The sequence below is a fragment of the Pseudophryne corroboree genome, chromosome 8 (genome assembly GCF_028390025.1).
Source record: "Pseudophryne corroboree isolate aPseCor3 chromosome 8, aPseCor3.hap2, whole genome shotgun sequence".
In the NCBI taxonomy this organism is placed as follows: Eukaryota; Metazoa; Chordata; class Amphibia; order Anura; family Myobatrachidae; genus Pseudophryne; species Pseudophryne corroboree.
Window position 1 is genome coordinate 121,059,297 of NC_086451.1, and position 72,089 is coordinate 121,131,385.

Consider the following 72,089-nt stretch of genomic DNA (forward strand, 5'->3'; position numbering starts at 1 on the left):
CCTTACACTTGTCTGTATTGAATCTCATTCTCTATTTTGCTGCCCATGCGTTTAGTTTAACTAAGTCGTTCTGAAGAGACTCGGCATCCCCCTCCATATTTATAACCTTACACAATTTGGTATTGTCTGCAAAATTGACACCATGTTCTCTAGACCTACTGTTAGGTCGTTAATGAAAATGTTGAACAATAGTGGTCCAAGTACAGACCCCTATGGCACAAAACTTAGCACTTCAGTCCAATTTGAAAATGATCCATTAACCACAACAGGCTGCTCCCTATTATCTAATCAATTTCTGAATCAAGTGCATATTGTGCTTCCTATCCCTATTTTCATAAATGCCAAGTAAGTTGGTTTGACATGATCTATCCTTCACAAATCCATGTTGGTTCCTTTTAATTACCTTATTGGCTTCAAGAAACTTCTGAATACTATCCCTTAGAATACCTTCCAATACTGTCCCCACTTTAGATGTAAGACTAACTGGTCTATAATTACCTGATTCAGCTTTGCTTCCCTTTTTGAATATTGGCACTACCTCCGCTATACGCCAGTCCTTGGGAACCATACCTGATATAACTAAATCTTTGAAGATCAAAAATAGTGGTCATGCTAGTTCAGAGTGAAGCTCCATAAGAACCCTTGGGTGAATTCCATTGGGACCAGGTGACTTATTAATCTTTAACATTTTTAATCGGTCACAGACTACCTCCTCACTTAAATAAGCATTAAGCAGTGGGACATTATCTTTGTTGAGATTGTGTGTTAGACCCTGCATTTGGTTCTCTCTGGTAAATACCGTTGAAAAAAACTCATTTAGTTTGTTCGCTATGTCATTATCATTTTTGATTAAGACTCCCAACTTGTCTTTTAAAGGGCCTATACTCTCCTTTTTTAATCTCTTGCTGTGGATGTATTTAAAAAAAATTGGGATTTGCTTTGCTTTCATTTGCTACTAGCTTTTCAGTTTCTACTTTAGCCGCTCTTATTTATTTTTTGCATATTTTGTTACAATCCTTATAGTGCTGAAATGACTCTGCATTCCCTTCAGATTTGTATTTTTTGAATGCTCTACTTTTTTTGCCCATTAGTTCCTTTATCTTTTTGTTAAACCACATTGGTTTGGGATTTTTATTCCTTTTTTTGCTGCACGTGGGAATAAATTTGTGAGTATTTTTAACTAGCAGTCATTTTAATACATCCCATTTCTCTGTAGTATTTTTTCTTGAAACACATTCAATGTCCCTTAAAGCTTCCCTCATCATGTCTAAGTTAGCTTTGCAAAAGTTGTCCTAGTTGAGCCAGTATAGGACTGCTTATGAAAACTGATATTGAATGTGACCATATTGTGGTTGCTGTTTCCTATGGGCTCCCCTACTATAATATTTGATACCAGTTCCCCATTGTTTGTTAATACCAGGTCTAAGGTTGCATTGTACCTAGTTGGTTCCTTGATTAATTGAACTAAGTAGTTATCATTTAGTGTGTTTAAAAACATATTACCCCTAGCAGTATCACATGAATCTTTTTTCAAATATCTCTGGATAGTTAAAATCTCCCATCACTACTATATCTCCTACTCCTGCTGTTCTTTCAATTTGTTTCAGTAACAATTCCTCATCAGACACATTAATACCAGGCAGCCTGTAGCATAACATCAATAATAACTTTTTTATTCCTTTACCCCCACATGCAATTTCTAGCCATACTGTCTCAACAGAATTTACAGTCCCCTTTTGAATATAACCACAAGACCCATTCGGAGATCGATGGGACGAAATCATGTGAAGAAGCTTTCAGAAGCTTTAAACAGAGTCTGACCAATTCACCGGTGCTGGCTTATGCCAATCCTCAGCTTCCTTATGAGGTGCACATTGATGCAATTTATGCTGGAATTGGGGGAGTTCTCTCTAAAGTTCACGATAATCAGTTGAAACCCATTTCTTATATTAGTTTCGGATTAACTGCTGGTGAAAAGAATTATCCTATCCACAAGCTGGAGTTTTTAGCATTGAAATGGGCCATTGTGGACAAGTTCCATTACTATTTGTATGGGGTTCCCTTTATAGTACATACAGACAACAACCCGCTAACCTATATACAATCCACCACTAAACTGGATGCCACTGGACATAGGTGGCTAGCTGCTCTGTCCAACTATGAGTTTACTGTTATGTATCACCCGGGGGTCTCTAACATAGGTGTGGATACATTATTAGACGACCAGGTGTAGAGGTCTCTCTCTGTACTGACGAATGGATTAAAGTTCCAGCGGCTACTGTGAAAGGGTTTTGTCACCAAATCAAGCTGCTGCATCAAGCATCCAGTCCAGCTGTGGTTTCCATGGGAGTATCCAACCCAGTGATTCCTCCTCTATGCTGTCGATTGAGTAAAGCTGCCATGGATGGGTTAGAAGTGGTCAACGCAGAGCAAATGGTGAAGGACCAAAGGGATGATGTGAATTTGTTGCCTATTGTACAAAGGTTGAATTGCCTCTTCATGACGGGAGGCATGGGAGCTATGTCCCCCAGTTCAAGGGTCTTGGCCCAACAACTACCGAAGTTAAGGGTGAAACAAAGGACTTTATACAGGCGCACTTGTAGAGGAGATGGCACCTATCGGTTACAGCTAGTGTTGCCCGCTAAATATAGGCCTCTGGTGTTATATTCATTACATGATGCACATGGACATCTGGGTTATGAGACGACCCAAAATCTAAATGCTGATAGGTTCTACTGGCCTTTTATGAATCGTGATATTGATCAGACTCTTTGGGAAAATTTCTTTGTACACTACGGTCTTCCAGCCAGGAACCATTCGGATCAGGGACGGGATTTTGAGAGTCTCTTAATACAGGAATTATGTCACTGTTGTGGGATTCATAAATGTAAGACCTGAGGGAACTGTGTGTTCTGGAAAAAACTCCCTGAGAAGGCTGCTCCCCATGTGAATATTGTTAGTTCGGACCCTATGGATTTAGTTTGCATCGACTTTCTGACCCTGGAAGGACCTCGGGGACAAGTCAGCAATATTCTAGTGATCACAGACCACTTTACCAGGTATGCTCAGACATATGTGACATCTAATCAGAGAGCTCTCACTGTGGCTAAGACTCTTTGGGAAAGGTTCTTTGTACACTACGGTCTTCCAGCCCGGATCCATTCTGAGCAGGGACGGGTTTTCGAGAGTCTCTTAATACAGGAATTATGTCACTGTTGTGGGATTCATAAATCGCGAATGACTCCCTATCAGCCTCAGGGGGATCCCCAACCAGAACGGTTCAACAGGACGATATTGAATTTGTTAGGTACTTTTGGTTCTAGGAAGAAGCATCTTTGGAAACAATATTTAGAACAAGAAAAAGGGATAGAAAGGATTGTCTCTTGGTTGGCGCACAAAGAGAAGAAATATTAATTTAATTTTTGATTTTAAATATTTTGAATAAATATAAAATATAACTTTTATTATCAACAAATAAAAAAAGAGATGTGAAATATATGAGATAATATTTTCCAATGAAATATACCTTTATAAGGAAATGTATTAAATTCTATTCACTGTGTGTAGTTTGTCATTTTACTGAATATCCATAAGAACCAGGATCACCATACATCTGAAAAAAAAACTGTATATAGATTTTTGAAAAAGAGATACGTTGTGTCTAGTCAGGTTTGACAGTGTTGCGGTTTTTATTGGAAACTAACACCGCTGCATTGTAACTACTGAGGACAAATTTCATATGAGTATAAGTCTCCTACATATATACTCATAAACCAAATAATAAATGTGTTTAGGGACCGCTAATCGCGTTTCCTGATATTGGTAAGCTGTCCGTACACACACATCAAAATTGTCCTCGGATACTACAACTGAAACATAATAGTTTATTGTATCATTTGAAATTTAATGGTATACAACATACAGGACACACACAGATCTGAATGTCCTCGGACGTCTGTTCCTAAGAGCTGAACCGCTTATAATTTAGCATAGTTCAGTATGCATACATTAGAATGGCAGCATACAGGATGCAGACAGACTAAAGTATCCGCATGCTTCTGTTATTAACAGCTGAGCCGTTTGTAGCTAGCGTAATTCAATATGTGTGCTATCCGTATATCCACATTGAGATTATGTTTAGATGCTTTAATTAAAGCACATTGATGCATTTATGAACACTTTCTGAATGGCTTTCCGTGTCATCTGAGATCTAGTAGTGTATAACATGCGGGACACACACAGATCAGAGTGTCCGTGGACGTCTGTTACTGACAGCTGAACCACTTGTAATTTGGCGTGGTTCGGTATGTGGGCTGTCTGTATACATACATTGAAATTGTCCTCAGGTACTTATAACTAAAGCACATTGATTTATTATGCTGTCTAGGGTCTGATAGTAATCAGCATACAGGACACAGACAGACCGAAGTGTCCACGGGCGTCTATTTCTGACAGCTGAACCATTTGTAACTAACGTAATTCAATATGTGAGCTGTTCGTACATCTGCATTAAAGTTGTCCCCAAATACTTTAATTAGAGCATGTTGATACATTTATTAAACACTTTCTGAATAGCTTTCGGTGTCATCTGAAATTTAATGATATGTAACATACGAGACACATACGGATCAAAGTATCCGCGGTCGTTTGTTATTGACAGCTGAGCCACTTGTAATTCAGCGTGATTCAGTATATAGGTTGTCTGTATACATGCATTAAGATTATCCTCAAGTACTTTTTAACTAAAGCACATTAGTTTATCATGCCGTCTAGGATCTGATACTAATCAGCATACAGGGCACAGACAAACCAAAGTGTCCACGGACATCTGTTACTAACAGCTGAGCCGCTTGTAGTTAGCGTGGTTCAATGTATGAGCGGTCCGTGTACCCACATTATGATTGTCCTCAGATACTTTAACTGGAGCACATTAACACATTACTTAGACACTTTCTAAATAGCTTTCCATTCTAGTATATTGATACATACATTGAAATTGTCCTCAAGTACTTATAGCTAAAGCACATAGATTTATTATGCTATCTAGGGTCTGATAGCAATCGGCATGCAGGACACAGACAGACCGAAGTGTCCGCGGGCGTCTATTACTGACAGCTGAACCATTTGTAACTAACGTGAATCAATATGTGAGCTGTCCGTACATCCACATTAAAGTTGTCCTCAGATGCTTTAATTAGAGCATGTTGATACGTTTATTAAACACTTTCTGAATAGCTTTCTGTGTCATCTAAAATTTAATGGTATGTAGCATACGAGACACACACAGATCAGTAATTCAGCGTGGTTCAGTATATAGGTTGTCTGTGTACATAGAGAAAACACACGGGCAATGACTGCCCCGTTACATCGGGCGCTAATAGATTGATTAAAGAAAACACCTAATATATAATGGTTGTCTGTATGCATACATTGAAATTATCCTCAAGTACTTTTTGACTAAAGCACATTAGTTTATCATGCCATCTGGGATCTGATACTAATCAGCATACAGGACACAGACAGACCAAAGTGTTCACGGGCGTCTGTTGCTAACAGCTGAGCTGCTTGTAGTTAACGTGGTTATATGTATGAGCGGTCCGTGTATCCACATTAGATACTTTAACTAAAGCACATCAACACATTAATTAAACATTTTCTAAATAGCTTTCCATTCTAGTATATTGATCCTGGTCCTATAGTATATATTTCTATTTCTTAATTAATTTACAACATTTTTTTCACAGTGAGAGTTTTTACAGCAGGAACATCCGTGCTGCTTTGAAACGACACCCAACGTGCACGTTTCACATCAGCTTCATCAGGGCAAACACGATTGGCCTTCCAAAGGTGGCTATAAGAGAGAGGCTGACCAATCATATTGGGATTATATATCATGTGATCGTATAACACTCCACACTCGTCAGGGTTCCTATGACTTCCCTAATGTTGTCTAATTAACAAGGCTTAGTTTACCACAGAGCCCGGGTACCAGTATAGATATATACCATATAAAGCAGCGATGACATTTTATAACCGCATAAATGCAGAGTGATCCACAGTAAGCTGATATATTTATAAACAATAAGAACCATATATATTCTGAACTCCGCAACTGCACGCCACGGTAATAAAAATGTAAATGTAAGAATGTAATTATGGACATTAAATGAAACATAATGAAATGTAAAAGCTTTACTGTTTCATTATTCCCCTAAATGTATATGCTGATTTACATTCTTATTACCGTGGCGTGCAGTTGCGGAGTTCAGAATATATATGGTTCTTATTGTTTATAAATATATCAGCTTACTGTGGATCACTCTGCATTTATGCGGTTATAAAATGTCATCGCTGCTTTATATGGTATAAATCTATACTGGTACCCGGGCTCTGTGGTAAACTAAGCCTTGTTAATTAGACAACATTAGGGAAGTCATAGGAACCCTGACGAGTGTGGAGTGTTATACGATCACATGATATATAATCACAATATGATTGGTCAGCCTCTCTCTTATAGCCACCTTTGGAAGGCCAATCGTGTTTGCCCTGATGAAGCTGATGTGAAACGTGCACGTTGGGTGTCGTTTCAAAGCGGCACGGATGTGCCTGCTGTAAGAACTCTCACTGTGAAAAAAATGTTGTAAATTAATTAAGAAATAGAAATATATACTATAGGACTAGGATCAATATACTAGAATGGAAAGCTATTTAGAAAATGTTTAATTAATGTGTTGATGTGCTTTAGTTAAAGTATCTAATGTGGATACACGGACCGCTCATACATATAACCACGTTAACTACAATCGGCTCAGCTGTTAGCAACAGACGCCCGTGAACACTTTGGTCTGTCTGTGTCCTGTATGCTGATTAGTATCAGATCCCAGATGGCATGATAAACTAATGTGCTTTAGTCAAAAAGTACTTGAGGATAATTTCAATGTATGCATACAGACAACCATTATATATTAGGTGTTTTCTTTAATCAATCTATTAGCGCCCGATGTAACGGGGCAGTCATTGCCCGTGTGTTTTCTCTATGTACACAGACAACCTATATACTGAACCACGCTGAATTACTGATCTGTGTGTGTCTCGTATGCTACATACCATTAAATTTTAGATGACACGGAAAGCTATTCAGAAAGTGTTTAATAAATGTATCAACATGCTCTAATTAAAGCATCTGAGGACAACTTTAATGTGGATGTACGGACAGCTCACATATTGATTCACGTTAGTTACAAATGGTTCAGCTGTCAGTAATAGACGCCCGCGGACACTTCGGTCTGTCTGTGTCCTGCATGCTGATTGCTATCAGACCCTAGATAGCATAATAAATCTATGTGCTTTAGCTATAAGTACTTGAGGACAATTTTAATGTATGTATCAATATACTAGAATGGAAAGCTATTTAGAAAGTGTCTAAGTAATGTGTTAATGTGCTCCAGTTAAAGTATCTGAGGACAATCATAATGTGGGTACACGGACCGCTCATACATTGAACCACGCTAACTACAAGCGGCTCAGCTGTTAGTAACAGATGTCCGTGGACACTTTGGTTTGTCTGTGCCCTGTATGCTGATTAGTATCAGATCCTAGACGGCATGATAAACTAATGTGCTTTAGTTAAAAAGTACTTGAGGATAATCTTAATGCATGTATACAGACAACCTATATACTGAATCACGCTGAATTACAAGTGGCTCAGCTGTCAATAACAAACGGCTGCGGATACTTTGATCCGTATGTGTCTCGTATGTTACATATCATTAAATTTCAGATGACACCGAAAGCTATTCAGAAAGTGTTTAATAAATGTATCAACATGCTCTAATTAAAGTATTTGGGGACAACTTTAATGCAGATGTACGAACAGCTCACATATTGAATTACGTTAGTTACAAATGGTTCAGCTATCAGAAATAGACGCCCGTGGACACTTCGGTCTGTCTGTGTCCTGTATGCTGATTACTATCAGACCCTAGACAGCATAATAAATCAATGTGCTTTAGTTATAAGTACCTGAGGACAATTTCAATGTATGTATACAGACAGCCCACATACCGAACCACGCCAAATTACAAGTGGTTCAGCTGTCAGTAACAGACGTCCACGGACACTCTGATCTGTGTGTGTCCCGCATGTTATACACTACTAGATCTCAGATGACACGGAAAGCCATTCAGAAAGTGTTCATAAATGCATCAATGTGCTTTAATTAAAGCATCTAAACATAATCTCAATGTGGATATACGGATAGCACACATATTGAATTACGCTAGCTACAAACGGCTCAGCTGTTAATAACAGAAGCATGCGGATACTTTAGTCTGTCTGCGTCCTGTATGCTGCCATTCTAATGTATGCATACTGAACTATGCTAAATTATAAGCGGCTCAGCTCTTAGGAACAGACGTCCGAGGACATTCAGATCTGTGTGTGTCCTGTATGTTGTATACCATTAAATTTCAAATGATACAATAAACTATTATGTTTCAGTTGTAGTATCCGAGGACAATTTTGGTGTGTGTGTACGGACAGCTTACCAATATCAGGAAACGCGATTAGCGGTCCCTAAACACATTTATTATTTGGTTTATGAGTATATATGTAGGAGACTTATACTCATATGAAATTTGTCCTCAGTAGTTACAATGCAGCGGTGTTAGTTTCCAATAAAAACCGCAACACTGTCAAACCTGACTAGACACAACTTATCTCTTTTTCAAAAATCTATATACAGTTTTTTTTTCAGATGTATGGTGATCCTGGTTCTTATGGATATTCAGTAAAATGACAAACTACACACAGTGAATAGAATTTAATACATTTCCTTATAAAGGTATATTTCATTGGAAAATATTATCTCATATATTTCACATCTCTTTTTTTATTTGTTGATAATAAAAGTTATATTTTATAGTTATTCAAAATATTTAAAATCAAAAATTAAATTAATATTTCTTCTCTTTGTGCGCCAACCAAGAGACAATCCTTTCTATCCCTTTTTCTTGTTCTCAATCTTATTGTCTGTGGCAGCACCCCCAATACAGTATTAGGTATAGTAACCAGAGTATGTGTATTATTTGGGGCTTTCCTTATACTTAAAAGAACATATTGACCTTTATCTTGTGCAGAGGGTATTCCCCGTCCCCTTTTCCTTGCTGAGAAACAATATTTGGCCCATTTTGTTCATGCATACAATTGTACGAAGAATGAGGCCACTGGATATATACTCCATATTTGCTGATGTTCAGCCGAGAAGCGCGACTACCCATAGATGTCAGTTTGGGGACTAAAATACATAACTCCATGGTGTCCTCACATAGTCAGTATATTAAACAGCTAAAACAGCAATTGCAAGCAGCCCATCAGCTGGCGCAACATGAAGCTATGAAGCTGGGGAGGAAGAATAAACTATGCTATGATGCTCATGTGAAGGAGCATCGCTTGTCACCTGGGGATTGAGTACTCATCCGACTCCTAGGATCCCGCCAAAGGCAGAAGTTAAATAATCGGTGAAGATCCAAACCATATTGTGGTAAAACAATTTTCTCATACGTCCTAGAGGATGCTGGGGATGCTTCAAGAACCATGGGGTATAGACGGGATCCGCAGGAGACATGGGCACACTATAAGACTTTGAATGGGTGTGAACTGGCTCCTCCCTCTATGCCCCTCCTCCAGACTCCAGTTAGATTCTGTGCCCAGAGAGACTGGTCACACACTGAGGAGCTCTACTGAGTTTCTTGGAAAAGACTTTGTTAGGTTTATTATTTTCAGGGAGACCTACTGGCAACAGGCTCCCTGCATCGTGGGACTGAGGGAAGAGAAGCAGACCTACTTCTCTGAGTTCAAGGGCTCTGCTTCTTAGGCTACTGGACACCATTAGCTCCAGAGGGTTCGATCACTTGGTGCGCCTAGCTGCTTGTGCCCGGAGCCGCACCGTCACCCCCCTCACAGAGCCAGAAGACAGAAGCCGGGTGAGTATAGGAAGATCAGAAGACTTCAGTGACGGCAGAAGATGGCATTTGAGGTACCGCACAGCGGTCGCGCTGCGCGCCATGCTCCCACACATAACACGGCACTGCAGGGTGCAGGGTGCAGGGGGGGTGCCCTGGGCAGCATTGGACCCTCAAATGGCACTGGCAAAAGTAAAAACAGTGCCTAGGCACTAGTTAAGAGACCCCCGCAAGTATAAATATAAAATTTAAGCAGGACTGAAGCGCGCCATGTAGGGGGCGTGGCTTAGCCCTCACAGCTCTGACCAGCACCATTTTCTCTTCACAGAAGCTGCAGAGACGCTGGCCCTGACCTCCACACTGCTGTACAAGTAACAGGGTGCAAAATGGGGGGGGGCACAAGTGATTTGGTGCTAATAGTATATATATATAAAGCGCTAACAGGTCTGGGCAGTTTTTTTTACTCGCTTCAGTACCGGGATAGGCGCTGGGTTGCGAGCTGGCAGAACTCCCTCTGTATCTCTCTTACAGGCTTTTTTGTGGGTCTGTCTCCTATAGCCCCAGTGTGGTTGTGGGTGTCGGTACATGTGTGTCGACATGTCTGAGGCTTAGTGCTCTTCCCAGGAGGAGGCTGGAGTGGGGACAGAAAATACTGTGAGAGTGACTGTGTCGGCACCGCCGATGGATTATTGGGTAAATATGTTGAGTGTTTTAAATGCAAATGTGACTCAGTTGACTAAGAGATTTGATAGATCTGAGTCTAAGAACCAGACATGGAGGAAATCCATGGAGGATGCCTTGTCACAAGCTCAGACCCCTTCGGGGTCACAGAAACGTGCATTTACCCAGATAGCTGATACAGATACCGACACGGACTCTGATTCCAGTGTTGACTATAGTGATGCCAGATTAAATCCAAAACTGGCTAAGAGCATTCAGTACATGATTGTGGCAATAAAAGAAGTGTTGCATATAACAGAGGATCCTGCTGTCCCTAATACAAGGGTCTGTATGTATAAAGGAAATAAACCTGAGGTAACGTTTTCTCCCTCTCATGAACTGAACGCGGTTTTTGAAAAGGCTTGGGAAAATCCTGTCAAGAAGATACAGGTTCCCAAAAGAATTCCAGTGGCATATCCGTTTCCATTTGGGGACAGGGAAAAGTGGGAGTCAACCCCCATGGTAGACAAAGCTTTGTCGCGTCTATCTAAAAAGGTGGCGCTTCCGTCTCCTGACACGGCAGCCCTAAAAGATCCTGCGGATCGTAAGCAGGAAAATACACTAAAATCCATTTATGTCACTACAGGATCGCTACTCAGGCCTGCCGTTGCTTCGGCATGGGTGAGTAGCGCTATTTAAAAGTGGGCAGATAACTTGTCATCTGAGATAGATACCCTAGACAGGGATAGCGTGCTTTTGACTCTGGGTCATATCAAGGACGCTGCAGCATATTTAAAAGAAGCTGAAAGCCCATTCTACCAGAAAGGTGGGCTCATCCTGGGCGGCTGCCCGAGGGGTCTCGGCGTTACAACTTTGCCGAGCTGCTACTTGGTCGGGATCAAACACCTTTGCGAAGTTTTACAAGTTTGATACCCTGGCTGAGGAGGACCTCTTGTTTGTTCAATCGGTGCTGCAGAGTCATCCGCACTCTCCCGCCCATTCTAGAGCTTTGGTATAAACCCCATGGTTCTTGAAGCATCCCCAGCATCCTCTAGGACGTATGAGAAAATAGGATTTTACTACCTACTGGTAAATCCTTTTCTCTTAGTCCGTAGAGGATGCTGGGTACCCGTCCCAGTTCGGGCTGTATCTGCAGTTTGTTTATGGTTACTCTCATGTTGCGTTGAGTTCAGTCAATCTGTGACTGTTGTTGGTCATGCCGTTGCATGCATTGTTGTTGAATGCCATGTTGTACGGCGTGTTTGAGGTGTGAGCTGGTATGTATCTCACCTTAGTTTTAAAATAATTAAATAAATCATTTTCCTCTAAATGTCCGTCTCCCTGGGCACAGTTCCTATAACTGGAGTCTGGAGGAGGGGCATAGAGGGAGGAGCCAGTTCACACCCATTCAAAGTCTTATAGTGTGCCCATGTCTCCTGCGGATCCCGTCTATACCCCAATTTAAAAGTAATGTATCATGGGCATTGTGGTGTTTGGCATATTGTGCAATGGGCATTACGGTGTCTGGCATAATGTGTAAGGGGCATTGCGGTGTGTGTTATAATGTGTCATGGGTATTATGGTGTGTGGTATAATGTGTAATGGGCATTGCGGTGTGTGGCATAATCTGCAAGGGACATTACGGTGTAACATAGTAACAGTTTCTGAGGTTGAAAAAAGACAATTTGTCCATCGAGTTCAATCTGTTAGTGGTCTCCTACACTGAAATATTATTAAGACTAATTTTAACTGTGGTGAATGTTTAGCCGTAAACTAAAATACTCTGTTTTTTTATTACTATAGTACATGATTTACCTACCATTACCCTGTATATCCTTATCCATTAGGAATTTATCAAGCCCAATCTTAAAAGTAATGACCGAGTCCGCCATTACTACTCTCTCAGGTAGGGAATTCCAAATACATATTGGGGGTAATTCTGAGTTGATCGCAGCAGGAATTTTGTTATCAGTTGGGCAAAACCACGTGCACTGCAGGGGAGGCAGATATAACATGTGCAGAGAGAGTTAGATTTGGGTGAGTTATTTTGTTTCTGTGCAGGGTAAATACTGGCTGCTTTATTTTTACACTGCAATTTAGATTGCAGATTGAACACACCACACCCAAATCTAACTCTCTCTGCACATGTTATATCTGCCCCCCCCCCCCCTGCAGTGCACATGGTTTTGCCCAACTGCTAACAAAATTCCTACTGCGATCAACTCAGAATTACCCCCATTGTCCGTACTGTGAAGAAACGTTTCCGTCTCTGTGTGCGAAATCTCACACTCTCATCCCATGCATCAATTCCCCACTTAATGCATGCTATTACCTTGTTTGCTTATTTTGCTGCATTCCTACTTTGGGTGCTACTGTTAAGTTTGTTATTTATGTGAACACCTAAATCTTTTTCCAGTACAGAATCCCCTAGTTTATCCCGATTTAGTATGTAACGTAGATAGTGTTCTTGTTCTTGCTACCGAAGTGCATTACCTTACATTTGTCTTTATTGAACCTCATTCTCTATTTTGAAGCCCATGCTTCCAGTTTAAAAAAGTCATTCTGAAGAGACTCAGCATTCTCCACCGAATTCATAACTTTACACAATTTGGTATCGTCTGCAAAACTTGACACTATGCTCTCTAGACTTGCTTCTAGATCATTTATGAAAATTTTGAACAATAGTGATCTAAGTACAGACCCCTGTGGCACACCACTGAATCCATTTTGAAAAAGTTCCATTTACCATCATGCCTGATGTAAGTGAGTCCTTGAAAATCAAATATAGGGGTCTTTCTAATTCGGAGTGTAGCTCCACGAGAACCCTTGGGTGAATTTCATTGGGACCAGGTGATTTATTAATCTTAATTTTTTTTTAATCTGTCACAGACTTCTTCCTCACTTAAATAAGCACTTTGCAGTGGGACATTCTCATTGCTGAGGTTATATGTCAATCCCGCCATCTGGTCCTCTGAATACTGATGAGAAAAACTAATTTCATTCTTCCACTACATCAATGTCATCTTTGATTAGGATGCGCAACTTGCCTTTTAAGGGGCCTGTACTCTCTTTCTTTTATCTTTTGTTGTTGATGTATTTAAAAAACTTTTTGAGGTTTGATTTACTTTCCTTTGCTATTAGCTTTTCCGTTTCTATTTTAGACACTCTGATTTATTTTTTACATATTTTGTTACAATCCTTATAGTACTGGAATGACTTTGCCTCCCCGTCTGATTAATACTTTTTGAATGTTTGCCTCTTTTTTCCTTAATCTTTTTATTAAGCCACATTGGTTTGTGATTATTACTCCTTTGCTGCCCATGGGAATGAATTTACGAGTATAACTAGCGAGCAACGTTTTTAATACATCCCATTCTCTGTGGTATTTTTACCTTGAAAATTTTTTTCCCAGACAATGTCCCTTAAATCTTCCCTCATCATGGCAAAGTTGGCTTTGCTAAAGTTTAGAGTCTTAGTACTATATTGTGGTCACTGTTTCCCATGGGATCTCCTACTGTAATATTTGATATCAATTCCCCATTGTTTGTTAGTACCAGGTCTAAGATTGCATTGTACCGAGTTGGTTCCTTGATTAATTGAAGTAAGTAGTGATCATTTATTGTGTTTAAAAACCTATTACCCATAGCAGTATCACATGAGTTATTTGTCCAATTAATCTCTGAATAGTTAAAATCACCCAACACTATTACGTCTCCTAATCCTGCCATTTTTTCAATTTGCTTCAGTAACAATTCCTCATCAGACACATTAATATCAGGCGGCTTGTAGCATATCCCTATTAATAGATTTTTAGTTCCCTTACACCTGCATGCAATTTCTACCCATAAAGACTCCACAGTGTCAAAGTCAGAAAAATATCTCTATGCACACTGCCATATTTGCACCTCACACAGGTCTGCGCTGCGCATGCGTGCGCTCTCCCGTGCGTGCGCATACTCGCTGTTGCGGGCACCCGCGGGTGCGCGGTATGTGCATTTACGGTAGAGTTCATGTGTTCGTAGCGTGCGACTCAATTGTTACATATTTTCACTATATAATGTATTTTGTAGATCATGGTCCCTTTGATAGATTCTGAAAGTTTGGTTAATGTAGAATGTTCATGAACAGAGAAATCCCCCTTTGTTTGATACGAAGGGTCAGACAGGAGTAATACAGTGGTGTTTAGTATCCATCGGAAGAGTTTTTAATTAGCAATATTCCGGTGTTGGTTTGAAGCGGATTAATCGCTCGTGCGAATAGTTATGGACATAAGAAGTTTATGAACATTTACTGTATTTGCACTTACTTATCCATGCGGCGGGAAACCCAGTTTCCCTCCCACCTGAGCTGTTGGAAATAGTCACAGCCCACCTGTATGAATCAACCTATGACCTTTTGTTATAATGCGAGGAGGAATTCCTGTGTCCAATGAACAATGAGATTGTAGGGACCATTGTATTGTATTGTGTGTGGGGCATAAATAGACAAGCCGATCACATCCAGCTCTCACTCTTCAACGGTTATCATTGCTGAAAATCGGGAGCTGGATGTCCAGAGGCGCATGCGATCGTTTCCTTTGTGCGTAAGTTTTCTCCGCAATCATATTGTCTTTCCTTGTTGTTATGGGCCATATCTCTCTCTCTCTCTCTCTCTCTTCTCCTCTTTCTCTCGTAATCCCTTAAACGTAATAGTATTGTATTGTATTTCATGTGTAGTTATCTGGTTAGGTAGTCTATGTTATATTGTAGTGTATGACTTGTATTGTATTAATTCTTTTGCAAGTATAGCATTCATAATATATATACTAGGCGTTGGACCCTAAGCACGGTATCTGTGTATTTCTTATAGTGTTAAGTATTCTCAGAGCGTCGGTGACGCTCAAACAGCTTTTAAGTTAATAAGGTTACACAGTGTTGCATCTACACCCTATCCCTACACTAAGGTTTTACAGCATATTTCATTGTTTATGGTTTAGATATAAAGGTTTAACATTGTGAGCGTCTGCGCCGCTGGTGATCTCCTCGTGGTCCCGAGCGGCCGCTACGCTATAGCGAATCATTACGTAAGTCGGCAGCCAATAGCGTGCCTGCCTGTGATCTCTTGGCCGTGAGCGAACGTGACGCTTGAGCGTCTCGACCACGGCTAAGCGATCGTTACGCAACGAGCGTACCCTTACGGTACTCCGTACGTAAATAGCGTACAGTGTTCTTAGACCTCACAAAGGGTTTTATATAAGATAAATATTTAGCTTTATCAATTGGCGGCTCGTCCTGTCCTTCACATATCTCTGCTAGGTAATTTCAGCAGACATTATCCATCAGCAAAGGGCCGGAGATCATATTCTTCGCAGTGCTGACGGGATAAGCATCTGCTTCGCTTAGTAAAGGGTGCTGAAGGAATCCGGAACCGGAGGTAAGAACAACACGCTAGTGTCTTTTAAAACTGTTTATTTCTGTCTTGCGTACACACGCACATATCTGCATTTCTTTTTCATTCGTGTATTTTCATATATCACTCTCCTGTTTGCCATTTTATAATTGATAAAACGTGCTAAGAGAGATTTGTCGCTATTTCATAGTTAAAGTGTAAAACCCACACGCAACTCTACCTAAGGTAAAAGGAGAGATTGGTGTGTTGCGCGGTAGACGATCGAGGATCATCTACATTGATAAAAGTGTTAGTTGTGTTACGGTGGACATTGGTTTTGTGTACACGTGTCTCTAACAAAGGGTTGAGACTCGCGTACGCAAGGCCGACGCACGCAGCATAAATTACGCAACGGAGCGTCTGGGTACGCCCACGTAACTCAGGTCACACGACAGGGTTGATTTTTAAGTAGCGCAACAGGCGATAAATAGCGCAACAGGCGATAAGTAGCGCATCAGGCGATAAATAGCGCAAATCTATTTTAAATCAGAAATTTAGATTAACAGATCCTTCTCCAAATTCACAACACATCTAGTCTAAAGAAAATTTCTGCGCAGAAATAGAAATAGAAGCAAAAGTGTACGTGTGGTGAGTGAGTGTTTTGTATATATAAGTTTATACAATTTTACAGGTTGAACCACAAGAAGTCGAGTTCTCGCAGAGGTACATACGTGTAAGTGACATACATGGTGGCTAGGGAGGCATCTCTGGTTAAACATAAAATTTGAGCAGTAGAGTATAGTAGACCAGGAGGTCATACTACAGACCGGGAGGTCCAGGTACAGCAGACTAAGAAGTCTGCCATAAAAGAGAAAAGGGCACAACCCAGGGGGTTGGTGCAAAACCCATATAGGCCAATAAAGCTCTGGCTGAAGGAATTCGCAGCCGAAATTTTCGATTCCACTGGTCGCTCAGCACATAAGATTAGTTGCTTATGTGCTGAACGATTGTACCGCACGTAATTGTGTACGTTAGTTAATCTGACCAGTACCATTTGTGTACAAACCCGGTCGTAAAACTATTTGTACACTCTGATGTGATTTGTGTAATTTTTTATTTTCTGAAGGGAAGTTCGCTGGTCACTCAGGAATTGTCCAACAACCAATAGTTACTGGAAAGAGTAAGTGTTCTGCGGATATCCCTCGCATGTTCCAGTAAATAGAGGTTCATAGGGGCCCTGGGTCGAGTACGCCAGCACTAAGGCAGTGTGTGGGTCGTATTGGTCGGCGTGGGCGAGTGAGTGGGGTACTCGGTAAACCGCCACCGTCAGCCTATCGTGAACATTTTGGTTTTTGTAAGGGTTCGCTGAAGACCCTGAAATAAGGTCAGAGGTGGTGAAAGCAACGCCTGCAAGTTATGGGGGCCAATTGTTCAGGAAGGGGGCGATCAACCTCGGTTCGGGTTGATTCAGTAAACCGACCAGTCGGGTCGGCAAGGTACGTAATGTGTGAAAAATATGGTTCACATACAGAGATTTTATGTGATGAATGGGAGAGAATGACAGTGCATGACGGGGAGAAATTCCCAAGAGTAGGTAGCTTTAGCCCAGAAGTGTTGCAAAATTTAAGGAGGAGGATATGTCTCCTTAAATCATCAAAGAGACGAATCCAACATTATGATTATTTGCAGTTATGGCAACAGGAAGGTGAAATACAGAGAGGATTGGCTCTGGCGGCGGGATCTAATCCTATCAAGAAATTGATAGCGACAGCCCCGCCGCCACCATACATATCAGGAGAGAAATTGGTTGCGGAGAATGACGCATTAGGGTGTAACAAACAAACACTTAGCAACTGTGTAAATGTTAATAAGTTAACCAATGCAAGTATTAACCCGTGCAAGTTGTACCCTGTTTTGAACTTTCCCCAGGAGTGTGATCAAGAGGACGAATCGGCAACAATATCGGCGCTCTCTCTAGCAGCCACCATAGCAGAGACAACAGTAGGCATGGCTCCACCCACGAGATTAGTAACAAAAGCCCCTAGCGGAGGGATAGGTGAGGTCGTATCTACAGGTAAGTACGGCACCATACACTATGCTGAAACCATTTCACCACAGGCTGTAGAACCTACACAGACTGATGTTAGTAGACTTAATCCTGTTAGGGTAATAGCAGTGCCAAATGGGAAAACTGACACGACAGGAATCACTCCTGTTAGGAACATTGCCATGTACAGCCCATTTTCCCGAATGGAATTAAGAACCATAGTGTCTGAGTTCCCTGACCCTAGGAAAGACTTAGTTGCCAGCCAGAAATACATCAGAGACCTAGGAAACACTTTAGAGCCCAATAACAAAGACTGGCAGGTATTGCTGAGGGCATGTTTACCCTCAAATGTCGACGCAGCTCAATTTTTGGCTGACTGTGGATTAGATCAGGATGTACCTCTTACAGATGTGTACAACAAAGATAACGTAAAAAGAATAAGTTTACAGTTGAAGGAGTATTTCCCAGCGGTAGTTAAGTGGAACAAGATTTTCTCCATTAGACAGAAAGAGTCAGAAACTGCTGCAGAATATTTTCACAGGGCATTACTAGAAATGGCAAAGTACACAGGTATAGAGGACATTAAAACAAACATAAACCATCGAGAAGTAGCAGTATCTGTACTAATGGATGGTTTAAAAGAGACATTAAAGACAAGAGTGCAGACCACGCAACCATGTTGGCGAGGTCTGTCGGTGGCTACTTTGAGAGAGGCTGCTATTGATCACGACCGGAATATCACCCGACACAGGGAGTCACAAGGTGATAAGTTAATGGCCGTAAGTATACAGGCCCTGACCACAAGTCAGCCTTTGTATAAATCACCAAACCCTGTGGGTAAGTCAAATGTGGTAACTTGTTTTTCTTGTCATAGACAGGGACACATGGCACGAGACTGTAGAGTGAAAAATTCACAAAACTCATATCAACCCCCTAGACAACGACACGACACACGACATTGGGAGCAGGGTCCGCAGAGACGGAGTTATGAGCCACATACAGGGGAAACAAAAAGATACCCCCCGAACAGAGACTGGCAAGCCACTGGTAGTTCCCATTTAACCCCTTCACAAGCAGTTGCTGCCAGCGGGATTCAGGGAGGTCACCATACCCAATAGGGGTGTGGCCATACCTGTAATCTGCAGCCAGTAAAATTGATTGCAAGCCTTGGGAGTGAACCTGAAATTGCAATCAATGTAGCTGGTAAATCATTAAACTTTCTTGTAGACACAGGGGCGGCCAAATCAGTGATAAATTCGACAGTGGGCATGAGAACCACTGGTAAGACAATTCCAGCCATAGGAGTAACAGGAGTGGTCCAGCACTACCCTGTTAGCAAACCAGCCGAGATTACAGTAGGGCCGTTACATACCAAGCATTCCTTTTTGCTGGCTGCATCGGCACCGACTAATCTCCTGGGAAGAGATTTATTGTGCAAAATGGGGTGCATCATTTATTGCACTCCTGAAGGTGTATTCTTGGACATACCTGAGAATCACGCTCAGGAAGTGCGAGACATGTTAGACTCCCCGTCAAAATTAATGTCACATACCATTATGACAAATAGGACTCCATCCCAAGTAGAGGAAATGACATCCCAGATACCAGAGTCACTTTGGACTAAAGATGGACAGGACACTGGATTAATGGCAAACGTAGCTCCGGTAGTTGTACAAGTAAAAGATGGTAGGATAGCTCCAAAAATCCCACAGTACCCTCTGAAGCAAGAGGTGGAGTTAGGAGTGTATCCCGTAATAGAGCGCTTGCTACAACAGGGCATTCTGGTAAGAACGTCCAGCACTGCCAATAGTCCCATCTTCCCTGTTAAAAAGAGTGGGGGGAGGGGTTACCGGCTAGTGCAGGATCTAAGGGGGATTAACAAAATAGTTGAGAGTCAGTTCCCCGTAGTGCCAAATCCAGCTGTCATCCTTATGCAAATCCCTCCTACTGCGAAATTTTTCACTGTTATTGACCTCTGCTCCGCTTTCTTTTCGGTACCTCTGCACCCTGACAGTCAATATTTGTTTGCATTCACATACAGAGGAGTCCAATACACATGGACTCGATTACCACAAGGTTTCATAGACAGTCCAAGTATCTTTTCCCAGGCTTTGCATGATTGTTTACAGTCTTTCCAACCAGAGAGTGGATCAGTATTAATACAGTACGTGGATGATCTACTACTGTGTTCTGATTCATTGGAAGCATCCCTGAAGGATATGAAACAGCTCCTGTTTCATCTTTCAGACACAGGACACAAGGTTTCCAAAGACAAGTTGCAATTATGCCAAACTAGGGTAAAATATTTGGGACACTGTCTAACACAAGGACTGAGACACCTGACCGCTGATAGAATTCAAGCAATTAGAGACATGACTCTGCCACAAACCCAGCAACAGATCAGAACATTTTTAGGAATGTGTGGGTATTGCCGTAACTGGATCCCAGGATTTTCCATTCTAGCATTACCTTTGCAGGAGATGGTCTCCTCAAACAAACCTGATCGGATTTCGCATACAGACGAGTCCGAGATGGCATTTGAGAGACTTAAACAGTGCCTAACGCAGGCACCAGCATTAGGTATGCCAGACTATGGGAAACCCTTTGAGCTGTACGGAACAGAAAGTGCTGGTTGCGCGGCAGGTGTCTTAACCCAAAAGCACGGTGATGCCAGCAGGCCAGTAGCATACTACAGCGCCCAGCTAGACACGGTAGCGCGATCCCTCCCCACATGCTTGCGAAGCGTTGCTGCGATAGCATTGCTAGTAACGAAAAGCGAAGACGTAGTGCTAGCTCACAACCTCACAATTCATACACCACATGCAGTGTCAGCCTTGCTAAATTCTGCCCAAACCAGGCACGTCTCATCAGCACGGTTTACAAGATGGGAATTGGCACTAATGGCCCCCGTAAACATCACCATAAGGAGATGCAGTGCATTAAATCCTGCAACATATCTCCCAGGTGTGCCTGGACAGGCACAAAGGGTGGAGGATGAGAGTGGTGGGGAAGGAGAATTTAACACAAAGGAAGACACACATGATTGTATGGAATATTTGACCCAAAATTTTACCGCAAGGCCTGACATCAGTGACAACCCACTGGAAGATGTAGATCTAACTTTCTACACGGACGGTAGTTGTCATAGACAGTCAGACTCGGGAGACTTGTGTACTGGATACGCAGTCGTAGATGACCAAGGCACCATAGAAGCGGAACCGCTAGGCCCACCTCACTCAGCCCAGGTTGCTGAACTGGTCGCCCTAACCAGAGCATGTGAATTGGCTAAGGGCAAATCAGCCAATATCTACACCGATTCTAGATACGCATTCGGGGTAGTCCATGATTTCGGAGCCCTATGGCGCCTCAGAAATTTCATGACGGCAGCTGGTACACCGGTAGCGCATGCAGCTCACATCAAAAGGCTTCTAACAGCGATACAGGAACCCGACAGAGTGGCTGTTATCAAGTGTAAAGCACACACATATAGCCAAGACCCAGTATCACTTGGTAACAGCCGAGCAGACGAAGCAGCTAAGATAGCAGCTGGTACCCCCAGACAGACTGACACCACACAACTGATGGTATTTAATACCATCAACACACATAAGTTGTGTGAGATGCAAAATTTGTGTTCCACACAGGAAAAGGCAGTCTGGAAGGCAAAGGGATATGGCCAGGAGTCCTCAGGACTCTGGACGGATGGACAAGGTAAACCGGTGGCCCCCAGAGCATATCTTCCATGTTTAGCTGAGGCAGCTCACGGGCTGACTCATCTGGGCAAGGAAGGAATGTGCAAATTGGTAAGAGCATATTGGTGCGCCCCAGGATTTTCATCTCATGCAGGTAAGAGAGCAATGTCATGCCTTACCTGTTTGAGAAAGAACATCGGAAAGGCAATACCAACAGAACCATCCCATATCCCACCTGCAGGCGGCCCTTTCCAGGTAATACAGATTGACTTCATTCAATTACCCCCTTGTCGAAATTTGAAATATGTACTTGTTTGTATAGATGTTTTTTCAAATTGGGTCGAAGCATTTCCTGCGGCCACAAATACCGCTATGTTTACTGCTAAGAAAATTGTGCAGGAATTTGTATGTAGATATGGTATCCCTAGAATAATTGAAAGTGATAGGGGTACCCATTTTACAGGTGATGTCTTTCAAGGAATGTGTAAGTTGATGGGAATTGATAGCAAGCTGCACACTCCATACCGTCCACAGGCGAGTGCGAAAGTGGAAAGAGTGAACAGCACCATTAAAAATAAACTGGGCAAAGTTATGGCAGAAACAGGATTGTCATGGCCAGAAGCTTTACCCATTGTACTGTACAGCATCAGAACCACTCCCAGGTCCCCTCTTAATCTGTCTCCCTTTGAAATCTTGTTTGGTCGACAACCGCATGTTATGATTAACCCTCAGGATGATTTGAAGTGTAACAATGAAGTGACTGTAAAGTACCTGGTTAATATGAGTAAACAGCTAAGGAATCAAAATGATAATTTGAAGTTAGTGATTCCTGATTTACCAGATAGTAATTGTCATGACATTGAACCTGGGGATTATGTAATGATACGGAATTTTCTATGCTCAGGTTGCCTTATTGACAGATGTGAAGGACCATACCAAGTCTTATTGACTAGCACTACAGCATTGAAGGTTGCCGAGAGAGAGACTTGGGTTCATTCGTCCCATTGTAAGAAGGTTGCTGATCCAGAGAGGTCCCGTGATAAGGAACAGACGGTAGAGGAAGTTGTATCACTGGAGTGTCTGTTCCAGGAGGACTGAGGCGGCACCTGAGCATTGAAAATCACAAGATCAAAAGCAGTTGTCGATTCCCTGTTCCCTTTTATTGTTTTTCTCCACTTCCCATCCCCTCTCCCTCAAATTATTTTTTTCCCCCTTCTCATTCTTCTTTGTTTCCTCCTATAAGATGGACTTGCCCCAAGAGACTGTGATCCGGATTTTCCTGTTGACCATGATGTTGACCAGAGCAGTCTGTTCCGGCGAGAGTACCATGGAGGTCGAGAGAGGTTCTGGAATGGGTTCTGATGACAGAGATGGAGGCGTAGTTTTCCGAGAACAACATAATCAACAAGCAAAGGCGAGTATCAGAAAACGATCCGATAGCATGGACCATAGAAGGAATTGTGAAGGATTGTTAGCTGAAGAAAACTGTATCTGTAGGCTCTGTGACAACGTAGTTGAGGATGGGTGCATCAAGAAATGCCAATCCAGTTTTAATATCCACATGGACCGGCATCCATTGAGTGACTATCACTCCTTAGTGGGTAGTGTGTTAAATCAAACAGATTGTTGGGTATGCTCTCAAGTACCTCAAGGTCATAGCAAATCAGGACTAGTACCATTTCCTTTAACGATAGGGGAGGTACTTGAGCTAAGTGGTGGGAGGCCGGTGGACAGGAGGTTTAATATCTCCAGTCCTCCTAGTTTGAAGCTCCACCAATATCATGTGGATAGATCCCTCATATGTTTTAACATTTCCAATCCCCGAAAGCCGGGAAATTGGGAAGTGTCATGGAGTAACCAAACCATGACCTTTTCATATAGAGCAGATAGAATGCCGACAGATACAGAACTTATACGCCACATAGCCAGTAGAGGAAAATCTTTCCGATATAGGTATACCCTTGGAAATAGGATTACGAGAGTTGGAGAGGTATCACCAGGATACTGTGCACATATCGTACAAGCTGATAAGTGTACTAGACAGATTGGAGAATTAGGGTTAGGAGATTTCACATGGAAGATGTGTAATATGGTTATGTCCTACTCCGTCCCATATGTTCTCCCCGATGATGCATATTTCATATGCGGGAGGAAGGCGTATAAGTGGCTTGCCCCAAACTCTGAAGGATTGTGTTATATTGGAAAAGTACTGCCTGAAGTAATGACTGTATCACATGCCAAAATGAAAGATATACACCGTGTTGCCCAAGCTCCTTATACTCACACCCATTACGAGCACATAGTTAAACGGCACCTGATAGAAAGAACAGAGCATCCGGCCTCTGACATGATCCATGAATCCACCGGGATTCAGGTTCTAATCGCGTTAGATTTCACTCGCACCGCCAGAGGAGTGTTGAATTATAAATACATATCTGCGCTCGCAAATTTGTTAGACAATATCACAGAAATGTATGATGACACGTTTAGGTACACTGGAAGAGAACTTCAAGCTTATAAAACAGAACTAGTTCAGCATAGAATGATTCTCAATTATCTCACAGCAGTAACAGGTGGATATTGTGTCACACTGGCAACGCAGTACGGTGTGAAATGCTGCACATATATAACGAATAGTACCGAGGACCCGGTCGAGGTCATAGACCAAAAGATGGACGATATTCTCCAATTGAAGTGGGAATTTCGCAGGAGACACAATCTCACCCTTGCTGCTGTGGATAATGAGCTGACTAGTTGGGTGTCATGGTTGAACCCGCGAAATTGGTTCTCCGGTTTAGGAGAATGGGCTCAAGGAGTCATAATGGATGTAGGGAAGTTTCTCCTATGTATCTTAGGTGTTATCATAACGATTGGCTTGATATTTAGATGCGGTCAGGCTTTAACGAAGTGCAAACGAAGTACCAGGGTGATGAGTTTAAGGAGTGAGGAAACTGTAATTCCCATGGATTTGATTTATGACCCGACGGTAGAAACAATGATGTAATGAAAATGCGATTATACGGTCCGTTTCTTTCACCTGTTTTTTTCCGTTTTCTCCAAGGTAAAAAGACCCACTTGGACGAGGAATTTGATGAGCCGATATACAGACAACGGATGGATTAAAGAAGAAGTTTTGACAACCTGATACACAGATTTTTGATGAACTTTGCCATAGATCCCCAGTTTCCCTAGAAATTTTAAAATCACGCTAGCCCAACACTTTTGTAAATCTATGGACATTGACAAAGCTTTTGCTCGCACCTTATGGGCAAAAGCACAAAGAAGACTGCAACCAACAGACATCGAACAAGACTTCAACCGACAAATGTTCATTTACCTGACATAGAATACCACCGCATTTACCGTAATTATGTCTTTTCTTCATCTCTACAACCTTCAGGTAAAGCACACACATAGTATAGGGAATACAGGCACAAATATCAGCAATCACATATTCCCCCATTCATGTATCATCAACTAAAATGTGCTCCCCATTTTGTTGCAACCAAAATCCGAAAAGAGCTCAGTAAAGTTTGACAGCCCATCCACAGACCCGTACCACGGGATAAGAAGGAATTCAAATGTATACTTCGCAATACCTCGAAGCTTGATTTAAAACACGTACGGCACGATGATACATGACCCCCAAGCACGGATTCATACACACATGCTTCTGCTATCTCACTAGGTCATACCCTTTTCCTACCTTCTCCTCTCCTCCCCTACCCAACCATGTAAATGTATTAACCCCTGACATATATTTTTCTCTTTTTGAAATGTTTTAGGAAGTGGCAGTTATTGTTGACTGCCAAAGGGTGGACTGTCAAAGTCAGAAAAATATCTCTATGCACACTGCCATATTTGCACCTCACACAGGTCTGCGCTGCGCATGCGTGCGCTCTCCCGTGCGTGCGCCTACTCGCTGTTGCGGGCACCCGCGGGCGCGCGGTATGTGCATTTACGGTAGAGTTCATGTGTTCGTAGCGTGCGACTCAATCGTTACATATTTTCACTATATAATGTATTTTGTAGATCATGGTCCCTTTGATAGATTCTGAAAGTTTGGTTAATGTAGAATGTTCATGAACAGAGAAATCCCCCTTTGTTTGATACGAAGGGTCAGACAGGAGTAATACAGTGGTGTTTAGTATCCATCGGAAGAGTTTTTAATTAGCAATATTCCGGTGTTGGTTTGAAGCGGATTAATCGCTCGTGCGAATAGTTATGGACATAAGAAGTTTATGAACATTTACTGTATTTGCACTTACTTATCCATGCGGCGGGAAACCCAGTTTCCCTCCCACCTGAGCTGTTGGAAATAGTCACAGCCCACCTGTATGAATCAACCTATGACCTTTTGTTATAATGCGAGGAGGAATTCCTGTGTCCAATGAACAATGAGATTGTAGGGACCATTGTATTGTATTGTGTGTGGGGCATAAATAGACAAGCCGATCACATCCAGCTCTCACTCTTCAACGGTTATCATTGCTGAAAATCGGGAGCTGGATGTCCAGAGGCGCATGCGATCGTTTCCTTTGTGCGTAAGTTTTCTCCGCAATCATATTGTCTTTCCTTGTTGTTATGGGCCATATCTCTCTCTCTCTCTCTCTCTCTTCTCCTCTTTCTCTCGTAATCCCTTAAACGTAATAGTATTGTATTGTATTTCATGTGTAGTTATCTGGTTAGGTAGTCTATGTTATATTGTAGTGTATGACTTGTATTGTATTAATTCTTTTGCAAGTATAGCATTCATAATATATATACTAGGCGTTGGACCCTAAGCACGGTATCTGTGTATTTCTTATAGTGTTAAGTATTCTCAGAGCGTCGGTGACGCTCAAACAGCTTTTAAGTTAATAAGGTTACACAGTGTTGCATCTACACCCTATCCCTACACTAAGGTTTTACAGCATATTTCATTGTTTATGGTTTAGATATAAAGGTTTTACATTGTGAGCGTCTGCGCCGCTGGTGATCTCCTCGTGGTCCCGAGCGGCCGCTACGCTATAGCGAATCATTACGTAAGTCGGCAGCCAATAGCGTGCCTGCCTGTGATCTCTTGGCCGTGAGCGAACGTGACGCTTGAGCGTCTCGACCACGGCTAAGCGATCGTTACGCAACGAGCGTACCCTTACGGTACTCCGTACGTAAATAGCGTACAGTGTTCTTAGACCTCACAAAGGGTTTTATATAAGATAAATATTTAGCTTTATCAACAGTATTAACAGTCCCATCGTGAATGTCATCCTTTATATCAGGTTTTAAAAAAAGTCTTTACATAAAGACATACCCCTCCACCCCGTTTGTTTATTCTGTCTCTCTTGAACATCATATAATCCTCCAGATTAACTATTCAATCATGAGTTTCGTCCCACAAAGTTTCAGTAATACAGGTAGAGTCTCCCTTATCCAAAATGCTTGGGACCAGAGGTATTTTGGATATCGGATTTTTCCGTATTTTGGAATAATTGCATACCATAATGAGATATTATGGTGATGGGACCTAAATCTAAGCACAGAATGCATTTATGTTTCATATACACCTTATACACACAGCCTGAAGGTCATTTTAGCCAATATTTTTTATAACTTTGTACATTAAACAAAGTGTGTCTACATTCACACAATTCATTTATGTTTCATATACACCTTATAAACACAGCCTGAAGGTCATTTAATACAATATTTTTAATAACTTTGTGTATTAAACAAAGTTTGTGTACATTGAGTCATCAAAAAACAAAGGTTTCACTATCTCACTCTCATTCAAAAAAGTCCGTATTTCGGAATATTCCGTATTTCGGAATATTTGGATATGGGATACTCAACCTGTACCTATAATATCATACTGTTTGTTTGCTGCAAGGACTTCTTGTTCACCCTTTTACCCTGTAAGGATTCTAATGTCTAAATACATACAATTAAGATAGATATTCCCTCTTGTGCTAGGAACATAATTTTCTTTATGTGTTATTGGTAATCCGTAATCATCGTGTTTTGGTAATACCCTTGGTAATGCCCTTTGCGGCTGCTCTTTCCCTCCCCCCTTCTCCACGCCCATTCAGCTCACTACCTCCATCCTTACTATTCTCACTGCTTTACCTGTAGTTTCTAGCTAAACCCTCTCACCAGTGTCGAAGTTGAAAAATATTGCAGTACACACATCACGTACAAACTACACACAGATGGCCTCCGTGCACGTACTTGTTCTGCCGTGCATGCACATATTTGCAATTTGCGTATGGTCGCTCCCTCAGTCCTGCGTATTAGCGCGTGGTATGAGTAATTACGGTAGAGTTTGTGATCGCATGGAAAAGCCATAAAAACACATTCCATATTTAATCCAAATAGTGCACACTATACACATAGTCTCCCTGCGACACACCAGCAAGTTACACTAGTTTAAATGGTATCAGAACAAAGGGATTCACCTTTACAGGATAGGAGGGGACAGAACTAGGTTATAAGGTGGTGTTTGGTATCCAGCTGTAGGGTATATTAAGGGCAATATTCCGGTGTTGGTTTGCAGAAGATCGCACGCTCCTGTGAATAGTTATGCGCAGGAGCAGAATATAAATATTAACTGTATTTTCTGTACACTTGGTATGCGGCGGGAACCCAGAGGAGAACATCTGCAAGTGCACCTGGAACAGACATCGCCCACCTATTCAAACCAACCTCTGACCTCTCCTGTACTGTAAATGACCATCCCTGTGTCCAATGGACAAAGAGAGTACAGTTTCCATTGTGTTAGGTTTTGGACTATTGTATAAAGAGCCAGCTACATGCCCGACCACACACAGACTCTGAAGGTCATCTACCCTGATGACTGAGGACCGGGCCGGGAAGCGCAGGCAAAACCAAAACGTATGTACCATTGACTGTAGCCATTTTTCTATTGTATTATATTGTATTGTTATTGTAACCCCCTTTCAGTAATTATATGTTGGAGTGTCGGAACCCGGCATTTTAAATACAATCTGGAGTCGTGTCTCCTTTCCCTGCTAAGGTTATAAGTGTATTACATTCACACGTGTAGCTGCTAAGTGCTCATGTAGTATCTTTGGGTGTGTACGCACTGCGTGTACTTTGAACGGCCAGCGCGGCGTTTGTACGCAAAGTACGTACACGATATTGGGCTTTGTACGCTTATGGTGTAAAAAGTACGTAGGCTAAGGATTGATTACAGTGGCCGCAGCGGCTCCATTTAAAGTGTATTAAATATCTTTTTAAAGTGTTGCTTTTAGTCCTGTATGTAAATTGACATTTACAATTGAGGGCTCGTTCCGGTTTTCACATGCTCACAGCCTAGCAGGTCATAGCAGACTTAATCTATCAGCAAAGGGTGAAAAGTTATCTTACGTAACCTTTTCCTGGTTGGTGGAAGTTCTAAAAACCCTATTTGTGTGCTGTTAGATTGCGTCTGCTCTATCCTGTCTGCAGAGGTGCTGATAGAACCCGTAATACAGGAAAAAAGATATTTAAAAATCTGTGAATTTTTTTTGGCGCCAAAAGCGTACACAAAGGGCACCGATACTTTGCATACCCTCTCACATTGTTGCCGCAAGATTTAGATTGCTAGATTTGTTTAGATCTGTGTGAAATCAGATACATTTGTTGCTATATAGTTAAATTTGAAATAAAAGTATTTCTCTGACGTCCTAGTGGATGCTGGGAACTCCGTAAGGACCATGGGGAATAGCGGCTCCGCAGGAGACTGGGCACAAAAAAGTAAAAGCTTTAGACTAGCTGGTGTGCACTGGCTCCTCCCCCTATGACCCTCCTCCAAGCCTCAGTTAGATTTTTGTGCCCGAACGAGAAGGGTGCAAGCTAGGTGGCTCTCCTGAGCTGCTTAGAAGTAAAAGTTTAAATAGGTTTTTTATTTTCAGTGAGTCCTGCTGGCAACAGGCTCACTGCATCGTGGGACTAAGGGGAGAAGAAGCGAACTCACCTGACTGCAGAGTGGATTGGGCTTCTTGGCTACTGGACATTAGCTCCAGAGGGACGATCACAGGTTCAGCCTGGATGGGTCCCGGAGCCGCGCCGCCGGCCCCCTTACAGAGCCAGAAGAGCGAAGAGGTCCGGAGAAAGCGGCGGCAGAAGACGTTCCTGTCTTCAAATAAGGTAGCGCACAGCACTGCAGCTGTGCGCCATTGCTCTCAGCACACTTCACACTCCGGTCACTGAGGGTGCAGGGCGCTGGGGGGGAGCGCCCTGAGACGCAATAAAAACAATATAAAAACCTTATATGGCTAAAAAAAATGCATCACATATAGCTCCTGGGCTATATGGATGCATTTATCCCCTGCCAGTTTCCTGAAAAAAGCGGGAGAAAAGGCCGCCGTGAAGGGGGCGGAGCCTTTCTCCTCAGCACACAAGCGCCATTTTCTTTCACAGCTCCGCTGGAAGGACGGCTCCCTGACTCTCCCCTGCAGTCCTGCACTACAGAAACAGGGTAAAACAGAGAGGGGGGCACTATTGGCAGCTAATATATAAATACAGCAGCTATAACAGGGAGTAACACTTATATAAGGTTATCCCTGTATATATATAGCGCTCTGGTGTGTGCTGGCAAACTCTCCCTCTGTCTCCCCAAAGGGCTAGTGGGGTCCTGTCCTCTATCAGAGCATTCCCTGTGTGTGTGCTGGGTGTCGGTACGATTGTGTCGACATGTATGAGGAGGAAAATGATGTGGATGCAGAGCAATTGCCTGTGTTAGTGATGTCACCCCCTAGGGAGTCGACACCTGACTGGATGGTAGTAATTAAAGAATTACGTGACAATGTCAGCACTTTGCAAAAAACTGTTGACGACATGAGACAGCCGACAAATCAATTAGTGCCTGTTCAGGCGTCTCAGACACCGTCAGGGGCGCTAAAACGCCCTTTACCTCAGATGGTCGACACAGACCCTGACACGGATACTGAATCCAGTGTCGACGGTGACGAGACAAACGTAATGTCCAGTAGGGCCACATGTTACATGATCACGGCAATGAAGGAGGCATTAAACATTTCTGACACTACAAGTACCACAAAAAAGGGTATTATGTGGGGTGTGAAAAAACTACCAGTGGTTTTTCCTGAGTCAGATGAATTAAATGAGGTGTGTGAAAAAGCGTGGGTTTCCCCCGATAAAAAACTGCTGATTTCTAATAAATTATTGGCACTATACCCTTTCCCGCCAGAGGTTAGGGCACGTTGGGAAACACCCCCTAGGGTAGATAAGGCACACACTTGCCAATGTAGATGGATATCACCGGTTTCTGGTAAGAGTCCAAAAAGATCACAGTCCCATTAGTAGTACGGCACAACGCGTTTCGGATGGCATATCCTTTTTCAAGTGCATCTGTGGTGTTATGCGCTGTTATCCTTTTAAACTCCTTTTCCGGAAAAGAGATAATTTAGATTTCCCGCCGTTTGCGGATCACCATCCTCCCGGAACTGGAAGTGTGCGTGTCATATTCCGCGATCGTCAGCGGAAGCGGAAGTGACCTATTGCTGTTTCACCTCCTGTTGGGTACAGAGATATGCGTTCCATCTCCCGCTGTCGTTGGTGGTGGTTAAGCGGATTTGTATTTCACCGCCGCCTCACTATTTACATCCGCAAATCGTCAGCGGAAATGAAGTGATTTGCGTTCCACCTTTGGTCCGGACCCGGAAGTATGCGTTCCATACACCATAAATAAGAATAAAAGATGATGTGACTTGTTGGGAACTCCAATTTGTATTTCATCTTAATCCAAAAGACCATAAAGTGTCTTTCTTGATACTATTGACGTTTAGCAATATAAGTTGCCTATAAAATCTGCATGGTACTTCGTATTCCCATGTAGTCCATCCCTACCGGCAACATTATATTTCATTTTGACATGTAAAAAAGAGAAATAAAGACATGTTAGAAAAGAGTGGATAAGAACTGTTTTATTACATCATAAACCATTTTAGTTCAAAGTCTGAGTTCAGACCATTGTGAACTAATGTATTTAGGGTATATATCCATTCCATTTCTTTTTTTGCTAGACGTACATCGATATCTCTATTTCTGCTGGTTTCTTTTATTTGCTCAATCCCCATAAATCGTTTAATCTCAAATTCACAATTCTTATGGGAATTTTTAAAATGCTGTGATAGAGGGTGATTTAATTGTCCCTTCCTTATATTATAGATATGCTCCGCCATCCGTGTTTTTAGATTGCGGGTGGTCTTGTTTATATATATCAGGCCACACATACATTCTATTAAATAAATTATGTTGCGTGAATGACAAGTGATAAAACTTCCTATGTTATAAGTTTTATTATTTACCTCAAAGGTAGTGATTTTCCTAGAGTTAAAAGAATTATTGGTGGAGCGACACATCAAACAGGAGCCACACCGATGAAACCCCTTTGTTCTTTCACTAGTTGTTTTGGGATCATATAAAGTGCTATTAACTAATTTATCCTTTAGTGACGGGGCTCGCCGGTAAATAAATTTTGGTTTTTTGGGTAGGTGTTCTTTCAAAATGGGATCTTCCTGTAGAACCCTCCAATTTTTTTGTATACTTTTTTCCATTATTTTAAAATGAGATCCGTATTGGCATATGAAGGCCCATTGTAATGATGGATCTTCTTTTTTATTGTTGTTGTTACACTTTAAGAGGTCTTCCCTATTGATTGTGTTAACTCTTGTTTTTGCTTTCAGGATATCTCTATCTAGATATCCCTTATTTTTGAAGCGTTCCCCAACTAATTCTAACTCTCTTTGACATACCTCTTCCTCAGTACAATTTCTTTTTATTCTTTTAAATTGGCCTAAAGGTATGCCCTCCAGCCATTTTTGATGATGTTGGCTTGTGATATCGATATATGAATTAGAATCAGTTTCCTTTCTAAAAATACATGTAGATAACACATTATCCTTTATATATATTTTTAGGTCAAGAAAGGAGACTGTTTGTGTATTTGTCTGAAAGGTAAACATGTTAAAAATATTTGTATTGAGATGGGTACAAAATGAAGATAGACTTTCACAGTCTCCTCTCAAAATAAAAAATACATCATCAATAAAACGGAACCAGCACACCAGGTTTGCCCCTTCTGCCAGCCATTGATTGACTGCAGTATGTTCCCAATATGCCATATATAAGTTGGCATAACTAGGGGCAAACCTGGTGCCCATGGCCGTTCCCTGTATTTGTAAATAAAAACAACCATTAAAATAAAAATAATTGTTATGTAAAATGAAAGAAATGGATTCAATTAAAAATGCCATTAAATCTTCAGTATAATCACTTTTCTCCAGATAGAATCGTATAGCTTCACATCCCTTTTCCCAATTAATAATCGTGTATAAGCTACTGACATCGCCCGTCCCCAATGCAAATTCCCTCTATTGCAAAATCCTTCACTGTCATTGACCTCTGTTCAGCTTTCTTTTCTGTCCCTCTTCACCCTGACAGCCAATACCTCTTTGCTTTTTCATACAGGGCAGTACAGTACACCTGGACTCGTCTTCCCCAAGGTTTCATTGACAGCCTGAGTATTTTCTCCCAGGCCTTGCATGACTGTTTACAATCCTTTCAACCTGAGAGTGGATCAGTGCTAATACAGTATGTCGATTACTTATTGTTGTGTTCTGACTCACTCGAATCATCCTTGAAAAAAGACTATTTCTTGCAAAGGTAAAGCCAGTATAGAGAAGAGCTTCTGTTTCATCTTTCCCATACAGGACACAAGGTTTCAAAGAATAAGTTGCAGTTGTGCCGGACCAGGGTCAAATATTTGGGACATTGCTTGACTCAAGGACTTAGACACGTTACTGCTGATAGAATACAGGTGATTTGCGACATGACTCTGCACAAACTCAGCAACAGATCCGCACCTTCCTTGGAATGTGTGGGTACTGTCGAAACTGGATTCCAGGGTTCTCTATACTGGCTTTACCTTTGCAAGAAATAGTCTCTTCGAACAAACCGGAATGGTTCTCTCATACAGATGAGTCCGAACTGGCGTTTGAGAGACTCAAACAGTGTCTATCACAGGCACCTGCATTAGGTATGCCAGATTATGAGAAGCCCTTTGAATTGTACGGTACTTAAAGTGCTGGGTGCGCGGCAGGTGTCTTAACACAGAGACATGGTGATGCCAGCAGACTGGTAGCTTACTACAGTGCACAGTTGGACACTGTAGCGCAGTCTCTCCCCACTTGCTTGCGAAGTGTTGCAGCGATAGCTTTGCTGGTAAGTAAAAGCGAGGACATTGTGTTAGGATACAACCTGACCATCCATACACCTCATGCAGTATCAGCCTTACTAAACTCCGCCCAAACCAGACATGTCTCATCTGCTCGTTTTACAAAATGGGAATTATCACTGATGGCCCCGGTAAACATCACCATTAAGAGATGCAGCTCACTAAATCCTGCAACCTACTTGCCAAGTGTGCCTGGACAGGCACAAAGGGTGGAGGATGAGAATGATGGTGAAGGAGGATTTAGTGCAGATACTAATACGCATGATTGTATGGAATACCTGAATCAAACTTTTACAGCGAGACCTGACATCAGTGACAACCCACTGGAAGGAGTAGACTTTACCTTCTACACTGACGGTAGTTGTCACAGACAGACAGAATCGGGAGACTTGTGTACTGGATATGCAGTTGTAGATGATGAAGGTATCATAGAAGCTGAACCCCTTGGCCCACCGCACTCAGCACAAGTTGCTGAGTTGGTCGCCCTAACCAGAGCGTGTGAATTGGCCAAGGGTAAGTCAGCTAAAATATACACAGACTCTAGGTACGCCTTTGGAGTGGTGCATGATTTTGGGGCCCTATGGCGCCTCAGAAATTTCATGACGGCAGCTGGCACACCTATAGCGCATGCGTTCCACATCAAAAGGCTTTTGACAGCAATACAAGAACCAGACAGAGTGGCTGTTATCATGTGCAAAGCACACACTTACAACCAAGACCCAATTTCACTTGGTAACAGCCGGGCAGACGAAGCCGCTAAATCAGCAGCAAGCACCCCCATACAGACGAACATCACATCACTGATGACATTCAACACGGTCAACACACAACAATTAATTGAAATGCAAAATTTGTGTTCCCTACAGGAAAAGGCAGTCTGGAAGTCGAAGGGGTATGGTCAGGAGTCCTCAGGACTTTGGACAGGTGGACACGGTAAGCCAGTATCCCCCAGAGCATATCTTCCAAGTCTAGCTGAAGCGGCACACGGTCTGACTCATCTGGGCAAAGAGGGTATGTGCAAGCTGGTAAGAGCCTACTGGTGTGCGCCAGGATTTTCTTCTCATGCAGGTAAGAGAGCAATGACATGTTTTACTTGCTTGAGGGAGAATATTGGTAAGACAATACCAACAGAGCCATCCCATATCCCTCCGACAGACGGACCTTTTCAGGTAATACAAATCGACTTCATACAGTTACCACCCTTTAGGAATTTGAAATATGTGTTAGTTTGTATTGACGTATTTTCCAACTGGGTAGAAGCATTCCCTGCTGCCACAAATACTGCTACGTTTACTGCAAAGAAAATTGTGCAGGAATTTGTGTGTAGATATGGTATCCCTAGAATGATTGAAAGTTATAGGGGTACCCATTTTACAGGTGAAGTCTTTCAGGTCATGTGCAACTGATGGGAATTAATAGCAAGCTGCATACTCCATACCGGCCACAGGCGAGTGCAAAGGTAGAGAGAGTGAACAGCACTATTAAGAACAAGCTGAGCAAAGTGATGGCTGAAACTGGATTGTTGTGGCCAGAAGCTTTGCCACTAGTGTTGTACAGCATCAGAACCACTCCCAGGTCTCCACTTAACTTATCACGCTTTGAAATAATTTTTGGTCGACAATATCATGTAATGATAGACCCCCTGGATGATTTGAAATGCAATAATGAAGTGACTGTGAAATATTTGGTTGGAATGAGCCAGCAGCTGAGAAATCAACAAAGAAATCTAAAGCTGGTGATTCCTGACTTACCGAACAGTAATTGTCATGACATTGAGCCTGGGGATTATGTGATGATTCTAAATTTCTTACGCTCAGGTTGCCTCATAGACAGGTGGGAAGGACCATACCAAGTCTTGTTAACCAGCACGACAGCATTGAAGGTCGCTGAAAGAGAGACTTGGGTCCACTCGTCCCGCTGCAAGAAGGTCGCTGACCCGGAGAGGACTCGTGACAAAGAGCAAGGTGGACAGAACCTCGTATATAGAGTGTTTGTTCCGGGAAAGCTGAGAGTCAGGACTGTTGAAAGGCACCTGAGCATGGAGAGCAACAAGATCTAGGACGTTTGTCGCACCATTTTCTTTTTTCACCCCCCCCGCATTTTCCTTTCTTTTTCTCCTCCTTATTTTCCTTCTTTCCCCTAATGAAATGGATTTATCACAAGAGACTGCGTTTCTGGTTCTGCTAGTAATTCTGTTTCTGATCAGGACAATTTGTTTTGGTGAGGGTCCCAGAGAGGTCGAGCAGGGATCTGGAATGGATACTGGTGGTGAGTACGAATTTGTAGGATCTCAGGAGCAGCACATCACTCGAGTAAAGGCTGGTATCAGTAAGCGCTCTGGTAGTCATGGAGCTCGGAGGCACTGTGAAGGGTTATTGTCTGATGAATATTGTATTTGTAGGAATTGTGAGAATATAGTCGAGGATGGGTGCATCCAGAGATGTCAGTCCAACCTTAATATCGACATGGACCGCCATCCGTTTAGTGATTACCACTCACTAGTGGGTAAGGTCTTAAACCAGACAGAATGCTGGGTGTGCTCACAGGTACCTCAAGGTCAGAGTAAGTCAGGATTAGTACCATACCCTTTAACAATAGATGAGGTACTCGAATTGCGGGGTGGGAGACCGGTGGACAAGAAATTCAATATCTCTAGGCCCCCTAGCTTGAAGCTCCACCAGTATCATGTAGACAGGTCCTTATGGTGTTTTAATATTTCCAATTACCGAAAACCAGGAAATTGGGAAGTGACGTGGAATAACCAGACAATGACTTTTTCACACAGAGCTGATAAGATACCCATAGACTCTGAACTTGTACACCAAATAGCCAACGTGGGAGATATTTTCGGTATAGGTATACCCGTGGAAGCAAGACCATATGGGTTGGAAAAGTATCGTCACGGTATTGTGCCCATATCATCCAGCCCGATACTTGTACTGAGCAAATGGGAGAACTAGGGCTTGGTTTCTTTACTTGGAAAGTTTGCAATATGGTGATGTTACATTTTGTCCCCTATGTTCTCCCAGATGATGCCTATTTGATATGTTGGAGGAAGGCGTACAAGTGGCTTGCCCCGAGCTCTGAGGGATTGTGTTATATTGGGAGAGTACTACCGGAGGTCATGACCATAACCCACGATAAAATGAAAGACGTTCACCGCAGTGCTCAGGCTCCGTATACTCATACTCACTATGAACACATCATCAAGAGACACCTCATAGATAGGGCAGAGCACGCAGCCTATGATTTGATCCACGAATCCACTGGGATTCAGTTCCTTCTCGCATTGGACATCACCCGTACTGCCAGAGGAATTATAAATTATAGGTATATCCATGCGCGAGCGAACTTGATAGATAATATCACTGAGATGTATGATGACACCTTCAGGTATACGGAAGGGAGTTACAAGCCTACAAGAAGGAACTGATCCAGCACAGGATGGTCCTTAATTATATTACAGCCGTGACAGGTGGGTACTGTGTTACTCTGGCAACTCAATATGGTGTGAAGTGCTGTGCGTATATTACGAACAGCACTGACGACCCCACGGAGATCATCGATCAGAAGATGGACGAGATCTTGCAGTTGAAGTGGGAGTTCAGGAGGAAGCACAACCTTACCTTAGCGACTGTGGGTAATGAACTGACCGGCTGGGTCTCATGGTTGAACCCACGCAAATGGTTCTCAGGTTTAGGAGAGTGGGCTCGAAATGTCATTATGAGTGTGGGGAAGTTTCTCCTTTGTATCCTGGGAGTCATCATAATTATTGGTTTGATATTTAGGTGTGTTCAAATTCTAACGCGGCGCAAGCACGGCACAAATTTGATGAGTTAAGCGCTGTTACAGCAGCAGATTTAATTTATGATCGATCCATAGAGACAGCGTTATGATAAGGATTGCAAATGAATATCATGGCCTGTTTCTTTCACCCATTTTTCTTTGTCTCCCCCTCTGCCCAGATACATCCAACTGGAAAAGACATCAGCACTACCCAAGGTGTTTATGTGAATGTATTTTTATATACGTGTCTTATCTTCATCTCTGCAACCTCCAGTTAATAGCACACATAGTCGACAGGTGATATCCACATATACTAGCACTTACATATGTTCCCCCTCCATGTATCATCAACTAAATGTGCACTTGTTGGAACAAGAAGCCGAAAAGAGCTCAGTAGTGTTTGTTGGCCCATTTACAGACCCTTAATACGGGATGAGAAGGATTTAATGTATACTTCGCAATACCTCGAAGCTTATTTAAATCATATACGGCACGATGATACATGCCCCTCAGACATTGTTTCATAAACACATGATTTTTACTATCCCACTAGGCCATACATTTCCCACCTACAACTCTTCCCCGAGCATCCAAGCTTTTGTATATATATATATATATATATATATATATATATTGTATAGATATTTTTCAGTTTATTGATTAGTTAGTGACAGTTATTGGTGACTGCCAAAGGGTGGATTGTCGAAGTCAAAAATATTGCAGTACACACATCACGTGTGTTCTGCCGTACGTGCACATATTCGCAATTTGCGTACGGTCGCTCCCGTGGTCCTGCGTATTAGCGCGTGGTATGAGTAATTACGGTAGAGTTTGTGATCGCATGGAAAAGCCATAAAAACACATTCCATATTTAATCCAAATAGTGCAAACTGTACACATAGTCTCCCTGCAACACACCAGTATCAGAACAAAGGGATTCACCTTTACAGGATAGGAGGGGACAGAACTAGGTTATAAGGTGGTGTTTGGTATCCAGCTGTAGGGTATATTAAGGGCAATATTCCGGTGTTGGTTTGCAGAAGATCGCACGCTCCTGCATATAGTTATGTGCAGGTGTAGAATATAAATATTAACTGTATTTACTGTACACTTGGTATGCGGCGGGAACCCAGAGGAGAACATCTGCAAGTGCACCTGGTACAGACATCGCCCACCTATTCAAACCGACCTATGACCTCTCCTGTACTGTAAATGACCATCCCTGTGTCCAATGGACAAAGAGATTACAGTTTCCATTGTGTTAGGTTTTGGACTATTGTATAAAGAGCCAGCTGCATGCCCGGCCACACACAGACTCTGAAGGTCATCTGCCCTGATGACTGAGGACCAGGCTGGGAAGCGCAGGCGAAACCAAAACGTATGTACCATTGACTGTAGCCATTTTTCTATTGTATTATATTGCATTGTTATTGTAACCCCCTTTCAGTAATTATATGTTGGTGTGTCGGAACCCGGCATTTTAAATACAATCTGGTGTCGTGTCTCCTTTCCCTGCTAAGGTTATAAGTGTATTATATTCACACGTGTAGCTGCTAAGTGCTCACGTAGTATTTTTGTGTGTACGCACTGTGTGTACTTTGTACTGCCAGCGCAGAGTTTGTACGCAAACTACGTACATGATACGGGGCTTTTTACGCTAATGGTGTAAAAAGTATGTAGGCTAAGGATTGATTACAGTGGCTGCAGCGGCTCCATTTAAAGTGTATTAAATATCTTTTTAAAGTGTTGCTTTTAGTCGACATTCACACCAGGAACCTAGTTTAAAATCTCCTGCAACATTCTAACCATCCTTCCCCCCAGCACTGCTGCCCCCTCCTCATTCAAGTGCAATCCATCGCAACAAAAAAGGATGGCACCTGACTGAGAAGTCTGCCCAGTGTACCAGGAACACAAACTCCTCTTTCCTACACCAGTCTCTAAGCCACACATTTACCTCCTTAATCTCCCTCTGCCTCCCTGGGCTAGCACATGGCACAGGTAATATTTCGGAGAATATTACCCTAGATGTCCTTGCCTTTAGTTTATGGCCTAAGTCCCTATAATCTTTCTTAAGGACATGCCACCTACCACTGACTTCGTCGTTGGCCAACGTGCACCAAGACCGCTGGGTCATTCCCAGCCCCTGGAAGTGGAAAAATTACAAATAATGTAAGGTGCATGAATCAGGATATTTTTTACTGTGGTGGCCAATATTTGGGCGTGCAGGTTGCAAAACAGGGTATCAGGTAGTTTTTTCCTGCAATGCCTCACCCCTTGCATTGAAACCACGCCACTTTCAGTGAGGCCACACACCCTTTTGGAGCGTGCATATCTTTACTTTTCAGATGGTAATGTGGGGGTGGGGGGCTGGCGGCGGGTGCCAGAAGCTTTTTTGGCTTCGGGTAGCAAAAGTTCTAATTACGCCACTGGGCATGAACACAGTGGCCCCTGCCCCTTGTGCTTTCCTCAGTTTGGCACTTGGTCAGGCAGATTCTGACAGTGTCAGTTACACTGGTTATGAGCTACATTTAATTCAAAGACAGCAGTGAATAAGAAAAATTGAAAGCTGTCTGTTAATTAAAGGCACTGTTTGTCTGTGATTATCAGTGCTGATAGGTGGCATGGTTCCTCTATTTGTCCAGAACATACATCAGCCCTGCCTTCCTAAGGGGCAGGTTCCTCAGGCAGTGGGGCCCTCCCTACTCTCCGCACTGGGCCATTCATCTGACATTGCTCAAAATGGGGAGGAGGGGTATGGGGGGGGGGGGGGGCAGGGGATAACTCATTGCTGTTCTGGCCAGCAGTGGGCTCCTTAGTCTTCCCCAGTGCAATGCACTTGCTGCACAATGGTAGTTCTGCCTCTGCTTCCACTGATAGGCAGGCAAAGATGCAATTACTGTAGGACAGATAGGCCGTGATATATTGCAACCATATACAACTACAGTACAAGAAATATCATTGAGCATTAAGACTAAACGAGCATTTGAGATTAAGATTGTTTATAGTCTTACAATACAAAATGCCTTACATGAATTTTAAAAAAGAAAGGAAAGGGACCAAATAGAGAAAGAGGCCGCGATACTGGTTTTAGAATTTATTCATTTTCTTGGGAAAGCGATTCTTGTTATTCTTTTTATAAGGGGAAAATGAGAGCGACAAGATGAGAGTGAACACACATTTCCCAATCCTCTCTCTTAGATCTGCCATTAGCAGGTGTTATATTGATCCTCTGAGAAAATAGATGCTGATCCAAGCATAACCACTCTGTTAAAGTAAACAAATATTTTGATATCTTAGTTTTAAATTTGGACTTTAATGAGATAAAAAAGAACAACAGGTTTTATTTTGTACTGTAGCATATTTATAGTACCAATCAACTGTCTCTGTTCTATGTTTCGTTTTCTTTTATTTTTAGGACTCTTTTTTTTTAGTCACAACAGGAAAATTAGATTCTTAGGCTAAGCATGTATAGTACATCCGCTGATATTAACAATATTCCCCTTTGGGAATCGTCCTAGCCTTAGATTTTAACAGGAATTAGTACCTAGTGATGATTGTCCTGCCTAATTTTAATTTCCTATAATACTACATTTTATACGTAATTTATTGTGAGATTAATGAAAACCTTTTACAGCAAAAAAAATTAAAGCTTAACTACTTGACTTGGTGCAATCAAATGTTTCAAATTACTTTTTCAAACAATATGAGCGGGATGTATTAACATACACCATGTTGATTGCATATGTACTAACATATGTGATTAACATCGCAATGCGGTGACGGAGGCCCCCCGCGATACCTGTGAGGTTGTGTGCTGGGTTGTCTCCGTCACAACTCTGGGGTACCCACCTGCCAGGCAGCAGGCTGTCCCCAGCGCTTCCTCTTCCTCCTTGCAGCCGGAAGGACCTCTGGCTGTGTTGCTAGGGGGAGGAGGAATTTAGCTTCCGGGACCAGGGCACCCTGGAAGAAGGTATGCCGGGGGGAGGGGGGGAAGCCGTCTGCAACGGGGGGAGGCGGAGGCGGCATTAAGAAGCCCATAGGCATCTATAGGGTATCGCCATCCAAAGATATTGAGGATGGAGCAAACAAAACTAACCAAAGCACATTCCAGCAATAGAAACATAACAGTATATGGAAAACTATACAAACATAAAAAAAACTTTCCAAATGAGTGAACATGGAGTAAATCATAGATATTTATAAAACAGTCAAATTAATAAAAGACATATCACTGGAGTCTATACATAACCAAGATGTAGTAGGCATAGTTGGCATGGAAAGAGAATGAAAAAATATTAACATACAAAGGGGGAGGTTCCCAAACAGGCTATGTAGCTGTGGGCAAAGTAACAGGAGCATCTCCCAATAGCTGTCTGGTCTCATGCAATTCTGTTGGGTGAAAGCACTGATGCAATTTTATTTTCACTGGAGATAATACATAAATCCTTTCCAAAGTTGAAAGAATTTTTCTGCACTCTACTTTTTGTGAAGGTTAGCCTCCATTCAATCCATACAGAAGACATAAAACAACGTGGCCCAAAACAAAGACAGAGATATTGGGTCACCATGTATCCACATATGTAATATACATTTGCGGGAAACCTCTGATATAATTAGCAGTCATTTACTGCCAAGGAAGGGACAATCCCCAAAGCTGGACACTCCAAAGTTAAATGTTAATAATTAAGTAGGTAGGTCATGGCAAAACCACTAATCAGTCACCAAAAATGAGTTATTGGAGGTCAGTCCCACATGTAATGTAATAACGTGGCATCACACTTTGGGCAGGACTCTGATTTGGATGGACCCATTATTAACCTCCATTGTGGGGAAAGATATCTATTAAGATATATATTATAAAACATTTCCCTATACATTATGGAGGACATTGTATGTGAAGAATAGGAAAATACTTTTAGAAGGTTCTCCAAAGTGATATGAGGAACGGTTTGTAACCAGGAGGCCAATCTTTCCTTGTAGGAGTGTATGTAGGAGTTTCTAATGAACTGATATGGCTTTTCTACTGATGAGGAGCCCAGACAACATCATATCCAAATTATTAAACCAATCTTGTTAAGAGAAATGTCTAGTTACTGAACTAACTTAATCCTGTGCGTAGTAAAGTACTAAGGCCTGTGAGTGTCATATAGCATATTTATCTACTATAGCTTGAATACGGAGAGGAGACCCAGCATCAACGTCCATCAACACTTGAACATTAGTAATACTTATGGAATGCCAGTAAGTGAAGGGAAATGCAGTCTGACCATTTTAACATTCAGATTTATATATATTGGTAGATGCTCAATTAGCTTAGTGATATCATTCAGGTGCTCGAAAGGGAGGGGTATTTCTAAGCAAGAAAAAAAGGCATTTGTTTCCCCAAGCACCCTGAATGATAACCGTAACCAGATATAAATTCCACATGATAATAGAATTCAGAGATCTTCGTTACACATATTTGCGCAAATGTGTGAATAAGCCCCAAAGCCGCATCAAGGCGTCTCTGTATATTTGGGGTCCCTAGCGCAACATTCAGATGTAGCCACCAATGGCTACTAAAGCCCCAGCTATGTCTGGTGAAATGCCACTCGGTCCAGGAGGATATTAATAACAGATTTTGAGAAATGTTGTCAGGAAGTTTCTGTTTGTGGGAATGCAGAAGAGAGAGAAGATATTCATAGGTACAGAGAAGCAGCCATAATTGTAACCAGTGCTGTGCAGACCTCCTTAACAGAAAAAGTTGTAATGAAACCAGGCGCAGTGGGCAATATGCGATAAATATTGTAATATATTTAGTTTAATTAAAAAACAAAATTAATTAAAAATAGATTTATTGTCACCTTGTATTAACATTAATTAAACAATGCAGCCCCATAAGTGACACTCTGGCATGTCTTAATCTAAATATTAAACAATGATAAAGATACAGGCCCTCATTCCGAGTTGTTCGCTCGTTAGTTTTTTTCTCAACGGAGCGATTTGTCGCAAACTGCACATGCGCAATGTTCGCAGTGCGCCTGCGCCAAGTAAATTATCACAAAAGTTTGGTATTTTACTTACGGCCTAACAAAGATTTTTCATCGTTTTGGTGATCGAAGTGTGATTGACAGGAAGTGGGTGTTTCTGGGCGAGGAGTAGATGATTTTACCGGCCTGCAGAGGAGTAGATGATTTTACCGGCCTGCAGTCTGTTTTTAGGGACAGCGGACTTAATTCCCCTATATATTCCTTTCCAGGATTACCTACTGTATATACATCTAAATGTAATATGCTGTAATTGCTTTACAAGCTCTATATTTTTTATTTAATATGTTTGCTTTTATAACATATTAAACTTTTTAATCTTTAAGCACCCCCTTAACAGAAAACCTATTGTGCATAAAACCAAACTGGTGTGAAGTGAGGCTATGATGCTAGGTGGCCTGAATGTGGTTCGCCATGATATTACTGTAACTAACAATTTAAAATCCTGGTTAAGGAACATAATGAGCCTATAAGAATAGACTAGCTCTGCGTCTGTACCAGACTTGGGCAGCAAGATATTATGTGCATCTGTAAAATTTGGAAAGAGTATCTGGTCTTTATGAATCATATTAAAAAGAGACATAAACATCTTAGTGATATTTGGTGGACCCCTTTCTTTGAAAGTAAAGCATTCATAATCATAACCAGAAATAACGACACTGAGACTTGAATTTTGGCAGAAAATTGCTAGCTATTTATTTGTCCCTAACCATTAGGAAACCTGTAATAAAGAGATTAATTTAATATGCCGCTCCAGCTGGCATATGGTGGCGGCCCAAAAGAACGGCTCACTTAATCTAAATTAAACTTAAAATAACTCAACCCTATAAATTTACTAAAACTTACCATAAACCGGTAATAGGTGACAACTCAACCCCCACAGTGACTACCCACCGCTCCTGGGTGCCCTGCCGCTGCCTTCCCGGACGGGTGGTCAAGCGGCCATAAGTCGATGGAGGTGAGTTCACCTAAACCACAACCAACTGTAAAACACTACAGTTTTCTCTACAATACGAAACTGCCGTTCTTTTCCGCCAATAAATAGCTAACGAAAACAGCCAACAACTTAGAGCCAAATCACCACGTGCCACAATGTCCAACTACCAGGGCGGGAGGGTGGGAAACCAGATCACCAAGAGACTTAAAATGGCTTCACCTTCCCTATATACATCAAGCCCTCCCCTTAAAGAAGGCTGTACTTTCCTCACAGCTAGGTCCACTCCTCCCCAGATGTTTAACTCTTTCCTCTCCTATGCAGTCAATACTCTCTTCTAAACATCTTAGTGATATTTGGTGGACCCCTTTCTTTGAAAGTAAAGCATTCATAATCATAACCAGAAATAACGACACTGAGACTTGAATTTTGGCAGAAAATTGCTAGCTATTTATTTGTCCCTAACCATTAGGAAACCTGTAATAAAGAGATTAATTTAATATGCCGCTCCAGCTGGCATATGGTGGCGGCCCAAAAGAACGGCTCACTTAATCTAAATTAAACTTAAAATAACTCAACCCTATAAATTTACTAAAACTTACCATAAACCGGTAATAGGTGACAACTCAACCCCCACAGTGACTACCCACCGCTCCTGGGTGCCCTGCCGCTGCCTTCCCGGACGGGTGGTCAAGCGGCCATAAGTCGATGGAGGTGAGTGCACCTAAACCACAACCAACTGTAAAACACTACAGTTTTCTCTACAATACGAAACTGCCGTTCTTTTCCGCCAATAAATAGCTAACGAAAACAGCCAACAACTTAGAGCCAAATCACCACGTGCCACAATGTCCAACTACCAGGGCGGGAGGGTGGGAAACCAGATCACCAAGAGACTTAAAATGGCTTCACCTTCCCTATATACATCAAGCCCTCCCCTTAAAGAAGGCTGTACTTTCCTCACAGCTAGGTCACTCCTCCCCAGATGTTTAACTCTTTCCTCTCCTATGCAGTCAATACTCTCTTCTAAACATCTTAGTGATATTTGGTGGACCCCTTTCTTTGAAAGTAAAGCATTCATAATCATAACCAGAAATAACGACACTGAGACTTGAATTTTGGCAGAAAATTGCTAGCTATTTATTTGTCCCTAACCATTAGGAAACCTGTAATAAAGAGATTAATTTAATATGCCGCTCCAGCTGGCATATGGCGGCGGCCCAAAAGAACGGCTCACTTAATCTAAATTAAACTTAAAATAACTCAACCCTATAAATTTACTAAAACTTACCATAAACCGGTAATAGGTGACAACTCAACCCCCACAGTGACTACCCACCGCTCCTGGGTGCCCTGCCGCTGCCTTCCCGGACGGGTGGTCAAGCGGCCATAAGTCGATGGAGGTGAGTGCACCTAAACCACAACCAACTGTAAAACACTACAGTTTTCTCTACAATACGAAACTGCCGTTCTTTTCCGCCAACAGCGAAAGACTCATCCCCACAGTCTTTCGCACCGCCACCATAAACCTACCCTAACTCCTGCAAAGCAAAACCTAGATCCTCCAGAAAAAACATCATCCCCTCATCGGATAGATGTACTCCATCGCTCCGGAAAAGGTGGCTGTCTCTGAACCGTATCCTCGGGTGGCGAACCACCCTCCCACCGTGGGACAGCACCCACTTTGCCACCGCTCCGTTCACCTTTTTCCGGGCCTCATCAATCTGGCGACCATCCGCCACACCCCTCCAACACAACCTTGGCACCATCATGGAAAAAACCAACACACAATTGGTCCATTGCGCGGTCACACTTGCCAGATCCTGTATCATGGCCCACCGCAGCTCCAAGGATGTCCTCTTCCCCAAGTCGTTGCCACCTAAATGGACAACCAAAACCTTAGGGACTCCATGCTTGCTGGCCTGACTCACTAACCTACTCCTCAGCTCACCCCACATCATTCCGCGCCAGCCAAGCCATCTGACACCCTGTATTCCAAACAATGCCTTAGACCCTTCTGAAGCCACGAACCTGGCCGCCCAGTAAATGTAAGAGTGGCCAACCACCCAAATGGTCAAACTGTCTTCAAACCATCCTGAAGGGAAAAAGAGGGGTAGAATTGATTACTAAGAGGCTTATTCATTGTTTATACTGAAGGATCTGCCAAAAAAGAAAACTTTAGGACTCGCTATTGCAGCAGTCACGGCCTAGCCGACTGCACCGTGTTTCGTTGCCAATTTAGCAGTGCAATTAACGACACAAAGGGGGAAGATCAAATAAAATATAAACAAATGAAAACAGGGGGGGGGGGGGGTATAAAATGGGAAACATGTAATAACTCAGCTGGAGGTGAAACGTAAAGACCTGCTGAGGGACTCTGATTAGACCAAATTAGCCGAATTATGGATTAGAATTCAGTCCGTCAAGTCAGGCAAAAAATCGCAAATAACTCCAGACCCCCGCTGCCGGCTCATGCCAGCAACGGCGAGTAGCTAATCCCTGAGTAGGATAAAAAAGGGGGTAACACCAACAGACGCACAACACCATAAATTCACAGAACTGTAACAACATAATACATTGCAAATCTACACAAAGCACCAAGCGCAAACCGACCTCTCATGCGACGGGGCGAATATATCGTCTATAACTTGATGATTTCCATCGCCCCACCGCCTGTATTTCCGTTCTGGAGTAACCCGCCGCAGCAGCCGACGTCGCTGCGCCTATGCGAAAGGAGTGGGTACCGAAAGCAGTGGGTGGGAGGCCCAGGCCCGCCAAACAGCGACTCAGCATCCATCGAAACTGGTATTTCGTGACTGGCAGCCCATCATAATGCAACAGCCAAGACCCCTCCTTAACGGGTCGCACCCCCACGTATTGCATTGCCAGCCTCACCGGGCAAACGCTCTCCTCCAGCGCTGTAACCATTGTAACCCAGCGCCCTCTCCCCACTTGATCCGTTTTGGAGCGTCGTAACCTGCACAGCAAGGACCTCTCACCCACTACCACGTCCTGGACCAGCATACGCGAATCTGCTCTCTTGGAAGGCGCTACCAACTCAGAAACTCGAAAGGCTCCGTGGAAAGCCATTGAGAACGCCAAACTAAACAAAAGCGTCTCAAACCTGGACGACGCAACTCGCCCTACCGCCTTGATTACGGCCGGCAACAACGCCGCATCGATGGGCCGCCTCCTATCTGGTGGCGACGGCGCAACTCGCGCCCACCCTTTCATTGCCTTCCGCAGAACTTCGCTTTTTGTTACGTCAGGGACGCCTCGCAGCTTGCAGAAAAACGAAATGCCTGCCAAATACCGAGAAACCACTGCTCGTGACCTACCGGAGACGTAGAGCTGCCACATAAAAGAAAGCATCAGCCGATGCCTGCTCTTACCTTGATGCTGCCGCCCCCGGACAAACTCCTCCCATTCGCTCCAAGCTTGTCCGTACGCCTTGAGCGTTGCCGGCGCGATTGACCGCAACGCTAAACCCTCCAGTCCGGTCCGATCACCTGCCAAACATAACCGGGACAGTGAAAACCTTGTTCTCCGGCCTCAGGTGCCAAACCCCAAAATCTCTCCCACTGTCCACGTGACAACGCGTCTGCAATTTCGTTTTCCAACCCGGGCACGTGCTGCGCCCGGAACCATAGGTTCCTGCGCAAGCAAGTCAAAAGCAATTGCCCAAGAACCCGTAGTACAACCAGCGATTTCGCCCTTTGGTTATTAATCGCATGTACTACGCCCAGATTATCGCACCTGAACACTATGCTGCGGTTAGCCAACCGATCGCCCCAAACTTCCAGCGCTACCATAATGGGAAAAAGCTCCAGCAGCACCAGATCCCTTGTAAGACCTTCGCTATGCCAATTCGCCGGCCAAGATGCCGCACACCACGATCCCTCCAGAAAACAGCCGAATCCAGAGGAACCTGCAGCATCGGTAAAAAGCTGCAAACTCTCGCTGTCAACGGCTGGCGCCTGCCATATGCTCACCCCGTTGAAATCCTCCAGGAATGAAGCCCAGACGGCCAAATCCCTTTTTAACTCAGAGGACAATCGAACGAAATGATGCGGCCTGGCACACCCTGCTGTAGCCCTTTCGAGCTTCCGGCAGAAAACCCTGCCCATCGGTATCACCCGACAAGCAAAGTTCAGCATGCCCAGCAAGGACTGAGCTTGCCGCAGCGTGACTTTACGCGAGCCGTTGAAACGGCAAATAATTTCGCGGAGCTTTGACACTTTGTCCTGGGGTAGGCGACATTCTCCCGCCACGGTGTCAATTTCAATCCCCAAAAATGATAGACAGGAGGCCGGACCCTCCGTTTTATCCCTGGCTACCGGAACACCGAAGTGGTAAAAAAGGGCTCGTATGCTAAACAGCAAGTCGCCGCATCTTGTGCCAGTAGCCGGCCCCGCGCAAAGGAAATCATCGAGGTAATGTGCCACCCCGTGACCGCCTGACGCAGACTCCACGCACCAATGAAGAAAAGTGCTAAAGCGCTCGAAAAACGAGCATGAAACGGAACATCCCATCGGCAGACATTTGTCGATGAAATACTCCGCCCCAATCCGGAAACCCATAAAACGAAATGAGTCCGGATGCAATGGCAGCAATCTAAAAGCTGACTCAACATCAATCTTAGCCATGAGGGCCCCGCTCCCGTAGCTGCGGACCATCCCTAGCGCCTCGTCAAACGACTGATACACCACCGAGCAATGAGCCGGTGGTATTGCGTCGTTGACCGATGCCCCTGGCGGGTAAGAAAGATGCTGAATGAGCCGGAAGGCGCCCGGAGTCTTCTTCGGTACCACCCCCACCGGGGAAATGACCAAGTCATCCACCGGGGGCGACCTAAACGGCCCTTCCATCCTGCCCAACCTGACCTCCTTATCCACTTTTTCCCGTAACACAGTCGGCAAGGCTCGGGCGGATTGAAGGTTCTTGTGCGCACGCACGAACACTTCGCTTGCAACAGGCAAGCGGAAACCGAACTTAAAACCGTCTAACAAAAACTTTGCATCCCTTTTATTAGGATAAAGACCCAACCATTTACCCATAGTTTCCAACTTAACTGGCGTTGGTGCTTTGCTGAGCGGTCCCGCTCGCGGCCTGCTTAGGGTAGGGTTGTTTCCCCCGATTGCCCTGTCATCCCCCTTTGAAACAAGAGGAGGCTGGGTGGGTTCCACCGCACTGCTGGCAAGAGTGGCGAAAACGGCACTGTTTGCCAAATGAACATGCTCCGCTGTTAAAAGCGAAGCATTTTCCCCGAGGGGCAGACCGCCCGCCCGTGCGAACGGCCAATCCGCCTGTCTTGGCAAATCCCCCGTCCGCGCCCGCCCCCTGCGCTGACGACCCCCCGCGGCGCCCCCCCGTTACCTGTTTCTGGGTCTCATCCTCCCGCTGGGATGCCCGGGTCACTTTGAGCCAGACCTCCACGTCTTTGAACCCAAAGTCCATGACCCGTAACCCGTCCTGCTTCTCCCTAAACTCTTGGTCATAACGCCGCCATTCCGAACCCGAGGATGTGCGCTGCATGTCGTGCACGAGATGAAGGTACCGGATGATATTCATGTGCTCTTCCGGCCTGTCCTCCAAATAGCACGCCGCAAACACCCAAAAACCGGCCAGCCAGTTATCAAACGACCTGAAAGCTTCTGCTCCCATGCCCTTCGTAGCGGCCGCCGCCTTGTAATCCTTCTTCATGGCCTTAGTCAAACCAAATAAGTCCACAAAGTCACCTCTAAGTATCTTTTTGCGGCAGCTATCTCGCAGGCCCCGCATAACTGCGGTGTACTCACAGCGCACTACCCCCGGCAGATCTCGCCTCTTCTTAGCCCTACGCTCCTCTTCACTAATTCGCCTGCGCCGCTTACGCCTCTTTGTTGCTTAGCCGCTCTTTTGGCAAGTTTCTCGGCCTCCTTCCTTGCCCTAGCAGTGCTATCAGCTTCGGACGCTTGTGACGCCAAAGAGGAGGATGAGGAGGAGGACGAAGAGCTACGCGAACTCGAGCTCGCGGTGGAATTTGAAAAAGACTGCACCAACTCACCGGATGCCGTCGACCTCTCCGACTCAGATTGTTCGTCGTCTTCATTCCAATCCTCGTCCACCGCAAAGTCTGCCGAGTCCCTTTCACCTTGATCCTCTGCGGAAGACAAAACAAAAGAGGGCCCGGCCCGCGCATGCGGAGCACGCCGGGCACCCCGTGTGGAATGCGCAGGGCCCGTGCCTCCATGCCGCTCGCGGTCTGGCCCTAGCTCCAGCTCCGCCGCGGCAGCCCCCAGCTCTCGGCAGGCTCTTGCCACTCGCTGCGCTGCTGATGACCTGACCTTGTCTGACCCCCTGCGCCCTGCAGCTTGGCCGGAATCCGCCGTTGTCCTGGGGGAGGCCACTGCAGCTAATGGCCCAAGAGCCTGCACCACCGTGGCCAGTGCCGACGCTATGGCCCCAGGAGGATCCCATGCGGCACGACCCCCGGAAACGCCGCCCAAAGGACGACCGGTCCTTGGTTGGGCGCGAGCCCGCGCCCCCTGACCGCCCGACGCGCCCCGGGGGTCCCGCCCCTCATGTTCCAACCCGAAGGCAAGAGCCCCCCGGCCGGCCCAGAGGCTCTCCCTCTCCGATCCTTCCCCTTCGCTATCCAGGGAAGGAGAAGCATCCCCTGATCCAGGGGAGGACCCGCTGACGTGTACAGCTGCCCGGGCCGCGGCCCTGCGGCCGCTGACCCATTCTCTGTCACCCCTCCTGCCGCGGGCCCCGCCGCGTCCGGCGACGGTGACAGGGACCTGCTGCCCCCCTGCGCGTGCTCCCCCGCGTGTTACCTGACCAGCGGAGGGTGCACCCGGATGATGTTGGCGGCCACCCCTTGTTGCTCCTGCTGTGTCCCCTTCATTCATATTTCTAAACATGCCCCCAGCGCTGCCTCCCTGAGGCACACGCTGCCCCCCCCTCAACCTGCCTCTCCCCCGGCCGGACTCCGGCATCCGGGGAGAAGACGAGGTTGCTGTGTGTTCCGCTGGCGCCGCTGCGCGCGCACGTGCGCGGCAAGCGGCGCCCGGAGCGAGCATGGTCGCGCGCGCACCGCGAGCGCGCGCCCCACGTCCACCCGCCAGCTGCCTCCCGGACTGCTCCTCTTGCCCTGCCGCCGCGCGAGGCTCCTGACTAGTCCCCGCGCGGCGACCGCCAGCTCCCTGCAACCTCCTCACCCCCCACCCGGCCCGAACAGCCGACCGCGGCGGGGAAGGAGAGACTGCCTCTGTTGTACCCTGGTGCCCCCCGCCGTGCGCATGCGCGCGCCCGCGGGCGCCCGCCATGAGACCGGGCTCGGCGGCTCCCGGCGGGGACGGCCGCCGCCCGCCGACACTCGAGCGGCCTGCAGGGACCCCTGGTCCCCCACGCCGCCCTCGTCTGGCTGGAGTGTCCGACTCTGCACCCGGCGACGAGTCCGCCCGGGCCCCGCCATCGTTGCCTGAGGGGGCATCTGATGAGGCCCTAGGGGACGGAGCCCCGTCCCCCCCACCGCCCGCCGCCGCCTCAGGGCCCGCTCGTCCGTCCGACCCACGGAACCGAGCCGGGGCCCTTAGCATGCGCTGGGGGCGAGAGGACATATCAGCAGCCTTTGAATCAAAAAAGCAAGGGACACCCTGGGCTACTGGAGAGGAGAGCACAATAAGGAGGCAGTATATCTCTGTGAACAGCAGGAATACCAAATAAAACAAATGTTTTTGCTGGCACTGCAGCACTCACCAAACCAGATCACCAAGAGACTTAAAATGGCTTCACCTTCCCTATATATATCAAGCCCTCCCCTTAAAGAAGGCTGTACTTTCCTCACAGCTAGGTCCACTCCTCCCCAGATGTTTAACTCTTTCCTCTCCTATGCAGTCAATACTCTCTTCTAAGAATGGGAACAACATGGGGTTTAAGAATTTTGAAATATTCCCCAGAGAATCTATTGTAGCCTGGGGATTTGTAATTAGGAAACTGAGAAATCACCATTGACAAGTCAAACTCCTCTAAGGGGTTAATTCAGACCTGATGGCTAGGGTGCATTTTTTGCATCCCTGCGATCAGGTAGTCGCCACCTACAGGGGGAGGGGGAATTCGCTGTGCAGGTGTGCGATTGCATGTGCACAGCCCAGGACTTACTCAGCCGCTGCGATGATCGGGGCTGGAGCTGACGTCACGAATCCTCCTGCGTTTTTCTGGACACTCCCTAGAAACGGTCAGTTGCCACCCACAAACGCCCTCTTCCTGTTAATTTTCTTGTGATTGCTGGTGCGATCGAATTTGTCGCACCATCCCGGCACTACCCGGACCGTCGCGCCTGTTCTTTGCGGTTCAAGCAATGTATTATGTAACTGGGCATCACTAGGTAAAGCAATGTATAAATACATATAACAGTGAATTTGGAGAAAATATCATGTACAGTCTTATTGGTGAGTGAGTCACATATACCCACTATGTAGTGTTAATGCTTCTGCCCTCATAGTCATATTAGCCAATAAATGACTGTCCTTGTTGCCCCAGAGATAGTATAATAATCAGCATTTAATTGAACGTTTGAATTCTACACTTTTAAAGCTAAAATATTACAATATTGACATTTTTAAGCTAAATATGAAACCCACCATAAGATTATTAGTTTCTACAATAATATACTCCCAACCAAATCTCCTCTACTACAAATTTACAATACTAAGACAATAAAAATAAACTACCAAATAATAAAAAATCCACCCACAATTGTGACAGAAAGAGCCATTCAATGAACCCCATGGCCCTCATTCCGAGTTGTTCGCTCGTTATTTTTCATCGCATCGCAGCGATTTTCCGCAAACTGCGCATGCGCAATGTTCGCACTGCGGCTGCGCCAAGTAAATTTGCTAAGAAGTTTGGTATTTTACTCACGGCATTACGAGGTTTTTTCTTCGTTCTGGTGAACGTAGTGTGATTGACAGGAAATGGGTGTTTCTGGGCAGAAACTGGGCGTTTTATGGGAGTGTGTGAAAAAACGCAGGCGTTTCAGGTAAAAACGCGGTAGTGGCTGGAGAAACGGGGGAGTGTCTGGGCGAACGCTGGGTGTGTTTGTGACATAAAACCAGGAACGACAAGCACTGAACTGATCGCACTGGAAGAGTAAGTCTCGAGCTACTCAGAAACTGCAAAGTAAAAGCTTTTCGCAATATTGCGAATACTTCGTTCGTAATTCAGCTAAGCTAAGATTCACTCCCAGAGGGTGGCGGCTTAGCGTGTGCACTGCTGCGAAAAGCGGCTAGCGAGTGAACAACTCGGAATGAGGGCCCATGTCCAGGCCTATTGTAGTGTAAATGTGGAAGGGACCATCACCTAAATGATGTATACTTTCAAAAAAGGACAAAAATAAAATAAAATTTGTGTAACCCTGCGCTGAAAAAAGACCAACCAGAAATTTCAAACAGTGTTACGCAACTGGGTAATACAATAAAATGGTAATGAAATAACGCGCTTCACTGTTGAGATGTATGCTAAATCACAGTCTTAGTTCATTCAAAGGACCAAAAATTGCAGATCTTCCAATTTTCCAACTTCTCCCAACATTTTCCTCTGAACAGTTTTTCCTGAACATATAAGAAAGAAAAAAATGATTATTATAGCATAGTATGTACTATGTTCCAAATATAATCACACACCAATGAAAAGTTTAGAATCTCCCCAAATTACTAAGAAGCATAAATCATTTTTACAGTGTTAAGTAGATTTTAATGGAAGGTAACCAAGTGACTCAAACGGAATGGATCTCAAAGACGTTCACATCAATGCTTACATCAGAGGTTCCAAAATGCGATCCTCAAGGCACCCCAATAGTCCTGGATTTAGGTATATCCATGGCTCAGCACAGATGGCTAAATCAAATTGACTTATGTGCTAATTAAGTCACCTGTCTCCAAGCATGGATACATTTAAAACCTGGACCATTGGGGTGCCTTGAGGACCGCGTTTGGGAACCTCTGGCTTACATCAATCTGCACTCCACATACATATAAACGTATCGTTAAATCCTGTTGTGTGATACCCTATTTTGATAACCTTATTCATCACGTGTGCATGATACTCATATAGCTAGGTCACTGATCAAATGGCTGGTAGTCCGAAACACCACACGATGAAAGTGTTTCATCTCTCAGTCTTTTTCAAGGTGACCTTGAGACTTTGATATGCGACACTTGGTGTATCTGTGTGCGACTAAGTCTGTGTAAAAAGCACAATGGATTTTTAAATAGTCGCTCGATTGTAGCAATTCATATGCAGATTCATAGACTCAGTTGCACACAGATATACAAGTGTTGCATATCAAATTAATCAGCACAGTCTCCTTGTGCATCCTGGTTGCATCTAAGATGCATTTTTTGGGGGGAAAAAGATGCAAAAAAGACACCTGATGATAGAACAGTCTCACAGGACATACCATGAGGGGCTGTTTGGCGCAACTTCAGCTAAGATGTAAGAGGATACATCGGTATACTACAAGTATATCTACAATGAAGAGTAAAACCACTAATACACACTTTTTTTGTTGTTGTATAATCTGTTTTTATTGAAACGAATACAGACTTATAACAGCTTGTTAACACGTATGAATATCAATCAACGGCATAATAAAGTGACAAATTTGAGCATAAACAAAATAGTAGCCGAGTGTTCAATATGTCTAAAGTCTGCGCTAACATTTTTGAACTAAGAAACATGATAGAACATAAATATAGAACGAGAAAAAGAAAACAACATAGGAGAAAGGTGACTGAGCCGAGCATGCTGAGAGAAAGAGGAAAGAATATGTGTAATGAACCGATAGATTTAAACATATTGGTCCGGGGTCCATGCAAAATAGCGAACAACAAAAAGTGACCCCCACCGCCCGCTTCATTTCACAGAGGAAATATAAGTCTTATACAACTCAGAGGTCTTATATTCTATCCAAGGTATCCACATAGCAATAAACTCTGAGCGTCTGTCTCCAGCGCTCAATAATACATCTTCCATATTCATGTAATAGTCTAGTCTGGAAAACCAGGTATGCCGTGTAGGAGGACTAGGTGACATCCACAAAGTGGGGATTACTACCCGTGCGGCATTGCCAAGGTGTCGTAGTAAAGATGACTTGTAAGTAGAGAGTGGGGTAGTTGAATGGTTCAGTAACCAAAAGGCCGGGTCAGATGGGACAGGAGCATGTAGGATATCACCGGAAATAGAAATTACATCATCCCAGAAACTTTTAATGAGGGGACAGGTCCACCAGATGTGCAACAGAGAGCCTAGGTCCCTATGGCACCTCCAGCAGGCAGGTGAGATAGATGGGGAAATGACGTGTACAGAGCTGTCTTAACAGCAGTGTAGGCCCCTGGGCACAGCAATGCACTGGGGCCCCTACCCACCAATCAGCAGTAGGGGTGGAGGGTGCTATCAGCGGCAGCTTTGATGTCCCTCGGGGGGAACGGGGGTTCTATCTTTCGCTCAGCATGTGGGACCTGGAGAAATAATTTCTGCTAATTACTCCTTTACTGCACAGATGGGGCGGGAAGGAGAACACTCAACTGAAGAAGGGGACACTGTGCTTAATGAAGGGGCCCTGGTACATGACCTCCAGGGTGGTAGGGGGTGTTTAATACACAGGAGAGGGGTGGATAGTGGAGTGGGCTTAATATTAATCATTTTCCGGGGGTCAGGGCAGCTTGCTTTACTGCAGATATCTCCAGCTCCTGGAAATAGATTTCTTGGCTTTAATGGGATAAAACAAAAATAGAGAGTCCCATCTGTCAGGAGGTACTGGGGACTTGGGGATCAGACTTCAGGAGCCAGAGCAATCCACCAACAAAAATATAAAACTGCATTTTAGGCGTGTGGAACTGGAGCAGGGACCAGCTGCTTGAAGGCTGATATCTCTGGTTCTGGGCATAGTACAGATGAGCTGCCAGTGTCCACTGAAAGGGGAGAGTGCCAGCTTTTGGGGTATATCCTCAGAAAAACTCTAAGTCAGACAAAACCCGAGATATCTAGCTGGGAAGAACAATTAACAGGCTTGGATGGGGACCACTGCTTTGAAGTCGAATATCTCCGGTTCCCCAGGTCCGATTTTCAAAAATCTGGTATCCCTGGAAAGAGGGGACCCTCAGCTATCAGCCTAGGGCCCTTTTACTCCTGGGGCCCTTGGGCAAGAGCCCATTGAGCCCATATGAAAAGACGACCCTGGACGTGTAGGAGGGTAGGGTGCCTGTACCATCTCATCAGGATCTTGTATTGTGTTTCTCTGACCTGTATATATATGGAGCTCTTATGAGCTTTAAGAAAAATAGAATCCCATTCCCTGTCTGAGAGTGAGATGTTCATATCTCTCTCCCATTTTTGGGTGAAAAGAGGGGGGGTCAGGGAGTCAGACGTACATAGGAGTCTATACAGGGTGGACACAGTATGTAAGGGGTTTAGGTGGGCCACACACATTTTTCAAATGCGGTCAGCTCCCGTGACGCCTGACGGTACATAATATCCGTGTATAGAAAGTGTCGGACCTGCAAGAACTTCCAGAAGTCCGCCTGTGGGATCTCCCATTTCTCTCGGATCTCTGAGAACTGCTTAATCCCAGACGGGTGGACTAGCTGACCCACTCTAAAAAGTCCCTCCAGCTCCCAGTTTTGACAATACCCCAGTGAGAGGCCAGGTGGGAAAGTTGGGTTGCTCAAAAAGGAGGTGAGCGGGCCAAAAACAGAGGAGATATACGATCGTCGTCTTATCCCTTTCCAAAAAGAAAGTGTAGGAGAAACAGTCGGGTGAGGGTGCGGGTGTTTGGGCAAGGTCGGGAGCCCATGGAGAATTTCCGGGTATAGCTGTGCGCATAAACCCTCCAAGACCACCCATTGTTTAACCTCCCGGCTCCTGGTCCAATACAAGACCCTGTTTAAGAGGATTGCATGGTAATAGGTTTTAATATCTGGGAGTTGGAACCCACCTTTTTGAGGCGGGCGAGTCAGGATGGATCTACCAATTCTGGGTCTCTTACGATGCCAGATAAATTGTTGGATCAAGGATCCTACAGTCCGGAACCAGGAGTCAGGGATTCGAATTGGTAAGGTCTGGAGGAGATATAGCAATTTGGGTAATGTGTTCATTTTTACAACGTTAATTCTGCCTAGCCAAGAGAGATTATGGTATTGCCATCTGCAATAATCATTTCTAATGGCCTAGAGAATAGGGTGAAAGTTCAAGGACAACAGACGTGATGAATCGCTAGAAAGCTGGACTCCCAGGTATGTGATGTGGGAGTCCCGCCATTTAAAGGGGAATGTGGCTTTCAAACCAGTTAAGATCGATTGAGGGGTTGAAATATGAAGGGCATAGGATTTAGATGTGTTGATTTTAAAACCTGAGAGTGAACCAAAGGTGTCCAATTCACCCATCAGGTTAGGAAGTGAGTGAGCAGGGTATGTAATTGCCGTCAGCAGATCGTCTGCAAATAAGGCAAGTTTGTATTCTATGTTACCTATTTGTAGCCCCTTAATCTTGTCATTCGCTCTAATAGCCCTGGCCAAAGCTTCAATACAAAGAACGAAAATCAGGGGGGACAAGGGGCAGCCCTGCCTCGTTCCATTACTTATGAAGAAGTTGTCAGAAAGGGTCCCATTAACCCGCACCCTAGCCGACGGTTGTGTGTAGAGTGATAATATTCTATGGAGGGCTCGTGGGCCAAACCCAATATGCTCCAGCACCGCCCTCATGAAGTCCCAATTTACCCTGTCGAAAGCCTTTTCGGCATCTGTAGACAACAACACAGTAGATGTCTTGCTGCTAGAGGCCAAATGTATGAGGTTGAGGATTTTTGTCGTATTATCTTTTGCTTCACGGCCGGGGACAAAGCCTACCTGGTCATTATGGATGAGTGATGGGAGAAATTCGTTCAATCTAAGAGCCATCAATTTCGCAAAAAATTTGAGATCCAAATTAAGCAGGGAGATTGGCCTGTAACTGGAGCAAACTGAGGGGTCCTTTCCTTGTTTAGGGATCACAGTAATGTGAGCCTCTAGTGATTGTCGGGAGAAGTGGGTTTCAGCGGAGTTGGAGTTGAAGGCTTGTAGTAATTTGGGGGCGAGAGTCTCCTTAAATGTCTTATAATAGGTGGCTGTAAAGCCGTCTGGGCCCGGACTTTTACGTAGGGGTGCGGTAGAGATAATGTGTTCCACCTCAGTCAAGGTGAAAGGTGCTTTCAGGGAGTCTCGATCAGAGCTTGACAGCTGAGGGAGCGCCACGTCAGCTAAATATTTCCTGGATCTCAACACATTTGAAAGGGGATCAGGGGCCTGAGAAGGGTCACCTAGGTTGTATAAAGTATTATAATAATTTTTAAAGCATGCTGCTATCTCCGGAGACTTAAAGCATACTGAACCCTCGCTATTTTTCATTGAGGGAATAAAGGAGGCCAATCTCTGGGATCGAAGTGCCTGTGCCAGCAAGCGTCCCGGCTTATTTCCCCACTTATAGTATTTTCTGTTACATTTACGCAAGGAGGCTTGGGTTTTATTATTGAGGGTTGACCGGAGGTGCGTCCGGGCTTCAGACAGCTCCACCAAATCCGATGGGGACAGGGAGGATTTGTGGCGGGTCTCTAAGGAATGAATTTTATGCAGTAGTGTGGTGATTAAGGCCTGTCTGTTTTTCTTCACAAAGGAGCCTAATTGAATCAGTTTACCCCGTATAACACATTTGTGGGCCTCCCAGATCGTAATTTCGGATAATTCCCCAGTATCGTTAATGTCAAAATAATCAGATAATGCCTTATCTAATTCTGATTTGCAATATTCATCGTAAAGAAGGGATTCATTAAGGCGCCAGGTCCAAGGACCAGGGGTTCGGGAGGAGGCTGAGAGGGACAAGAATACTGGGGCATGGTCTGACCAAGTAATGGAACCAATAGAGGCGTCCACTATTAAGGGGAGGTGTTTATGGCTCAAAAACAAATAGTCCAGGCGTGAGTAAACCTGATGTGGGTGTGAGAAAAATGAGAAATCTCTGTCAGTGGGATGTGTGACCCGCCAAGAGTCAGCTAGTTGAAATTCGTGGAAGACCTTCCTAACGTGTCCATATTTGTGTTCAGAGAATTTAGGGGCTGGCGGGGAGGTGTCAATGGAGGGGTCCATGGACCAATTTAAGTCGCCCCCCAAAACTACAATACCCGTCATGAGGGTTTCAAGTTGGGGAAGTTGGGATCGAAAAAAGGACAATTGGCCCTGATTTGGAGCATAGAGGGCTATGAGGGTGTACTCCTGGGAAAATATATTGCATTGGACTACTAGCAATCTCCCTGGAACTAGTTTATGGACAGATACATCGGTCACTTGGAGGGCTTTGGAAAAAAGTATAGCGACCCCTTTAGATTTACTTTCAGGATTGTTGGAGTAGAAAGCAAGGGGAAATCTTTGATTTACTAAAGAGGGCCTGCGAGCAGAGATCTTAAAATGTGTCTCCTGAATCAGAGCCACATCTACTCCGTCAGATCGCAGCGTCCGAAATAATTGGGACCATTTCTAGGGGATGTTAAGCCCTTTGGCATTAATCGAGGTGAATTTAAGTATACCCGGGGAAGACATCACATCGTATCATAACACAGGAAAGCAGAGCACTCGGACAGTTCACCAAAGAAAATAAAAAAACAATAAGGAAGAGAAGAATGGAAAAGAAAGCAAGTCACAAAAAATAGAAACATCATGAACATGGAAACATCCGCAATGGGGGAGCAGGTAAGTATATATACCAGCATCCCCACAAGGCACAACGGCCGTGTGCGGGACTGGGGTAAGGGAGTCACCCCTACAGGCACCACTTCTATCATAAACATTGTAAGGGAACTATATAAACTAAAGAAAAATTATAATGATCGGTAGTATTAACCGGCAGCAACAACTGACTATCTTCTAGTAAAGTCATATCACTGAAGTCCAGGACTGTAGAAGAAACCGGGGGGAGGGGGGGTAAAGTGAGACGAGGCAGAAGTGGCGTAAGGCCACATAGGACGTGTCTCACCTGGCATATCACGTTTAGAGTGTCCAGCCCTCCTGAAGAAAACGAAAAGGATCAGTCGGCAGAGTAGTAAGGAGCAGTACCTTCAGGCAGGGGAGGAATCCTGGCATGCGGGGCGGGGTTTTGAAGATTTCTTCTGAGAGCCACGACTACTTGCCATGGCTCTCCACTCCCCGCAGGTTGTGGCGGGTGCAGATCCGGGAGGATGAAGTCCCAATCCGGTATCTTCAAGAGTGGGAGACTGAGACCGGAGCAGAAAGTGGGGAGGTCTGATGGGGTATGGAGGGTGTATAGCTTTCCTGAAGTTGATACTTGTAGGCTGAAAGGGAAATCCCATCTGTACTTCAGTTGTCGCTTACGGAGTTCCTCTGTGAGGGGTCGGAGGATCTTTCTTTGTTGAAGGGTATGCCAGGAGAGATCCTGAAAGATGGAAATTGGGTCGCCGTTAAAGACCAGGTCATCCAGGCGACGCATTTTACTCATAATTTCTTCCTTCTGAGAATAATAATGTAGTCGACATATGACGTCTCGGGGTCGATCGGAGGGGAGCCCCCTCGGCTTGAGAGCACGGTGGGCTCTGTCGAACGTTATGACGTCAGCTGGGTCATTGCCCAGGATTGTGTTGAATATTTTCATCAAGGCGTCTACTAAGCCTGTCTGGGGGACCTCCTCAGGAATACCTCTCACCCGGATATTGTTCCTCCTACCTCTGTTGTCCAAATCCAACACTCGGGTCCACAGTGATCGGATTTCATCCGACTGGGCTTTAATAACATCCGTTAAGGACCCCATAAAGGTATCGGTAGAGTCACGAAGGTCTTCCAGCGTGGTCACCCTATCAGAAAGCTGCAAGATATCATGTTTGATGGATGCCAGCTCTCTTCGCATGGTGTCTTGGAGGTCCTGCTTAGTTGGGAGTGTTTTCATAAACTGCAGGATATCTTGAAGAGCGGTATCGCTGTGGGAGTGTGAGGTAGGTTGCTCCATCGTTAACGGGGAGGCAGAGGAGGCGGAATGACAGGAAGAAGGGCTTGAGAGGGAGAGGTCTCCAGAAAGCCTTGCAGGAGTAGGTTGTAGGAACGATCTCATTCCCGGTTGGGTCGCGGTCTCCTTAGGTTGTGTAGTATTACATTTCTTTTTCCCGGATCTGACCATGCTTAGAAGAGGATAAATGGGTAAATGATAGCAAGAGATGGCGTAAGCATAATCCCGGTGTTGCTCGGTATGCTATGAAGTGCCTACAGCATGGTGACTCCCCGTGGAATGGCACTAACACGCCATTAATCAATTTCCGCCCTTAAGATAACGGGCACATAGTGGGCATTGGATCTCGCCTCCCCAGTAATGTGGAGGCAGGTGCAGGATCTCCGTATTACCGACTCTCAGAAGGCGGCCCACGGCTCCTTGCAAATTCTGTCAGACAAGTATAAGGGCACTGGAGTCGTAGATATAGGACCATGTATATGGGTGAGCCACTAGGGGGAGCTCCAACCCAGGATATGTACCTCATAAGGCACTTCCACTGTAAAGTAGGAGATAGACCCGCAGATCAAATTAAATGCAAAGAACCAGAACCAGAGTCGGTACTGTGGAATATTGGAAAGTTAAAGTGCCCTCTAAGGGCCTCTACACATGCTGTGGGGCTCACTAGAGTAGATGGGGCAGTTCGTTTCTGGGGTGCACCTACACCAGTGAGCTATGTACTATGGTGAGGCACAGCACATATCCCCAGCAGCTGGTATTAGGAGATGGCCACTAATCAGGCCTGCAGCGGGTGAGGAGGGGGGGGGGGTTCACATATGTGAGGCAGGCGTTTGCGGGTATATAGTCGGGGCCCGCCGTGTCTACGTTCCGGTCCCGGAACTCACGGCCGGGTCCCCTCTCAGCTTTAGCCCCCGGTTTCCAGGCGAGGCAGGCGAAGGCCGCAGCCGCCGTTGTCACGCTGAGAGCGGCCGAGGGCGGGCGGGCGTCAGCGGGGGGAGAGGTGCCGCGCGTACCACAGAGCCGCCGGGCGGTGAAGGACAAGCAGGCAGGAGGAACTCACCAGCCGCCACCTCCGCCAGGTCCGCAGGCCCGCCAGGCCGCCGTCTCCGCCGCCAGGTCCCTGATGCGAAGACCGGAGGGCTCGCCGCTGCTCTCGTCCCGCAGCTTCCGTCTTGTGCTGCCGCCGCTAGTCGTGGGTGCAGGTGCCTCCGCTCCCGAGTTCCAGGGCAGGGATGTGACACTCAGCCGAGTGTCGAGTCCGGGGGGGAGACTTCTACTACAGTCCCCGGCTCCACAGGGAGGGGTAGGCCACAACCCGCAAGGACCCTTAAAAGGGTCCCCCGGCTCCGCAGTCGCTACCCCCCGAGCAGGTAAGTTGAAGAGTGGTGTCAGGAGACGGTGAGGTCAGTGGGAGCCCCCAGTAATATATGTTTTTATTAATTATGTGGAAGGCTAGCAGGAGCTCCTGAAAAGCACTTCCACTCAGCCTGCTGGCCAGACCACGCCCCTAATACACACTTTTAAGAGAGAACATTACATTGTAAGTTCATAAGTATGAAAGGGGAAAAATAGCTTTCATTAATCTTTGTAAACCCCCTAGCCAAGGGGGCCCTCACACATATCTATATCATCAGCATTGGGGGCAGGGGTGTAATAAGAGAGGAGGGGGCCTGTGTGCAGTCTCTGTCCAGGTACCCTCCTTTCTAGCTAGCAGCATAGTGTGTGGACTGTGAGCGCTAGAGTCTACAGTGGAGGTCTCTGGAAAAATGGCACAGTAACCATTTCCCTGGTGATTTCCCTACTTCTCATGCACAAAACACCAGGAAAATGCCCACCGCATTATTTTCCCAGTGATCTTGCAGCACTGTCACTGCCAATGTGGGACTTTGCAGTTGTAAGTACTGAACAAATGGGAACTAGGGTGCCCCTTATAGATATATGCCACTGGTTAAGGGCACTGTGGCATCATGTAAAGTGGGGGCTCTACACAACACAGTTGTGGTGCTGGGACTATTTACACATTATAACATTACCAGTATCTCATCTTGACACATTTACTGATAAGGGTACTCACAATTTAGTAGCCCTGGGGCCCTTACAAATCTTTATCTGGCCCAGGTAACCACCAACCCTACCTCTCCAAGTAGTATTATGACACAGTAAAATAACAATGAATATCAAAAATTCTAGACAGCAGTGATTCCTAACATTTTTGTGACAGGATGATAGGATTCGTGTGACTCAAGAAGTTAGAAAAATGTCTTAAAGTAGTCTAGAAATATATATGTAGTATACAAACTAACTGTAAATGACAAATTACTTGTACAGTAATTTATTTTGTATTTGTGTTAAATTCTACAGATAATAATCATCATCATCATCATCATCATCATCATTATTGTTGATTTATTCTTTATTACCCCTAGTTGATAATAAAATATATTAATATTTTTTTCTTCCTATTTATGATAGTCATTTTATTATTTGCATCCTAGAAATTCCTTTACCAGCAAGCCACGGGAAAAAAAAAGACTTTGTGATTTTACATATAACATGATCAACAATTACTCATTGCAAAATCCTAACATTTTATAAATCTAGTCTCATGTGATTGCAGATGAGCAGGTCCTGGTTGCAGGACCTGCTCCAAACCCCCTTTCCCCATCCCCCACAGAGATTCCCTTCACAACTCCAAAATCCCCCCATCCGCATCTGCAGGACCTTTGCCCTGCCTACCCCACATAAATTCCCCTTTCCTGTTCTCTTTCCTCACAGCTCCAAGTCCCCCCATCCACAGCACCACTGACCACCCCTCCCCCACATACCAGTTAGGGTAAAACTGCAGTAAGAGTGGGATTAGGATTAGGCTGCAGTTAGGGTGGGGGTTAGGCTGTCATTAGGTTGGGGTTAGGTTAGGCTGCATTTAGGGTAGGGTTAGGATTAGATTGTGGTTAGGATTAGGCTGCAGTTAGGATTAGAATGGGGTTACAGTTAGGCTGTAGTTAGGGTGTGTGTTCCGCCAACAGTTATTTTGGTTCTGCCCATGTGAGACCACTTCCAGAAAATTTTCCAGGGCCACTTTTAGTCCCCAATCTGCCCCTGGACACCAGCAACGGCATGACCATTAGTTCCTAGTGGGGTTCCACTGAGCAGGAGCCTGGCAGCCCGGCGGGGGAAAGGAGTACCCTCACGGAGCAGGTTCCCGAGGCCATCAGCAACAAGAAGAGGGCTGTGAGGGTGGTGAAGCAGGAGCTGTGGTAAATGCAGCCTGTTGAGGGTCCTGGCGCACTCCTCTACTGCAGAGTCATCTGTACTGGGGGGTGACCATGGAGGCTAGGTGTAGTTGTGATTAATGGGGGGGCGGACAATATATTTGTGCCTAGGGGCGGCCTGACCCTTAAATCTGGCACTGCATTTGCCTTAGATTCTTGTTGTGGGATGCGGTCAGCATCCCAGTGGTCTGGATGCCGGCAGTCATGTGACCGATGCCAGAATGTCGACACCACGCGGAATCCCGATGCCAGAATACCAACCGCCGACATCACAAAGGTAAGTGAGGGTTAGGGTTAGGTCATTTACTAAAGAGGGGTTTAACTTTATACATAGCTGCCACCCCCTGAGACTCAGTTGTATTTATCACCCCCACTATCTTATCCCTGGCTAAAACCACCCCAGGCGGGTTAGGGTAAGGGACAGGAGAGGGATAATTTAATTACCCTATTCCTTGATGGCATTCTAAAAGTCGGGATGCCACAGTCAGTCATGTTACTGCTGCATCCCGACCACCGGCATCAGGCATCACTCCTCTTGTTGCTTTACTGGTGCATGCACACATTCCAGAGCTCTTCCATTCAGTGCAGCATTATATAATCTTTTTTTTTTTACTGGAGCACACAGCCCCCAGAGCTCCTTCAAAATATACAGGGCAGCATTATATATTATTTCTTTTTACTGATGCCCACTGCCCCCATAGCTCATAGCTCCTGATATAAAATCTTTTGGTGTATGCTAACATTACTATAATTTAAGCACAGTGATTCACATCAGCGTGCAAAGCATATCTAAAAAACAAAAACAATTAAAAACATAAAAAAACAGGTATGTGTTCAGGGCCAGGCCGTGCCACCGCTTTAATAATATATGCGCTGTGAGTCACAGTTTGAAGTTGTTGTCAATTGTTAGAAAACTGAAAAAAAAAATTGTTTTTTTTGTGTAAAACTTGTATGCATTCAGGGCGAGGCTGTGGCACTGTATTACTAATATAAGCATTGTGAGTCACATTGTGAAGATCCCTTCTCTCAGCTAGATAACCACCACTGCAATCTTCACCACCAACACCTTAATCATTAATATCCTCACTAATTATAAGAGGTAGTCCTGCATCCAATTTGCTAAGACTAACTTGCTCCTCATCCAGGATTACTCAGAAGAATCATTCAGCACTAGGACTGCCACTGCTGCTGTTGTGGGTGGATCTTCATCACAGAAGGGGACCAAGAAGACTACTGGTAGTAGTTTGAAAAAAACAATTGGACAGTTATTTGAGGTGCTGTGTCTAAGCTTTCAAATTCCATTTTCATTCCATTTTACTAGAAAAGCAATGTCTTGCCTGTACTGGGATGTAACCCCCACACACACACCCACAATTGTTGGCATACAAAATGCCATTCTACCCACTGTCCATTTAATCACAGATATGTGGACAAGTGGTACTGGTCAAACTAAAGATTACATGACTGTGACAGCCCACTGGGTGGGTATATTGCCTTCAGCAGCAGTAGAAGCATGTGTTCATTCACAGGCAAGCTGCTCTTTGTGTCACAAGCTTCACTAAGAAGAATAACGGTCACCCTCTTAGAAAAACGGATATCATGGCAAAATTGCTTACCCAGCTTGGACTCTAAGGATTTGTCATTTCTGATAACACCATGTAACACCAAGTATTTTGAGATCATTACAGCTGGGTGAATTCGAACACATCCCATGTTTTGCTCACACAATAAACTTGGTGGTACAGAATTTTTTTTAAATGACAGGTGCATGCAGGAGATGCTGGCTGTGGACCAAAACTATTTTGGACATTTTCGGTATTCAACATTTTCATGTAGAAGATTGCAGAACCTGCAAAAACAGTTCAATTTGCCCTGCCACCAACTGAAGCAAGATAAAGTAACAAGGAGAAATTCCATCCTTTATATGCTTTAGTGGATGGAAGAACAGCAAAAAGCCATTCAAACCTACACAACAAGGGGAATGTACCTTAGTCCGCAACAGCGGAGAATACTTTTTGCGGCGTGCAAGGTGCTTAAACCCTTCAAAGTAGTAACTTATGAAGTGAGTTCAGACACTGCCAGCTTGAGTCAGATGATTCCCCTAATTAGACTTCTGTAAAAGCAGCTTAAGAAACTAAAGTAGGGGATGAAATTAAGTGATTCTGCTAAGTATGTCAGACTAGTAGATCAAAATGTTTATTGCTTCAACAGGTTCCAAGGGTTGTTAACATCTTGAAATGAGATGACTACATGTACATCATGTCTTTCTTTCCAACTAACCCAGATCTTAAGATATGCAAAGATCTCCTGGTGAGCAAGTTGTCAGTAAAAGCAATACCACATTGTCTCTTCCTACAGTTTCTCCTGCAACTGCTGCTGCTAGGAAAATATAAGCTTTCCTAAGAGACCCAGCTCAAATGGCACATGATACAATTATGTCTACTCCTTTAGTTTCTCTCGCAACTGCTGCTGCCAGGAAAAACTGAGCTTTCCCAAAAGTCGTACTGGTGATGAAGATGAGTCAACACATCATTTTGACATCTGGTGAGGTCTAAAAGAATTGCCCAGAATTTGTGACACCTCTATAATAATTCCATCTGATATGATAACCATCTGTAGAATGGTGGAGGATAATTTTAATTATAGTGTACAAATTGGATGTCAGACGGTTTCTTGGAAAAAAATCAATTTGGAGTCCCTTAGGCAAACTCACTTTGCTTTACTTAAGCTTGCCACCTTCCAGTATGTACTCGGAAAGAGTTTTCAGCACAGCCAGGAATCTTGTCAGCGAGGTGTAAGAGGCTACTTCATCAAAATGTGGAAAAGATGATGTTCATCAAAATGAACTACAAATTCCATGAGGAAGACCTTTACTGGTAATTACAGAGACTTCTATAAAGGTGAATTGCAGCAGTGATGAATTCATTTTTTTGGGAAGATGTACACTGATGAGACTGATGACATATTGCCAATGTAGAAACTATGACAGCACTATTAGCTTAGCTACCTTAAGCTCATTGGTAGCTTGTTTTGTGGGAGCCCAAACAAACCAAGCACTTCAGCCACAAAAGTGGCATTCCTGTCACTGAAGGGCTTGGTTTGTGCATGACCTTTTTAATATCCAACATAAGGGTAGGTGGGAGGGCCTAAGGACAATTCAGTTTTGCACCACTTTTCTTTTTTTTGCCACTGCTGTGTGGCAATGTTTCAATAATGTGCTCTAAACTGCTGTGTGTTTGTGCCGCTGTCCTTTCAAATAGTAGTAAGCCATTGACAAATTTTGGTGAAAACAATATTGTGAGCTGTGAGGAGTTCAAATTGACTGGAAATTACAGGAAAGCAATGGTATTGACCTTAATAATACTGTAGAAAAAAAACAGACACAAATTACAAAATTTTTGTTGTTTTTAACATTTTTAAAAATAAAAATACAGATCCAAATCCAAAACATATGAGGATGGTTTTGCAAAACCAGGGTTTTTTTTAATACAACAAAGCCAACAGAGGTAATCTTAAAGTAACCATTTTATTTATGAGTCTTAAGGGTCCCATACACTAGAACGATAATGCCCAACTTCATCCGATTTCGGGCATTTGGCCTGATATATCGGGTGAAATCGGGCATTTTGGAGGTGTTTTTGATCCGATCCGATAAACGTTCCCACGAGCATCAGATCGGATCCTCCAGATTGAACGTGCTGCACTTGCGATCATGTTCAACCCCGCAGGCATGGCTGGGATTGCCCAAGATATATTGTATGCAAAAGGACAGCATACGATGTATCTTGGGCAATCCTGCCACCCAGGAGGCTGCCGGGGTGATCGTCTGTGACATGACGGTTGGACATGTCGCATAAGTCTATGGGGCCCTTTACTTTCATATCATATTTGAGGAACTTTGGCCCACACCCCCTGTTTTAGTGCATTAATATTAAAAGGCATTCATTTATGAACTGCTTTCTTAAGTTGTAGATGGTCCAAGTAGCAAACAATAATCAGAATTGGGGTATACAGCCAGGCAAAATTTGGAAACTGTATGTTAAGCCTGTATCTGGGATCCAGGCATTCATAATACTGATGCCAGTACCCCGATGTATGAAATCCTGATGGGGGTGTTAAGTTCGTTTAACTTACAGAAATGTTCAGGCTGCTGCAACCTCTAAGCGTGTGTGTGTGTGGTTAACCCCTATGAAATGCATACACGTTGCGTAAGCATCCCGTCACGCTGTAAGCACAAAGTAGGCTACACGTGCGGCCGAATACACTTTAACCCCTAACAGGAAAGGAGTGCGACACCAATTGTATATGTTATGTTGTGGTCCAACGCAGCAACAAATATTTACTTAAAAGGGGGTTCACAGAGAAATACAACAATACAAGAGAAAAGGCTACAACCAATGGATACATACGTTTGTTCGCCTGCGCTACCCGGTTGCGGTCCTCAGTCAATCTGGAAAGATGACCTTCAGAAAATAGACTGAGGCCAGCCAGGAGGCTTGGTTTTTATACAATGGTCCAAAGCATGAAACAAAGGAAATTGTAATCTCTTCTTTCATAGGTCAAAGAGCTGGTCATTTACAGTACATGAGGGGTCATAGGTTGGTTTGAACAGGTGGGCGATGCTTAGTCCAGGTGTACTTGCAGATGTCTTCCACTGGGTTCCCGCCGAATATCAGGAGTACAGTACATACAGTGTGATATTAATAATATATTCCTGTGCATATCTATGCGCAGGAGCGTGCTACTTTCTGCAAACTGCCATCGGAATATTGCCCTTGAAATACTGTACAACTGGATACCAAACACCACGTCCTAACCTAATTCTGTCCACTCATATCCTGTAAAGTTGAATCCCTCTGTTGTTATACCTCTGAAACAAATGTAACTTGCTGGTGTGGTGCATGTAGGCTATGTGTAAATCATGCAATATGTGGATTAAATGTCAGTTATGTCTTGTGGCTTTTCCATGCGAATGCGTATGCTACCATATTTACTCATACCACGCGCTAATACGCAGGGCCTCATGACCCAATTTATGCAGCGTGCGGGCATGTGCACACATGGCAGAATAAGCACACGCACGGAGGCCACTCTGTGTGGTGTCTGTACTTGATGCATGTGGGTATAATATTTTTGACTTCGACAGGGGTGAGTAGAGGCTATTCCCCATCTCCTCTATCACCTAACCCTAAGTTATTGAAGCCTAACCCTAACCTCCCCCTTAGTGCTCGACCTTAACCACCCCCCGGGGATGACTAACCCTAACCCCCCCTCCCCGCTGCCTAAACCTAACCTTCCCTCCCCTGCAACCTGATTCTAAACCCCGAGGGTGCCTAACCTTAACCCCCCCCCCTTCGCACAGCCTAACCAAAACCTAACCTACCTCTACAGCCTTACCTTATAACCCCCCCATGTTGTGACTAAACCCTATCCCCTCCTCTTTCCATCCCTAAACCTAACCCACCGGCTGTTCTTAAGGATGGGATTCTAGCTGTTGGGATACTGGCATTGGTCTCCTTCCCCTTTCTGAGTTCCGACATTGAGATTCCAACGGGTCCCTTAAATTCTATAAGCTGCAGTGATCATGTCATTTACATAAGTATTGACCAATCATGATACTGCATGATATAAGCCCTGAAAAGAGGATAAAAATATGTAACAGCCCAGCACCTAGAATGTGTAGAGATGTGCCCTGTGGGCCCATCTGTGGTGTTGTCCCTAGCTGGGGACAGCGCTGGGGCAGCTTGTCTGTCCCCAGCGCTGGGTGCGTGGCGGCGGGTGTCCGGTGCAGGGATTACCCTTTTCCCTGCACCGGACCAGAGGCATTCAAATGTTGGCGCCCTCCGGGAGCCAATCGCGGCTCCCGGAGCGGCAGCCAATCAGAGAGGGACGCGGCGAGCCAATCGGCGCTCGCCGCATCATAGGCCCCGCCCCCGGCGTCTGTCGTCAGACGCCGGGCGGGAGCCAAGGTCTCGGCGCGCGGAAGAGCGCGAGGGAGAGGAAAGAAGACACCGCCGGGAGAAGACGCCGCGCCGAAGAGCGGTGAAGAGGTCCTAAGGCCGCGGAAGAGGTCAGAAGATGCCAGGCCCCTTGAAGAAGATGTCCAGCGGCGGCTGGATGCAGAGAAGAGTCGGAGGCGCCGCTGGCCAGGACGGGTCAGCGGCAGAAGACGGTGCCGGAGACCCCGGATTAGGTGAGGCCTCAGTGAGGCTATCCGTCCCCCTCCCCTCTTCCTCCCCCGACCACCAGGGACGGGCATTAGGCCCGAGGGCACAAGTCAGGCACTAGACCTGTGGCACAGGTAGGAGATTGGAAGCCATTTTTTGATTAGGTGGTTTGGGCATTAGGCCCAAGCCACCCTCTCCCGGTGGCACCAGTTAGGCGGGCACTAGGCCCGGGGGCATATCAGGCAATAGGCCTGTGCGGCATTAGAGGGCGCTAGGCCCTAGTGTAATTTGGCAGTAGGTACATATAAGGTGACCCTGGGCACAAGGCCCAGGTCACCCAACGGGCAGCAAGTTAGGCGGGCGCTAGGCCCGTGGGCGAAGTCAGGCCTTCGGCCTGTGTGCAGTTAGGGGGGCGCTAGGCCCAGCGAATCAGTGTTTCCCCGAGGTGAGTACAGGTGGCCCTGGGCGCTAGGCCCAGGCCACCCTGAGGTATTTAGGTGGGTAGGCCATGCGGCGCCCACCCCCTTCCAGCGGCAGGTAGGGATTTAAAGGGACAACACCGTGTGATCTTGTATTCCGATATTGTGATGTATGTTGTTACCGTGCAGGGCAAAGTGTCTGTGTTTAAGTTTGTGCATAGTTTTGTTGCACCACACCCACAGAGCTAGCTTGAGGGCTCTGCCGTTGTAGTTAGTATAGGGTGTGACACTAGGTTAGAGTTAGGCCCTGCACGGCTGTTTCTCTTTGCCTCCTTACAGGGACCTGTAAGTGGAGAAGATCGGAGTGCAAGACTTGTGACGGTGAGTAGCATCCGTGTACGTTTGTCCCTTGTCTGTCCCCGAGCGCCGGAGTCAGGATTGCTCACGGACGTGAGAATCCCTTTCATCACACTACGTGCGAGAGCGCGAGTGTG